Below are 72,089 nucleotides of genomic sequence, written 5' to 3'. Positions count from 1 at the left end.
GGTCAAGAGAAGCTGTCAGGTTGGGAACGACTATGGTCGGATTTGATGCAAGATGAGATCAAGAGGAACAACAGGGATGGCTCTTCATCGAAGACTGATGATGAACAGAACTATGCCTTAGCAATGAAGGAAAGGAAGGGGAAAGGTAAAATTTCTCGTTCCAAATCATATTCTTATCATGGAGGTAAGAAGAAGGACATGACAAAAGTTAAATGCTTTCATTGTCACAAGATGGGTCACTTTGCTTCAAATTTTCCATTGAAGAAGTCCAAGGAGAAGTCCTCAAGAGGAACGGCGGGTGAGGCTTTGGCCTCCCAATTTGAATTGGACTTTTCCCTCATTGCATGCATGGTGTCTTCAATGACAGGAAGTGTCTAGTACTTAGACAGTGGAGCTTCTTTCCACATGACTGGCGACAAAGAGTTATTCAGTGAACTGGAGGACAAAGATCTCAAGATGCATATCGAGATGGGTGATGACGATAAGTATAGTGTTACTAGTGTGGGCACGATTGCTTTTCAAAGAGATCATGCGGCTCCACTCACCTTGAAGAATGTTATGCATGTACCCAGACTGACGAAGAATTTGGTATATGTTGCCATGCTTGAGGATAGAGGCTATGATGTGATATTTTCGAAAGGAAAGGTGTTCCTTGGACACATATCCATGGGTCAAGTAAAGAAGATATGGGTTCGAGTTCAGAATCTCTATAAGATAGAGGTAGATATTGTGTTGCTTTGAGTTCAAAAGTGGAAAAGATATTGAGTCGAGACATCGCCGAGTTGTGACACAGGCGATTGGGCCACTTGCATCATGAGGCTTTGAAGAAATTGCAACAAATCTCTATTGGTCTTCCCAAAGGTATGCTTGAGAAATTTGATACATGCAAGGGTTGTACTTTGGGAAAATACACCAAGTCTTCCTTTGGAAATAGAGACAGTCGAGCAGAGTATATTTTGGAGAGAGTCCATTCAGATGTGTGTGGACCATTCTCGACAGTATCCATTGCCAAACACAGGTATTATGTTATATTTGTAGATGACTATTCTCATAAATGTTGGATATTTTTCATGCAGAGAAAGGATCAAACATTCACAAAGTTTTTTGAATTCAAAGCATTAGTCGAGAAAGAGTCGGGCAAGAAGGTTGAAGCTCTACATAGTGATAATGGTAGAGAATATGTCTCCAATGAGTTTAAGAACTTTTGTGCAGCGGAAGGAATTAAATGAGAGTTGACGGCACCTCATAACCCTCAACAGAATGGGGTTCCTGAGAGGAAGAATAGGAGAATTGTAGGGGCAGCAAGGGCGATTTTGCATGATTAAGGCCTACCACTACATTTATGGGCTAAGGCATGCAACACAGTGGTTTATGTTCAAAACCGTAGTCCACATCGGATACTTGAGAGTAAAAAACCAAAGGAAGATTATTTCGATAAGAGGCCAGATGTTGGTCACTTCAGCATTTTTGGGTCATCGGCTTATTGCCATGTGACCAAATATGCATGGAAGAAGCTTGAGCCAACAGTAGATTTGGGGATCTTTGTGGGGTACACTGATACTCCCCACAACTATCGGGTGTACATGCAAACCAATTGGATGACAGTGGTTCGCAGGGATGTCAAGTTTGATGAGGAGAAGGCCATGTGAGTATCCCTTGAGAGGGAGCTTGAGCTACATGTGGAGGAGGAACTTTTAGTTCCTAAGGTTGAGGAGCCTCAGATTGATGTGGAGCATCCACATGCAGAGGTTTCGGGAGTGGAGACATCCACTCAGGCAGAGTCTTCCAGAGAGGGAAGAAAGCGCACTAGAGAGGCTAACAGATTGTTAGATGATGCATGGGAGAATGTGGGAGCACCCTCTTCTCAGCGTAGACAAAGGAGGTCACTAGAGAGGTACACTAGATACATGGCACTTATGGGTGCATGTGTTGACAGAGCCATCTTCCTTTTAGGAAGTAGTGCAGCAACCATTTTGGGTTTATGCAATGGTGGAGGTGTATGACTCCATAGTTCGAAATAGTGTTTGGGATGTGGTCCCCAGACCGGAGGACAAGTCAGTTGTGAGCTCCGGTTGGCTTTACAAGGTAAAACAAGCTGCAGATGGTAGTGTTGAGAAGGATAAGGCCAGATTTATGGCCCATGGATTTCACAGGTAGAGGGGATTGACTATGATGAGACATTTGCTCTTGTTGCAAGGTACTCATCTATCAAATCTATTTTGGCACTACCTGCACAGATGGGTTGGAGTATCCATCAGATGGATGTGAATACTACCTTCCTCAATGGCATGATTGAGGAAGAGGTGTACATAGAGCATCCTTAAGGTTTTGAAACCTTGGACTGTGATTCGCATGTATGCTGAATCAGGAGAGCATTGTATGGGCTGAAGCAAGCACCCCTTGCTTGGTACACCAAGATAGATAGCTATTTCACTGGGTTGGGCTTCACGAAGAGTGAAGCAGATGAGAACCTGTATCACATAGTGGTGGAAGGTAAGCTTTTGATCATTGTACTTTATGTAGATGATCTCATACTACTAGGTGATGAGAAGTTCATAAAGTCTTGCAAGTAGGACCTTACAAGAGAGTTTGAGATGAAGGACATGGAGCTCATGCATTACTTTCTTGGCATGGAGGTATGGTAGGGAGATGGGGAGTTGTTTGTTTCTCAAGGCAAGTATGCCAATGAGATACTCAAGAGATTCCGCATGGAGAGAAGTAAACCCATGGAGACTCCTCTAGCTGGTAACTAGAGGAAGGAGGATGCTACTTCAGGAGAAGTAGTGGAAGCTATTGTTTATAGGAAGCTTGTGGGTTCACTCATTTATTTGGTGAACACACAACCAGATATGTGATATGTAGTTAACGAGCTTAGTCAAGCGATGGCTACCAAGATGTTTTGGAAGGCAGCAAATCATGTATTGAGATACCTCAGAGGCACTACTCATTTTGGGTTGTGGTACAGACGGACAAAGGGAGTGAAGCTTCAAGGCTTCACCGATGCAGATTGGGTGGGGAGTCCATCTGACAGGAAGAACACATCAGGAGGGATATTTAGTATTGGGTCAGCTGCAGTTTCGTGGTACAGCAGGAAACAAAGATCGATTGCACTCATTCCAGCAGAGGCAAAGTACATCGCTGCAAGTCAAGCAGCATGTGAGGCTATCTGGATGAGAAAGATCCCGGATGGTTTGTTTGGTCAGCAGATGGATCCGACAGTGATTTATTGTGATAATCAGAGTTGTATAAAACTCTTTGAAAATACAATTTTTCATGATCGGTCCAAGCATATAGATATCTGGTATCATCATCTCATAGATTGTATATTTAGGTGGATCGTGTTGTTAGATTACATTCCCATGGAGGAGAAAGATGTTGACATATTGACAAAGGCATTGCCAATATGTAAATTCGAGTTTCACGGAGACGGGATTGGGGTAGTGTATAATCCCTTTCTTGCTGACAGGGAGTGTTGATAAATGGCAACAAGAAATTCCAGTTTAATTTTTCCTTGAATTAAATTGTGAATTAAATTCGAATTCTATTCTCATAGAAACTTAAAATAGTTAAATTAAGTTTATTAAACTTACTTAACTTAGGAAATTCGAGTTAGAAGTCTTTTGGAAGTCATTTATATGTTCTCCCTACTTTATAGGAGTCCAGTGTGAGTTAATTGTGACTTATAAAATAGAAGACTCAATTTCATGAGTCATTTCAGTTAAATTAGTTCTTAAACTGATTGAAAGAACTAATAGTGAGTTAACAGTCTGTGGTGACACTAATAAAATCCACTAGTGCTACTCTAGTTAATTGAATATTTACTCATCAGAAACTCATGCATGTTGATTCTGAGAAAGACCCAGTTGAGACTAGAGTGCAGGGACAATGTACTAATTGTTTTAGATTTTTCTGAGTTGCACTGATAGTGCATGAAATCAGGAACTGATCCTTGAGGGATTGCGCTATTTTTAGAGGCTTTATTTCCCTTTAAATACAAGCTATTTTTCATAGGAATTACACATTGGAATATAGACTTGGAGAGCTTGTGAATTGGCTAAGATTTGGCCTTGAGCTTGTGCTTATGAGTTGGAGATTGAATTTGTTGAGCGTTGGGATTATTCTTGAGAGAATAAGCATTGTAATTTCATCTTGATTTTCCAGATTAATACAAAACAAATAGTGGGGTTTTGAACTGTGGCTTTCCCTGGATATTTGTTGTGTTATGTGCCTTTGATTCTCTTCCTCTATTCATTATTGTTTTCTTGATGTTTATGGGCTTCCACTGTAAAGAGTAGAAATAGATTCTTGTCTCTTGTTTTAGTAGATTGCATGAGCTTGTGAATCTGCAGGTTTTTTTACAACTCCCTCTCAACAAGAAAGGAATTCAACTCTATCCTGATCTGGTACCTTTGGAATGCTCTACATGAAAATCTTGTCATTGTTGTTGTTGTTACTGCAACATCTGCAACCAAAAAGCATCGAAACAAAATAAATTGAATCAACTGTGTCTGCAACTGTCTACTAGGAAAATTGTGATGTTGTTGACTCTGCTACTGAGCCTCCTGCTCTATTGTCAAATCTACTCTTCACTTCCTTAGTATTTGACTGAAATTGATCCTCCTCCTACTGAATATTGTGGGCCCTTGTATCAAGGTAATAATCCATGAGACAAGCACACCTCAATGGACCCTGCCCAAATTTCTTCAACTCATGGGACTATTACTTCACATCACCCCACCTCAAACCTGGAGGTATGGTTGCATGTTCTCCCTATGCCCACTTGGCTTGAAATTTCCCCCTACTTGAGGTCTCTACTTGAGTGGATGTCTCCACTCAGTCTCCTCTCCGCTTCTCCAATTGTTATTGCTCCACAACTTGTTGAGGTTGCTTCTGAGGTTGCTTATGAGGCTGCATGTTGAGAGGTAATTTATGCTCCCTATCAATCATCAATTCTATAACCTTTTCCTTACTCCTCAAGGCTTTGCATGCATCTTGTACCTCAAGTGCATATAGGTTCTTGACTCGCACACCAATTTGTTTCACCTGTCTCGTGGCAATGTGTCTAAGGAAAACCTTTCCTTTGTTAAAAAACACATTGTAGCCATGGTCCGCCAATACTGCAATGGAAACAAGATTCTTCTTTAGTCTTGGAACATACATCACATCTTTGACTCTAAGAGGGGAACCGGAATCCCTCTGAAAAGTAACAATACCAATGTTGGTCACGTTATACCTCCCATCATATCCAAACTCTATGTTTTGTTGAGGTCTTTTTCCTCCAAGTCACTGAAGATATTACTATTCCCTGTCATATGGAATGAGGCACTGTTGTCGAGATACAACATGTTTCCCATTACAGTGCTTTCCATGCATGCAATGAGAGTGAAATCAAGTTCAAATTGTGAATCTAGAGCTTCACCTGCTTCTTCTTGCTTGCTTTCTTCTGTGGACATTTTGTGGCATAGTGCCCGAACTCGTGACAGTGAAAACACTTGATGTTTGACAAGTCCTTCTTCTTACCACCCTCCTCGCCTTGGGACTTCTTTCCCTTGGCTTTATTTTCTTTGCTGACAAATTCAAAATCCTCTTCCACTTCTTTGGATGAGGTCCCATCTCTCATGTTCCTCTGAATCACTTCCTATACTAAGTTGGACCACAACCACTCCCAATCTAGTAGCTTCTCCCTCCCATTAACTGAGTCCTGGTAGTTGTGCCAGCTCTTGGGAAGTCCTAGAAGTGCTAGGCTCACCAGATCGTCTTCTGCAACAGTAACCCTGACACTTCCAAGCTCATCCCGACATTGGGTGAACTTGGTCAAGTACTTCAGAATTGAGTCACCCTTCTCCATCTTGATCTTTCTGAGTTTGTCCTTCAGTGCCAGCTTCCTGTGGTCACTGTTGTTTTGAAATAGGTTCGTTAATTCCTTCCACATTGCAAATGGAGTTTCATTACCATGGAATATGTTCGAGACAATATGATCTCAAACTCCTTCTAGGATAATCCTTCTCGCCTTTGTGTTGAAGCCCCGAAAATCGGGTCTACAACAAGGGGGATACCCACCCGATCCGGACCTTGGTTAGAAGCTCCTTTTCCGTTTGGTATAGTGGGTCCGACTGGGGATATGGGACCAGTTTCCCAATATATGTGTGTGTGTGTTGAGAATTGATATTTCTTTTCCTAATGATTCCTAAGTAAAATGCTTTTTATTCTAAATCTAATCTAATGACATGCAATTGTATTCTAATAAACAGAAATATCTAATTCTAAACTAACCCAAGATGTAATTTTTCCGTTATGCAATCTAAAATGATGTCAAATAATAGTTGGTAATAAACATCATTCAACTACTATGAGAAAAGAATTCAATAAAGATAAACCATTTCATATAAAAAGTTAGACGAAACAGTTGTGAAAAACATATCACATAATAAGCTACTCATATATTAAGCATAAATAAATAGCTATCACCGTAAAAAAGTGCCAAATGATAACTCAAGCATTTAAGCATTCATTTATAAATAACTAAACATGAATATCACCATAACGCATAAGCAGAAACAGGTAAGAGATAAAAGTACCATTTATAACTAGTTCTACTCATGAGTTGTAGCAATAACGATCTATCTCTTCTTAATCCAACATCCACTAAGAGTACAAAAGTGCAACATCAGTAGTAGATATTAAACGTAGATATCAATAAATCTTGTTCTATTCATTCATCAAAACCTCCTCGGAGGGTGCAAAAGTGCATGTTCTAAGGACAAGTTTTTGATAAATTTTTGGACCCTTCTCTAAATGCATGAGAAGGGTTTAAATACTACTAACTAGTTCTAAAAATAATTTATTACAAAAATGTAGGATGCGGTTTAAATGACCGTCCTCATTTTAGGCAAAAATAAAGCAAAATTAAAACTAAAATTGAATCTAAAACTAAAACTAATAACTAACTATCTATGTATATATTCTGTAAAATCGCAAGTGTTCAGAATTTGCTTGAGGAGAGTTGGTTGGCCGACTTCCGACTTTAGCTGTCCTGCGAAAACTGAATCGGTAAGAGCTAGTGCCATCTTCTCGGCAGAATTGATGATACATTTGAGAGTCATGCACTGGCTGTGTGGTTTTACCAAGTACGCCCAGTAAGAATCCCAATTTAACTTGGTTAACCTTTGGATTGACTCTGCCTTTTCTTGAGCCTTTTGTCTCCAGCTTGTTTGTAGATGTTGTACATTTGGTAGATATTTACATACTTTTTTGAAGATAAATACCACTAGTTTTGAGTTTTAGTTTTACCTTCCATCTTTAGCACTTCTTCCTACAAATTTCTGAGCTTACAGGCGACTAAGCAATTTGAGGCTTTCCATCTCGAGGGGTTTTGCCTGGTGATGTGCGATTAGGCGCTAATCGCGCATCGGAAACTGCCTCTGTTTCATGATCTGGGCTTCCCTGATGCGATTTTCGCCTCTTGCACGCTTTTTGTTAGAGGATATAAAGCTTAAATTTTGTGGAAAGAATGACTTATACGTTCTTGGTTCTGAACTTTGAATTCTCTGTACGTGATATCAGCACTATCTAGTATCCATTTAACCATGTCCGTATACGGGAGAATTTTGGGCCTCGCCACAATCCTGTGCAAGAACGAACATGCTAGATCTGTAATAGACACCTCAGAAGACCCGTGTGAGCCTGCAGTAGTTGTAACCTCCATTACCTTGGGATCTTCTTCCTCAAGAAAACTATACATGCCTTCGCAAGTATTAATACCGGCATCTTTGTTATAGGTGGTGTCTGTGTACAAGGGAGTCATCTCTTTATCTTCAGAACTGGGAGCTTTACCCTTCTTTCCCATAATATCTTGAACTCTGCTCTGTATACTTCTCTGCTCTTTGCTCCTGCAGTTTACAAATGAGGTGAGAACGATGATAAGAAAAAAGTGACAGGAAAGCTTTAAATGCGGAAAACATATAAAATATACCACCTTACGTGAACTGGCTCCTTGATAAGATCAAAATTATATTTTATTAATGATTGCTAAATAACTCATTAATTAACATTAATGTTCATAACTGGGCCTCGGTAATATGAAAAAACTTTCTCGACCAACAGGCCCTACAGATCTGCGATAAGGTGATTTTGCGATTTTCTTCGCAATATCGCAGTATCGCAGATCACAATATTGCAATGTCGCTATATCACAATATTGCTATATCGCAATATTACAGATAGTAGTTCCTTTACGTGTGGCAATCATTCGTCAATGTGTTTTCTGCGAAATGCAATTCGCGAGATGCGCCATCGCATATCGGTGTTTTAAAGCATTTCAGTGTAAGTGATGTTTGAGGCATGTGATGCCATGAGGATCTTCTGATGCGTGATTTCGCATCGCAATTTCGCACTTTTAGAATTCCACTTGTAGGAAGGCATTCATTACCCTTTTTGCGATGCGACACATTTTAAGGAGTGATTTTATTCTAACTTATCATAAAACTTAAGTCTTTTTAGATTTTTTAGGGTATTCTCCTAAGTTTATGATAGTAATTTTTATTGAAAAAGGAAATACAAGCATTAATCGATTTTTTAAAATTTTTGAATAAGGGTCCCCACTTATTTAGTATTAGTGATAAAACTAAATAAGAAGGGTGGTTGTCGCTGGCCACAACAATTGGCGATTCACTTGGAAGAACCAGTTATCTCTGCTTTTCTTTTGAATTTCCTAAACTTCCAAAACAGAAATTTTTCTAGAAAATCAAACTTTATTATAGAAAGATAATATACATTATGCTTTTCAGCTGTCAATGATAGTTTGTCCCTTCTATGTTAACTTTGTTTATTTACTTCCTAGAGCTAGTCATTATATCTATATCAGTCACTACTTAGTTTATAGAGACAAAAACAAAGGCTTCTCTGTAAATCAGTTTTAAATATGCTCATTTGTCATAGGTAGAGCCTTTGCTGCCAGCAGGCGTTTATAGCCTCGACAGGGTTACCTGTTACCCAACAATGATCCTGTATCCCACTTGGGGAAATGTACAATTTTCAAAGAGAAATCCATATCTACACTTATTGCTTTCATTTTCTTTTAGTCCTTAAAGAACAATGCCTTGGTTTGATATCCAAATTATGATAGTGCCACTCACTTGATTTATGGCTTTGCTAAACAAGCTGGCTCGTGATGAGATCCCTTGTCTTTTGATTGCAACAATCTTGAGTCATTGCCCTGTTGTGGTATGCAATTTTGGCAAAGTCAACAAACTATAATATCTATGATCATGATAAGTCGACTCGTGATGAGACCTCTTATTCTTTAAGTTTAAAGTGTATCATTGGATTATTCCTTGAAGCTTGTGATTCCTTAGGTGGGGAGGAAGTCATTGTTTCCTTAAGAATAGCTCTGGACGACAATGGTAGAGTTTTTGGAAAGAGCTTTTCCACATAGAATCTTTGTTTTGTTATTGATACCTTTCATTTAACTGATATAAAACAAATTCCCACTAAAGGTTGCTTTCTATCAAAATTTACAAGGTTGGAACTAGTATCATATTCATACTTATAGCTCTCTGACTGTCTCTTTCAATAATAATGACCAACTTTCTAAATTATTTCTATTTATACAAGTGAAAAAACAAAATCTAAAAGATATACTTGTCCTTTTCATGAATTCCAAATGTAACTGTTTACAACTGGTTTTATTATGAAAATAAAGAAAAAACTAATCTACAAAAATAGAAGAGCGATCTCCTATGAAAAGTATTTTTCGAGGATCTGCCCATTAACAGGTAAAGATTCTCTTTTTCCTATTAAATCTTGTAACATAAAGGTAGATGGGCCTATGATTTCTGCGATTTGGAAAGGGCCAAGCCACATTCATTGAAACTTCGTATGTTTTCCCTTTTCCTCGTGAGCCTTGTCCCATTTTAAAACTAGATCCCCTATCTGAAAGTCTTTTCTGGACATCATGTTTGAGTCAAAAGAAGCTTTTACTAATGCTTGGTGATGAGCGTGAGTTATTTTAGCCTACTCTCTTTGCTCTTCTAGCTTAAGGATTTGTAGATGCCTTAGTTGTAGGGAAGAAGTTGGTGTTTCATCAATATATTGAACTAAGGCCAAAGAGGGAATTGCTAAATGAGTTGGGAGAACCACTTCTTCCCATAAACTAAATTAAAGGGAGAAGTGAAAATAGAGGCTTTCTGCGTTATTCGGTCTGCCCATAAAGCATACATTAAAGACTTGTGCCAATTCTTATGATTCTGGTCAATGGTTCGCTTAATGATCCTGATCAAATTTCTATTTGTAGATTCAGCTAACCGGTTCCCCTATGGGTAATAATTGGCAAAGTATTTAAGCTTAAAACCTCTTTTAAGTGCAAATTCAGTCATAGCATTGCCAGAAAAATATGATGCATTATCAAACATTAAAGTAGAGGGTAAACCAAACCTGGTGATTATGAACTGATCTATGAAATCAATGATGTGTTCGGCATTAGTTGTCTTGAGAGGAACTGCTTCTACCCATTTAGTAAAATAATCTGTAGCTGGAAGGATATACCTATGTTGTTTATAAGAGTGAGGAACGATCTCACCTATTATATCCAATCCCCATTGATGAAAAGGTTGTTCAATGTTGACTGGCTGCAAAGGTAATGATGGCTTCTTTTGTCTCCCAACAGCAGTTTGAAAAACTTGACATTTCCTTACATAGCTATGCACGTCTTTGAATAGTGTGGGCCAGTAATAGCCTGCGTGGAGGATTTTATGTGCAGTAGCATCTCCAACATAATGTTCACCTGCTGGTCCATCGTGGAGTTCCTGCAAAACCTTTTCAGCTTCAGATTTCTCAAGACATCTAAGGAGAACAGAATCATAATTCATCCTAAAAAGTACATCGTTCACGAGTTGATATTGCTTAGCCTTCAACCTTAAAGCCCTTTTCTTTGTATAATCGAGGTCTGAAGGGGCATATCTGTTCTTTAGATAAAATATGATATCAACGTATAATGAATCAACATCATTTAGGCTTACCTCGTACATTTGTATCTCTGTAGATGGTATTTCGGAAATAAGCGATGCTCCAGCCAGCATTTTGCAAAAGCCTTGACCTTTAACAATATTTGTTGGTTTAATTTCAACATCATATTCTTGTAATGCGGTAACCCAATTGGCTCTTTTCTCACCCACATCTTTCTGTACTAAAAGATTTCTTACTACTGGAAACGGTACTATGATCTTTGTATGGGTTTTAAGCAGAAAGGGTCTGAAATATTTTATCGCTTTGAAAACAGCATATTCTTGTTTCTCTACGTCTGAATAATTTAACTCAGCCCCTTGTAGATTTGAACTGAAAAAAGTAATTGGGCCTAATGCCTTGTCTTGATTTGCTTGAGTGAGTATCGCAGCATATTATCTATCAAAGGAAAATGTATATAAAACAAAAGGATCGGAAAAATTTGGAGTTGCTAAAGATGGAGCGTTAACAATCGCTTGTTTGATTAAATTGAATGCTTCATATTCATCTTGGCCCCACTTGAAGATTGAGTTCTTTTTAATCATTGCTTGTAAAGGAGATACGATTCTTGAAAAATCTGGAACAAATCTCTTTACAAAGTTAATCTGGCCAAGGAAAGATTGCATGGCTTTCTTGTTGTGAGGCAAAGATATTTCGGAAATCTCCTTGATTCTATCAGGATCAATATGGATCCCATATTTTGACACTATGAATCCAAGAAGTTTTCCTTCACTTAATGCAAAAAAAGACTTTTTTGGGTTAAGTGAAATTCCATACCTTTGACACCATTGGAAGATATGTTTTAAATCTCTGAGATGATTACCTCGCTTCTTGGAATATAGAGTTATATCATCCAGGTAGATTACTACCAATTTATTTACTAATCCCTTAAATGTGATGTCCATGGCCCTTTAGAATGTGGCACCAGCATTGATCAGACCAAAAGGCATCTTTTGGTAGGCATAAGTACCCCATTTGGTTCTGAATGTGGTCTTTAATTGATCATCAATATGGACCAAAACTTGGTTATAGCCGGAGAAACCACCAAGAAGGACATTAATTTTGATCTTGCAACTGCTTGCAATATTTGCTCCATAGGAGGCAAAGGAAAATTATCTTTTTGGTAGGCTTTGATAAGATTTCGAAAGTCAATGCAAATTCTAATGTCTCCGTTCTTCTTTCTAACGGGAACCATATTGGAAAACCATTGAGAATGTCGCACGGGGAAAATGATTTTGGCTTTCAATAACTTATTGAGCTCAGATTTGATCTGGTTTTCTAGATTAGGATAGATCTTTCTCAGCTTCTATTGGACAGGTTTTTCATCGTTTATCATTGGGATAGTATGTTGGATGATAGAAGTGTCGTAATTCTTAAGTTCATTGTAGTTCCAAGCAAAGACACTTTTGTATTGTTTCAAGAGAGGAACATACATTAACTTTCCTTCAGGAGCTAGGCCAAGGCCTAGGTTGATATTCTGTGGCTTGGTATCAGTTCCTAGATTTACTAATTCATAGTTCAAATTTGAACTTTGAAGCTTTGAATTGGTAGATCTTTTGAATCGATCTTTCAAATCATAAAGATCTTCTAATTTGACTACTGACTTTGGCACAACATTATTAGTGCTATCTTGTTGCAATTGTCTGTCATGTTGGTTCTCATCAATTATCTGATTAGTATAAGATCCCTCAGAGGTGAGGAAGCTTACAATATTAGGATCATCGTTGAAAATTCTCCAATTTGTAATGTTATCAGGAATCGAGGGTCTAAAGATTAATTCGACTGAAAATCTATCGGGGCTAAAGTCTTCTGAGGGAATAATCTTGGAAGCTACATTTGCCAAGAGATCAGCACTAGCATTTTGGAGTCTAGGAATTGACGAAATATTAAATGCTATAAAATGTTCATTCATGTCTTGTACTAAATAATGGTAATGCTTTAAATGACCTGATAGACAATGTATAGTATTCCGTACTTGTCTGATAACAATTTCAGAATCTCCAAAGACTTGTAGATATTTGATGTCTAATCCGATTGCTTTGTATAATCCTTGTACTAAAGCCTCGTATTCTGCAATATTATTGGTGCAATCGAACTCGAGTCTACAAGTTAGCATAGTTTTGTTTCCCTCTGGACTAACTAATACACATCCTGCTCCTGCTCCTTCGTTAGACTTAGAACCGTCAAAAAATAACTTCCAAAATAAAGATTTATTTACAGGATTATTTATAAAATTAATACATTTAGAAATATCTGTCTGAGAGAAATTTTCTACTTGAGATAAAACAGAATGTTCTAAGTAAGGTGAAGTGTGAGCATTAAAATTTCCTAGGAAAGAATCAACAGAATAGTTGCCAATTATATTATTGTTGTATGTTATCGGTTCATTTTCTCCTTCCAATTCTGTTACTATGTATTTCTGATGTCTTTCTCGCTCAACCTTTATCTGATTTGGTTTACCATTGTAAGGGAGCCACATGTGTGACCAATCGGTTGCAAAGTATCCATGAAGTTTTTCTGACCAATCCCTGCTAAGAATTAAGCCATAGAATTCTGGAATGTTTGCAACTAAAATATCGATAACTTGACATACCTTTGGATTAGATGACAACCTTATGGTAACCTGATTTAATTCGCTGATTACTTCAACTTGCGACCGATCCAGCTGCACTATGCGCACAGCATATTTTTGAGGTTGAACGTTCAACTTTGCATAAATCGATTTAGGTAAGATATTGGATGAAGCTCCTGAATCCACTAAACAATTATACATATTTTTATTAAAAATTTCATAAGTAAGAAGAAATGGCAGAGTATGAGATCTTGACCTTCCTCCAATTAGAGCGATTTCATTTGGATCAACTTTGTTAATCACAGTATTTGTAGGTCTTCCCATCTCATGGGAAGTTTGCGAGATTACCGCGGCAGGCAAAGGTGCAACTGGTACTGCATGCAATTATCTGTTACACTAAAATTTGTCACCATGACTATTTGCAGTTAGTATGGCTCCATCAACTGTCATACTATCCTCCTTGGCAAGCCTCATACTTCTGCTCTCCATGTCAAACTCCAAGAAAGAGAGAAAGTCATTAAAAATCTATATATCTCTGGGTACGCAGTTTCTCTTAGCCTTACCTGCGTGTACGCACCCCAAGTTCACAATACCTGCGTACTTGTACACTCTGTCTGTAAAGCAATGGGTGCGTACTCCTGTAAAGGTCAAAAGGCACAAGTTTCACTCCAAAAAAGTTACTTGTAGTCATTTCTAGAGCATTCTAGAAGCTTGTTTGACGTGTATGGAGCGCCTCCAGATGGTTCATGTATCCCTATCAAAGAGGAACTTATCCCAGCAAGAGGGGAGCTATCCCATCCAAAGAGGGGGTTATCCCATTGATGGTGGACCTGAATAACTTCCTCTAGAGCACTATAAATATAGGCATTGGGCCAGAGGGAGAGGAGGTTGAAAGCTGAACATTCCTAAGGGTAGATGCTGCTGGAATTAGGACTCCCTTATAGAGCTTGAGAGGAGAAATTCCCATCCTTTCCTAGCCTTATTTGGAAGTGGGTGAGCTGATCAAAGTAAAGGAAAACTCTTGCTGGACCCTAGGAGGGACCTGCACAACACCAAGGCTTAGGTTGTAATGGTTTCTTTTGTTTCCACTTAATACAAATAAACTCATTTTTCTCAACAGATTGTTATTCATGATTTGTTTCATATACTCCTTGGTCTGTATGATAAATATGTTTTATTTTATAAGTTATTCAGGTGCTATGTAATCTTTTGGCTTGTTAGTGAATGCAGGTTTCGAAGAGAAGGAGGAGCTCATCCGGATGGGCGAGGCTGGACTACTACAAAGCGTTGGACTAAAGGTATGTTATAAACACCTGATTACTTGTATTCTAAATGCATATTTAGAGAAAGGTAGTGTTTATTTGTCTTGTTTGTCACTAGAAAGCCTTAGCTTCTAGGGAGGTCGGTTTTGTCCGCAAAATTGACTCTTTCCGCATGACAATCAACTTTGTTAATCACAATATTTGTAGGTCTTCCCATCTCATGGGAAGTTTGCGAGATTACCGCGGCAGGCAAAGGTGCAACTGGTACTGCATGCAATTATTTCAAAAGGAGCTTTTGTTGATGTTTTAACTTGCTCAATTCATAAAAAGTGATGTTATCCCTAGTCATCTTCATGTCTTCTATGATGTTATACTCAATTTCATCTGAAATAATCAATGTTTTAGATGGATTCGGTGAATCTGTTTGGACTGGGCTTGTTTGAGTCGCTTTGGATGTCGTTTTCTTGGCTGCGACTTTATCCTTAGGCATTGAGCTTGCGCTCTTTGGCTTAGAAGTAGGTTGAGGAGGATCGAGTTGATTTCTATTTCGAGTACTAACTGGCGGTGCCTCTTGATCCTCTTCATCAAGGAGGATGAAATCCCACATACCTTGTAGCTCTACAACTTCTTCTTCATCCGTAGGTTCATCGGTAGCAATTTCCTCTTCTTCTTCCTCTGATTCAGCATTTGTAATAGTGTTAGGAGGCTTTGAATCAGTCGAAGGATTTCTTCTATAAGGCTTGTAAGGATTTTTAGAAGAAGTCTCTGCTACTTGTTTCTTTATGTCAACCATTTCGTTAGACATGGTTTTCAAAACTTTCTGCAATCCCTCTAAATCAAATGGGTCTTTGGGCTATTTTTTCTTTGGATCTTCTTTGAAAGAAACCTTTTTCTATTTACGTTCTTCAACGGCGTTTTTCTTTTCTAGAGGTATGATGTGTTTCTCTACTGCTATTTCTTCCTTCATATTGTCAGCTAAAGTTGTTTTGTTAGCTCTATCAATGAAGATTGCTATGTTTGATGGTAAAGCAGAGATGTACCATTCACTTCGCACTTCTTCGCTAGGTTTAGAAGCAGTAGGAATTTTGTTCAACAGTTTATTAAAACGCGAGTTAAAATATTTGAGAGGTTCCTTTGACTCAGCTCTAAGGTTAGACAAGTCATTGATTAATGTCGCAGTGGACCTATCATCACCAAACTTAGTCAAGAATTGTTCTTGGAAGATATCCCAACTAGTAATAGACCCGGATGGTAATGAGAAATACCATGATTCGTCTACTCCTTGCAAAGTGTAAGGGAAAAGCCGAACAACAACATCTTCATTAGTGACCCCATTTAGATTTATGGATAACATAAAGTTATTTATGTATTCTTCTACTAGCATGCTTGCTTCAGGATTAAACTTAGGTAGCCATTTTTCGGGATGGGCCAGTAATTGACTCAAGGGCGCAGGCATTAAGACTGCCCCTAGGTTATTCCATGGCATTTGGGCCATCGTTGAACTGCTAACAGAGGAAAGCGCAGAAGATGATCCCTACGGTTGGGAAGATGAGGATATTACAGTTCCAGATGTTTGAGAAGGAGATGTTGAAGTTCTAGTGGTCTGGTGGACGATGATTTGAAGTGGAGGAGTGGATGGTTGACTTCGCGGTGGAGAAGTTGAGATGGATGATGATGAAGAAAGAGTCTCACTATCAGACCCTTTAGGTGATTTCCTTGCTCTCTTCCTTGTAGGTAGAGGTAACTTGGTTGGCTCAATACCAAACTTTTCGCTCTTTAATCTGGTGAGAGGATGAGCAGGGTTATATTGCGAAGTCACACTGCCTTGAGATTTATCAGATTTTTGAGGAGATATTGAAAATCGCTGAAGTTTATGAATCAAAGATTCAACTTCAGGAGGTTCAATAGTAGATTTGTCTGAAATGTCAAGGTTTGTGGCAGTGGTTGTTGTTCTTTCGACTTCTTGCTCAAGATTTAAATATTCTAAATGTGATGGAGAAGTCGGGGGAGATGGTGAGGGCGATTTACTCTCAGAATGGTATTTAGATTTAGACTTACTTGTCATTCACAGTTTGGGGCCCTCCTTCTAGCGCCAAATATGTTGAAGCCCCGAAAATCGGGTCTACAACAAGGGGGATACCCACCCGGTCCGAACCTTGGTTAGCAGCTCCTTTTCCGTTTGGTATAGTGGGTTCGACTGGGATATGGGACCAGTTTCCCAATATATGTGTGTGTATGTTGAGAATTGATATTTTTTTTCCTAATGATTCCTAAGTAAAATGCTTTTTATTCTAAATCTAATCTAACGACATGAAATTGTATTCTAATAAACAGAAATATCTAATTCTATACTAACTCGGGATGTAATTTTTCCATTATGTGATCTAAAATGATTTCAAATAACAGTTGGTAATAAAGGTCATTCAACTGCTATGAGAAAAGAATTCAATAAAGATAAACCATTTCATATAAAAATTTAGACGAAACAGTTGTGAAAAACATATCGCATAATAAGCTACTCATATATTAAGCATAAATAAATAGCTATCACCGTACAAAAGTGCCAAATGATAACTCAAGCATTTAAGCATTCATATATAAATAACTAAACATGAATATCACCATAACACATAAGCAAAAACAGTTAAGAGATAAAAGTACCATTTATAACTAGTTCTACTCATGAGCTCCAGCAATAATGATCTATCTCTTCTTAATCCAACATCCACTAAGAGTACAAAAGTGCAACATCAGTAGTAGATATTAAACGCAGATATCAATAAATCCTGTTCCATTCATTCATCAAAACCTCCTCGGAGGGTGCAAAAGTGCATGTTCTGAGGACAAGTTTTTGATAAATTTCTGGACCCTTCTCTAAATGCATGAGAAGGGTTTAAATACTACTAACTAATTCTAAAAATAATTTATTACAAAAATGTAGGATGCGGTTTAAATGACCGTCCTCATTTCAGGCAAAAATAAAGCAAAATTAAAACTAAAACTGAATCTAAAACTAAAACTAATAACTAACTATCTATGTATCTTTTCCCTAAAATCGGAAGCGTTCAGCATTTGCTTGAGGAGAGTTGGCTGACCAACTTCCGACTTTAGCTGTCCTGTGAAAACTGAAACAGTAAGAGCTGGCGCCATATTCTCAGCAAAATTGATGATACATTTGAGAGTCATGCACTGGCTGTGTGGTTTTACCAAGTACACCCAGTAAGAATCCCAATTTAACTTGGTTAACCTTTGGATTGACTTTGCCTTTTCTTGAGCCTTTTGTCTCCAGCTTGTTTGTAGATGTTGTACATTTGGTAGATATTTACATACTTTTTTGAAGGTAAATACCATTGGTTTTGAGTTTTAGTTTTACCTTCCGTCTTTAGCACTTTTTCCTACAAATTTCTGAGCTTACGAGAAACTGAGCAATTTGAGGCTTTCCATCTCAAGGGGTTTTGCCTAGCGGTGCGCGATTAGGCGCTAATCGCACATCGGAAACTGCCTCCGTTTCATGATCCGGGCTTCTCGCCTCTTGCGCGCTTTTTGTTAGAGGATATAAAGCTTAAATTTTGTGGAAAGAACGACTTATACGTTCTTGGTTCTGAGCTTTGAATTATATGTACGTGATAACAGCACTATCTAGTATCCATTTAACCATGTCCGTATACGGGAGAATTTTGGGCCTCGCCGCTATCCTATGCAAGAACGAACATGCTAGATCTGTAATAGACACCTTAGAAGACCCGTGTGAGCCTGCAATAGCCGTAACCTCCATTACCTAGCAATCTTCTTCCTCAAGAAAACTATACATGCCTTCCCAAGTAGTAATACCGGCATCTTTGTTACAGGTGGTGTCTGTGTACAAGGGAGTCATCTCTTTATCTTCAGAACTAGGAGCTTTACCCTTCTTTCCCATAATATCTTGAACTCTGCTTTGTATACTTCTCTGCTCTTCGCTCCTGCAGTTTACAAATGAGGTGAGAACGATGATAAGAAAAAGGTGACGGGAAAGCTTTAAATGCGAAAAACATATAAAATATACCACCTTATGTGAATTGGCTCCTTGATAATATCAAAACCATATTTTATTAATGATTGCCAACTAACTCATTAATTAACATCAATGCGCATAACTGGGCCTCGGTTTTATGAAAAAACTTTCTCGAACAACGGGCCCTACAGATCTGCAACAAGGCGATTTTGCGATTTGCTTTGCAATATCGCAGATCACAGTATCGCAGATCGCAATATCGCAATATCACTATATCGCAATATCGCTATATCACAATATCGCAGATCGCAGTACCTTTACGTGTGGCAATCATCCGTCAATGTGTTTTCTGTGAAATGTGATTCGCAAGATGCGCCATCGCATATCGGCGTTTTAAGGCATTTCAATGTAAGTGATGTTTGAGGCATGCGATGCCATGAGGATCTTCTGATGCGTGATTTCGCATCGCAATTTCGCACTTTTAGAATTCCGCTTGTAGGAAGGCATTCATTACCCTTTTTGCGATGCGACTCGTTTTAAGGAGTGATTTTATTCTAACTTATCATAAAACTTAAGTCTTTTTAGATTTTTTAGGGTATTATCCTAAGTTTATGATAGTAATTTTTATTAAAAAAGGAAATACAAGCATTAATCGATTTTTTTTAATTTTTGAATAAGGGTCCCCACTTATTTAGTATTAGTGATAAAACTAAATAAGAAGGGGGATTGTTGCTGGCCACAACAATTGGTGATTCACTTGGAAGAACCAGTTATCTCTGCTTTTCTTTTGAATTTCCTAAACTTCCAAAACATAATTTTTTCTAGAAAATCAAACTTTATTATAGAAAGATAAAATACATTATGTTTTTCAGCCATCAATGATAGTTTGTCCCTTCTATGTTAACTTTGTTTATTTACTTCCTAGAGCTATTCATTGTATCTATATCAGTCACTACTTAGTTTATAGAGACAAAAATAAAGGCTTATCTGTAAATCAGTTTTAAATATGCTCATTTGTCGTAGGTAGAGCCTTTGCTGCCAGCAGGCGTTTATAGCCTCAACAAGGTTACCTGTTACCCAGCAATGATCCTGTATCCCACTTGGGGAAATGTACAATTTTCAAAGAGAAATCCATATCTACACTTATTGCTTTCATTTTCTTTTAATCCTTAAAGAACAATGCCTTGGTTTGATAGCCAAATTATGACAGTGCCACTCACTTGATTTATAGCTTTGCTGAACAAGCTAGCTCGCGATGAGACCCCTTGTCTTTTGATTGCAACAATCTTGAGTCATTGCCCTGTTGTGGTATGCAGTTTTGGCAAATTCAGCAAACTATAATATCTATGATCATGATAAGTCAGCTCGTGATGAGACCTCTTATTCTTTAAGTGTATCATTGGATTATTCCTTGAATCTTGTGATTCCTTAGGTGGGGAGGAAGTGATTGTTTCCTTAATAATAGCTCTGGATGACAATGGCAGAGTTTTTGGAAAGAGATTTTCTACAGAGAATATTTGTTTTGTTATTGATACCTTTCATTTGACTAATATAAAACAAATTCCCACTAAAGGTTGCTTTCTAACAAAATTTACAAGGTTGGAACTAGTATCATATTCAGGCTTATAGCTCTTTAACTGTATCTTTCAATAATAATGACCAACTTTCTAAATTATTTCTATTTATACAAGCAAAAAAACACAATCTAAAAGAAATACTTGTCCTTTTCGTGAATTCCAAATGTAAATGTTTACAACTGGTTTTATTATGAAAATAAAGAAAAAAACTAATCTACAAAAATAGAAGAGCGATCTCCTATGGAAATTATTTTTTGAGGATCTGCCCGTTAACAGGTAAATATTCTCTTTTTCCTGTTAAATCTTGTAACATAAAGGTAGATGGGCCTATGATTTCTGCGATTTGGAAAGGGCCAAGCCACATTCGTTTAAATTTTGTATGTTTTCCCTTTTCCTCATGAGAAGTCTGTTGGTAGCCAAGAGGAGGATTTCCTAGGTGTGAGGATGCCCTATTCAGAGGCAAATGCTACAAAAAGTATTGGTCACTTATGGATTGTTGGAGGGAAGCATTAGAGTGGAACAAGTGTGAATGTGGATTGGGAATTTATGGTTTTTTTGGAGGACAACGTGATAGTGCCCAAGCTGGAGCCTGTTGTGCACCATATTAATGGACCTAGGTGGTTGCTAGAGTGGCTGAAGTTGAGCTCGAGGTTTGATCATCCAGAGGAGCAGTTGAGGAGCCCTAGACTTGTGTGTGGGGAAGGACTTCTATAGTAGATGATGGGTAGTCCTCCTAGCCCATGTTCATTGTGGGAGATGGAAATCTTGTGGTGATAGGTGGCAGCCCTTCATGGCTTATGTTGGTCTTCATTGGAGCAGTGCAAGAAGACCATAGTGGGTTGATTCCTTGAGTATCTAAGGAGAAGCAGTGGGAAATTGTGAGTTGTTCACAAATGGATTTGTGAACAACTCGACAGGAATCTCGATGTGTTGTTCCCTTGATGGACTAAGGCACACCTAGTGAGAAGATTTGATAGTCGAGTTTCAGTGGCCGGATGAACTTAGTTCACTAATAGAGGCAGTGTTGCAGATCAGGAGCCAAAGAACCGAGTAGGTACAGGGTACGATCGAGAGGAGCTGAGAGAGTTGACTACATCATCAAGATGGTCAGATTATCTTGTTGAGGGTAGATTGGTTGTCGATGGACCGACACCAAGCCCCATATTTGTATCTTTGTCTCAGTGGATGTATGATGGTCATTGTCCCTGGTATGGGGGCCCTAGAATGTTGTATTATTCAGTTTGATTAATATAATGAAGTTGGGTTGAAATTTGTAAAAAGTTGTCTATATTTTGTGCACTAGTATATTTATTTTTGTTTATATTCCGTTGTGTAAAGTAGCTTTGTTGTGATTCTTGGTTTTGTAGCATCATAGATTTAAGATTCTATCCCAAACACCAAGGTCGTGCAAAAACAACAAGAGGGTCTTCATCTACTAATGCAAATCCACTGAGTTCAAGTGTTACTTCTTCATGCCCCTGGTATGACCAGGGTCAGGAATCGATGTCGACATATCATCCATGATCTCTAAATCTATGTGATATTGACATTCAATCCCTACTTGAGTCTCCATCTTTCAAATTTATTTCCTAGTCTCTGGCAGAACTACATTAAAATAGGTGGCAGCCAAGTCATGAGAAAAGATTTTGGCTCCTTACTGACTCTGAGGAACGCTTCCACCTCCCCCCTAGTTACATATCATTCTTTACCTCATCACCATGGTTAAAACCACAAGGACACACCTTAGGCAGTTGATGTGAATTCCCCTTCCTGCAAATAAACAAGAAAAAATACGAGACCCACCAGGAATAGGACTAAGATGCCACCTTACACAATCATCCACACAACTTAAGACGCAAACACGAGATTCGACATAGACTCTGTCAAAAGAAAAAGAAGGCACGACAACCTGTAAATGAGAATCAACTCTTGTCACCATTAAACACAAATAGAGACTCATGTATACCCACAGGCCCCAAAAACCAAAATGCCAAGCACAACCCCTTAATTCCAACCACTGAAATCCTTCTAGACTTTTTACAAACTTAGCACACCAACCTCCTAACTTCACCAACCATACAATGGACCTCTGTCTAAAATTGATAAAAATGAAAGCTCAATGCCCAAAAGAACATGCACAAAACTAAAACACCCTCGCCTTGCAAGACAATCTGCGACCAACCTATCTAACCCCAAGACAAAGACATAAAGACCCTATAACTAGACTCGTACCATTTTCAAAGGCCCGTCCAAGACCAAGTCAAGCCTTCCTTTGATGAGCTTCTCTTTCCAACAATTTCAGCCCCAGTAATTTCTCTAGCAACTTCACCCTCCAGCAGCTTCTTTTGCAACTTCTACCTCCAGCAACTTCTTCTGCAACTTTGACCCCATGTAGCTTCTTCTACAGAAACCCTAGCTCTTGCACGTGTGGAAAATATAGTGATTTCTCCATATTTTCTCCCTCACTTGAATTGAACTTTTCTTCTTAGATACTCGGCTTTCAAAGTATTACAATCGATGCCCTAACTTGACTTTTGTAATTCGGTCATAGCTACTGCAATAGATGCCCTAGTTTTCTTGCACATGTGAAGGATAGAGGCCTAAAAATAATCCAAAACTTCGCTTTCCTTTTCTTCTTCTATTCCTCTTCTTCTTCGCACCTTCTTCTCTTCCTTGATCGAACTTCTTGTGTGGAGTGTGAGAGTCCTTCAAGCAAGGTCAAAGTCTCTAATATATGTGCTTCTCTTCTAGGTTGAATATCTTTTTAGAGGCCAACTTGTTCTCTCATCAAGATCGATTTTATCTTTGCTTGTTGACTAGGTCTTGGAGGGTCTTTTGACTTTACATAAATTTTCTTTACAATATATAACATGCCCAAAAGGGTCTTTCATACATGGCAAGGACTCAATTGACTTGTAGATTCAATGATAAGCCCTAGAAGCACTCAACGGGTGCTTTACCTATAAATCAAATAACCTTGAGCTTGAAACCCATGCATCAAGAATGAAAACAATAAATTTCTTTTCTCTTTAATACCAAATACATAAAATCATGATTACATGCCATTTTGAAGACAGAACCTAGTTACATATTCCAACACATTTTACTATGAAATGTTTTATTTTAAATTGCATATTTTTAATATGATTAATTTAACATGGAAATTACCAAATAGGTTGAAATTGAAATGAAAGAGAAACAATAACAAACCATTTACACAAAAAACACAAGGACTACCTTGGGAAAATCATTACTTGTGTTATGTGAGTCATAAAGTGGAAGGTACATGGAATTATACCTTTGAATATTTTCCAAAGAAGAAATTGCCTAGGTGAAGGCTATAATGATGTATCATTAAAGAAGGTAATGAAGACGACATGGGTGGTAATGAAGAAGTTGTGACACTTAAGTGATAGTGAAAGTTGGGCCCATGGCAACCCAAATATGTTTGGACTCACTGTTTATTGGGTCAAAGTGAGTTAAACTTGTTGATATCTAAGTAGTGTACCATGAACTCCATGGAAGAGTCATGCTTGTAATTCATGGCCTGCAGAACAAAGAATAATTCTAGGGATACAAACCTAGAACACAATATTACCAGACCTACATCTTCAAGCCAAGACATAGATGGTACAAATATTCAATATGAATTGGCCCCTACAATGGCCAACCTAATGTACACCTACAACTAGACATCATTTCCTTGTCTATTTATATCATTCAATGCCACTTTGAAAAGCCTCTTGGATTCTTCCAACATGTTTTATCTTTAAAAAGCTTGAATTTATAGGGACACATTTCAAATAGTAATGGATCACCTTCCACCTCTTTCAAGCCCCTAAAGTTCTTTTTAGTTTTCATCTACCTCACTTCCATAATGACTCCTTTGACTAGCTTGGCTCCAATCATGTAGGTTTCATTAATTCATCCTAGAGAACCTTTATTGCATAGTTCCACTCATATCTTGGAAGTGTCAACTGTAGAGCCTTAAGGGAGGTTCCATAATAGCTACATCAAGAGAGGCATCATATCCTTTAAGGGTACAATATTTGTGTCCTTAAATTATTACATTTCATATCTTTACAATAGTAGATTTTATGTTTATTGGTTGTACAATATACATATCTTTGTATAGGATATCAAGGCGAGTCTTTCCTTGAGATAATTTAGAGTGAAGTGCCAATAGTTGCAACTCTCTTGAAGACTATCATAACTCTCCACTTTAGTTCAAGGAGTTTCATTGTGTAGAGTAACAAATTCAAACTGAATTCCTTCCATTATTCTCTTTGTGTTACTTTCATTAAGGTCTATAGTGCACAAAAGGATTTGTTGAATAATAAAACCTACTTGGTTGAATTTCCTCTGTTAATTTTCTTGTGAAACCTAATCTACACTCTGAGTTAAGTACTTGAATTATCTACAACCATAGGTCAATGTTAATAAAATATCAAGATCCTAATTAACCTAATTAATTCATTTATTCATTAAAATCCTAAGTAGTCGAATCGTACAAGTTAAATGGATGATAAATACTGATAGGCTTAGGGCATCAATGCAAACAATAAAAACAATTGTGGCAACATGGTTGGTAAGAATTCAAATATTAGGGTTGGAAGTTAGCTACGCCACTAAAAAACCTTTTCATAATGCAAAATTGCAAGTAACTTAATAAATTTAACTACAACCTTTCATTAAACAATGATGGTGAATATTATTCTTTTTTTTGTTTTTTTTGGAGAAAGTAAGCTCTTTTACATTATGACTAAGAAAATATATATAGCAATTTTTTTCAGCTACTAGTTTACCACTTAGGAAACCATATCAATAGCATAAGTTCAAAATTTATTGTTAAAAGTGTTATGAATAAACATATTTTGTTTCAAATGGAAATTGAAACTATGAACTAATAAAAAATATAAACTTATAATCATAAAGATAACAACCCCCTAAGTTGTGCTTCTCTTCAGATAATATCCACCTGGAAAGGTATTTTTTGTTCACTATCATTGTTAGAGGAGGAAATGTCACAATTCCCCAATGCCTTTGCAACCCTTGTGATTTTTTTGTCAATCTTATTAACCTTCTCCACAATTTTAGCCATACAATTATCAACACTTGTTGTGTGTCAACTTTTTTTGTAAGAACTCTTCCCATCAATGTTTTAATGTGTGAGTATAGGTTGATCGTCTTCATATAGAATGAGGAATGAACCCTGATAGAGATGTCTACATCAAGGATCCAATCTTTGGTTTCTCTTTCCACATCCATGTGGGGAATAATCCTTTTGCCCTACTAGACTTGGTCTTCCACTTTAAAAATGGCTCTTTATTCTACTTCAGGGACAATGTTTTTGTATCTATCCTCCGTGACACATGCAACTGAGTGTGCACAATTTTGATCCACAATAGGAGGGGTTGAAGGGCGACACCTAGATATAAGGCCAGACCAATTACCAAAAACCACTTTGGGACAAGAGACACAGGAGTGGAAAGTAGAAGGTAAAACAACATAGAGTGGGGAGGGAGTCGATAGAATAGGAGGGAAACTACAGGGAGGGATCCCTAAAAGGAAAGGTAGATCCAGGGAGAGAAACAAAAGAAATATTGGAAGATGAGAGTCCATAAGGTTCCCCTATTTTTTAAACTTTTCTTTCAAAAAAAATTATTGAGTCTTGAATATACATGTAATATTTTTAATAAAAATTTCAATATAGACATCGACATAATTAACTTAATATATTCCTTTGCTATAAATTTATAATAAGCTAAATATGTTATCCTTTGCAAATTAGAATTAAACTAGACTATTACTTGTTCTAATGGTATATTGTGAACAATGGATTGTACATAAGAGTAAAATTGTGTAAAGAAATGTTTATTTTGAAAATGTGTAAGAGTAAAATTGTGTAAAGATATGTTTATTTTGAAAACGTCTTAGCTATTGAACAATTTTAAAATGTTAAAAATAAAAAATGTTAAAAAAAATACATCATATATTTTATAATATCAATTATAAAAATTGTGAACAATCAATAAAAATGTATAAATGTTACCATACTTATACAATCTTCTCATAATTTTATGTGCTTCACTTACTGATAGTGAGTTTATGAAGTGAAGGGAATGAATTCATCCTATCCCATTTGAAGTGATAGCTCCTTCAATCTTCACCTTAATCTTATGACAACTTGCAATCGCAAACAAGCCCAACTCATGTGAAACCATATCTATTGCGGATTCTGTGAAATGACTCGTCAAGAATTCCCGTCTTATTACTAAAATCACTCATTTTTTGCATCTTAGGGAACTTGACCTCTGCATCCAAATGAAACAAGTTGGTTTAAAATGTAAAAAGGAAAACATGTTAAAAAAATACATCATATATTTTATAAAATTAATTATAAAAATTGTAAACAACAAGTATTAACAATATATAGATCTTACCATACATATACAATCTTCTCATAATTTTAAGTGAGAGTTGTGACACTGATTGATAGTGAGTTTATAAAGTGAAGGGAATGAATTCATCCCATTCCATTTTAGGTGAGAGTTGCTTCAATCCTCATCCCATTCTTATGACAGCTGAAAATCGTGACCATGTCCAACTCACACAAAACCATATTGGTTAAGGATTGACGAAATGATACCCCTTAGAAATTCCCCGACCCTTATTAGTAAAATCACTCAATATTAACATCTTAAGGAACTTGACATCAACATCCAAAAAAACAACTTGGTTACTAAAAAGCCTATCAATAAGATACAACCATAATATTATTTTAAACCTAACCCTATCCAACCATAATATCATTTTAAACCCAACCCTCTTTTGTGAAAATTTAATTAATAGACCACACAACTTTGAAAACTAAAAAAACACAAAAACTTTTACATATTTCAAATAATCTTAATATTCCATTAAATTATCATACTTAAACAAAGTAAAATTTTACTAACCATGATAAACATTATAAATATGCTTTCTTACCATTTACTTTACAATAAAGCACTATAAAGCAACATTAACACTAACCTATCTTTTAATATAATTTTAATTCAAATTTCACAACTCTTTCGCTCGAAATGCATCCTATACTATGCTAATTCGTGAATGGATTTTCATACGATCATTATACAAGGAGTATAATACCCTACGCCCTCCATTCCAATTCACCCCTGATACTGATACTCCAGCCATGTTCTCCATGTAGTTTTGCTTCCTCGTTCGCATCTCCTCTTTACGTCAGGCGGCTGCGGCTGCTGCAACGTTACGCCCAACATTTCCACATATTATTTTGTGGAAGCTGTTACTGATTTTTCATAAATCTGGTGAGAGTGTTATCAATTCTGTAAAGCTACCGACGGCAACACATTTTTGCCTGTCGCCATCGAACAAATCGAAGTAATTTTTATATCGATCTCTCGACAAACTGTAGCGAAATCCATGTCATATGTGATATCAGCGAATCGAACTACGACCACGCATCCAGTCCGCCTTGCTGTTCACAAAATGGATAGATTGTGCAGAATGAATATAAAACAGTGTCCCACATGCATAAGACCAGTGCTGTATTACATAACATATTTCTGATACCGACTCTATATTTTATAAGTTATCATGATACTTATGATGATACCCTATCTGTTACCTGATAGCCTATTGCTCATACTTATGGGTATTTGATAGCCTATCGCTGATACCTTCTCTAAATTTTATAGCCTATGCCTGATACGCCATTTGTATTGATAGCCTATCTTTGAGACCTTCTCTAAATTTTATAGCCTATGCCTGATACGCCATTTGTATTGATAGCCTATCTTTGATACCTTCTCTAAATTTTATAGCCTATGCCTGATACGCCATTTGTATTGATAGCCTCTCTTTGATACGCTATAGGTATTTGATAACCTAGTCTCATACGCTATTGGTATTTGATAGTATCTCTGATACGCTATGGTATTTAATAGCCTATCTCTGATATGCTAGCGGTATTTGATAGCCTTTGAAGATGCCCTATATGTATTTGATAGCTATCGCTGATACGCTTGCCATATTTGATACCCTATCGCTGATACGCTCTACGTATTATGATACCCTATCGCTGATACGCTTCCCATATTTGATACCCTATCGCTGATACCCTCTATGTATTTGATACCCTATCGCTGATACGCTTCTCATATTTGATCCAACGGTCAAGATCTAGTTAGATCCGACGGCCCATATAGCCTGTTATTGGACGGCCCAGATTTGGCAAGATTGGACGGACCAGATCGCCCAAGATCTGACGGCCCAGATTTCACGATATTGGACGGCCAAGATCTCCCAGTATCCGACGGTTCAGATTGCCCAGATCGGACGGCACACCTTTTTTAGATCCAATGGTCCAGATCTACTCAATCCGACGGCTCAGATCTGTGCATCTTGGACGGCCCAGATTTGGCAAGATCCGACGGTACATATCGGCCAGATCGTACGGCACACATTTTTTAGATCCAACGGCCCAGATCTACTCAATTCGACGGTTCAGATCTGTGCATATTGGACGGCCCAGATTTGAAGTTATTGGACGGTCCAGATCTGCCATGATCCGACGACCCAGATCAGCCAGATCGGACGGCATACATTTCCCAGATCCGAGGGCCCAGATTTAAGCAATCTGACGGTTCAGATCTGTCTAAGTCTGACGGCCCAGATTTGAAGTTATTGGACGGTCGAGATCTGCCATGATCCGACGGCTCAGATCTGTGCATCTTGGACGGCCTAGATCGCCCAAGATTTGACGGCCCAGATTTGGCAAGATCCGACGGTACATATCGACTTAGATCCAACGGCCCAGATTTGAAGTTATTGGACGGTCCAGATCTGCCACGATCCGACGGCCCAGATCAGCCAGATCGGACAGCACACATTTCCCAGATCCGAGGGCCCAGATTTAAGCGATCTGACGGTTCAGATCTGTCTAAGTCTGACGGTCCAGATTTGAAGTTATTGGACGGTCCAGATCTGCCATGATCCGACGGTCCAGATCGGCCAGATCAGACAGCCCAGATTGGCTGAGATCGACGGCCCAAATTTCCGTGATCCGACGATGCAGATCTGCCCATAAGTGGAACCCCAAATATCAGCCAATAGATGGGTGCCATGTGGCACGTCTTGATGGGTCAGCATAATTATAAAGAGTGCGGAAACGTGTCATGGTTGTCAATGTGGGATATATGGTCAATGCCCTTGTTAGGTTCTCACGCATATACAGGTTACGGGCGCTGCATAGAGATTCAAATGTTATCTTTTCATTTTTCAGATTCATTTCAAACATTAAATTATCTGATTTGGACCATCCAAACAATCTTGAGGCTAAAAGGAAGCTTGAGCTGTTATAACCTGCGTTGAATAGTAACCAGTAAATGATGGATGCACCCACCATTTGATCGCTGAGCTTAAGATTTGGCTCATCATCGAGAGGGATTGTTAAGATTTCAGTCACAAATTCAATTATTATATAATGCTATGCCAATAATTGTTGATGTAATAATGGCTCTGACTGGACATTATGATGATAATTGTTGATGTGATTTACAAAATTTACACAACTCTGTAATGAATCTGGTTTTATCAAATCTGGTTGATTTAAAAGCTAAAAAATTAAAATAGATTTTGCACTTTATTTAAATTATGATAGTAAGTATATTTCTATTTTTAAATTTAATTTATACATTTTTACTATTTAGATTATTATCTGGTATTATTTACATATTTTTATTATTATTTAGATTAAAATCTTGTATTTTCATTAATAATTTTGTCATCAAACTTAATTTATAAATCTATTACAATTATATTAATTTACAAATTTATAAATCTATGTCATCAAACTTAATTTATAAATCTATTACAATTATATTAATTTACAAATTTATAAATCTATTACAATTATATTAATTTACAAATCTATTAGAATTATATTAGTTTGGTTTAATTTAATATAATTTTAAGTTTTTTATAAATCTAATTACAAAATTAATAACATATAAATATAATTTTTTAGAATTTCAATATTTTTTTTCAGAATCTCATTAAATGTGAATGGATTTTGTTTTTATTTTTCTCATTGTTTTGATTTAAAAGCAAAAAAGAATTTCAGTATGTTGATTTAAAAATAAAACAAAATTAGAGTTGTTTTTGCAGTTTATTTATATTATGATAGTAAGCATACTCACCATCTTTAAATCTAATTTACAAATCTTTATCATTATTTAAATTACTATAGTGTATGTTCATCAATAACTCTCAAACTTAACTTATAAATCTATCACAGATCTTTAACATTATTTAGATTACTATAGTGTATGTTCATCAATAACTCTCAAACTTAACTTATAAATCTATCACAGATCTTTATTGTTATTTAGATTACTATAGCGTATGTTCATCAATAACTCTCAAACTTAACTTATAAATCTATCACAATTATGTCAGTAATCTTTAATTCAGTTATGTTAGTAATCTTTAATTCAGTGTAATTTTAGATTATTTAAAAATCTAACTACAAAATCAACCAAATGTAAATATAATTTTCTAGAATCTTTTTCAAAGTAAATGGGGCTTAGTTTTTCTCAAATTTAATTATTCCATAGTTATTTTCTCAAATCTTATCAACCCATTGAAAGAATTTATTGATATCTAGTAGATTAGGGGTTGGAATTAACATAATTATACATCATACTTAGAATAATATAAAACAAAGTTGAACAAATCATTGCCCTTTCAAATCCATAATACAAATATAAACATATCAACCAAAGCAAATATTATTACTTGTTAATTTGTGAACTATCCAATATTTGCATTAAAAAAATATGCTTTAACCATTAAACTTCGAATCATTCAAAACATGTATATGATCTTAATGAGAGCCACAATTTCTAATAATATTCAAACACTTCAAACATTCACAAGATGAGCTAAAATATTGTTTTTATATTTTTTATATTTTAGATTTTTTTTATAAGAATGGGAAATTTGTTTTTCCTAAGCTTCTACAGCTACCACCTAAATCTATTCACATATATTAGATTTAGACTATGTTAATATAATTATCACTATTCCACAATTTACAATTTTGATATCATACTTAGAAAATTATAAAATAAAGTTAAAAATAAGCACTTTAATAATTGCCTTCCAAAGATGTACATATTAACCAAAATCATATTGCTTGCTAATTTGTGAACCATCCAAAATTTGCATTAAGAAGATATATTTCTACCATTTATATGTTTTTTATAATATTGATATTCCTTAACAATTTTGACATAATAATATAAAATAAAGTTAAAAATGAGCATTTTCATCAATTCATATTACAAGTATAAACATATCAACTGAAATTAATATTACTAACACGCTAATATTATTTGTTAATGTGTGAACTATTCAATATTTGTATTAAAAAAATATGTTTTTACCATTTATCAAAACATATCATTAAAGCTTGCCCCACATTATGAATCAGTATAAATGTATGCATTCATATTTAAGCTTTATCATACAACTTAATTTTAATGTTTTTATGTTATTAATTGAAATGATAATATTCATGATTTTTTATATTTTTAAGATTTGCTCTATGTAACATAACTAGTATAGATTTATATCTAAACTTTATCATACAATTTATTTTTAATATTTTTATATGTAACAAATATGCATTTATATTTAAGCTTTATCATACAACTTATTTTTAATAATATAATATTTTTATATTATTAATGGAATTTTTAATATTTTTATATTATTAATTGAAATAAGAGTATGGATTTATATCTAAACTTTATCATACAATTTATTTTTAATAATATAATATTTTTATATTATTAATTGAATTTTTAATATTTTTATATTATTAATTGAAATAATAATATTGATGACTTTTTTATATTTTTACCACTTGCCTCACTTTATGAGTCAACAACGTAACAAGTATGCATTCATATTTAAGTTTTATTAAATGACTTATCTTTAATACTTCTATATTATTAATTGAAATAATAATATTCATGACTATTTCAACGAAGTAACAAGTATGCATTCATATTTGTGAGTCAAAAAAGTAAAAGTACGCATTCATATTTTTAATTTTTATTAAATGACTTTTAAATTTTATTAGATGACTTATTTTTAATGCTTTTATGTTATTAATTGAAATAATAATATTCATGACTTTTTTATATTTTATCTATTTATGTAGGAACCACAACCTTATTTTTCCTATTTTCCGACTTTATTTTTCCTATTTTCCCTGCGCCTCAAAAAAATACTACATAATTTTACCTATTTATGTAGGAACAACAACCCTATTTTTCCTATTTTCCCTAAGCCCCAAAAGATATTACATAAAACTATTCACATATATTGCATTTAGATTAGTATCTATTTTTCCTATTTTCCCTAAGCCCCAAAAGATATTACATAAAACTATTCACATATATTGCATTTAGATCAGTATTAATATAACTATCATAGAGCCCCAAAAGATACTACATAAAACTATTCACATCTATTGCATTTAGATGAGTATTAATATAACTATCATATTTAAGTTTTATTAAATGACATGTTTTTAATGCTGTTATATTATTAATTGAAATAATATATTCATGAATAGATGAGTATTAATATAACTATCATATTTAAGTTTTATTAAATGACATATTTTTAATGCTGTTATATTATTAATTGAAATAATATATTCATGACTTCTTATAGTTAAACTTTTTTTTTAAGAATTTTTTTCCCTATTTTTCCTTAGCCTCAAAAGATACTACTTAAAACTATTCACATCTATTTTGGATTTAGATTAGTATTGATGATTTATTAAATGACTTATTTTTAAAGCTTCTATATTATTAATTGAAGTAATAATATTCATGACTTTTTTATATTTTAGGAAAAACAACCTAAACCCTAAAAGATTAGATAAAACTATTCGCATCTATTGGATTTGGATTTAGATTAGTATTAATGTTTTATTAAATGACTTGTTTTTAATGCTTTTATATTATTAATTGAAATAATAATATTCATGACTTTTTTATATTTTAGGAAATACAACCTTATTTTTCCTAAACCCTAAAAGATACTACATAAAACTATTCGCATCTATTGGATTTAGATTAGTATTAATATAACTATCACTCATACTGGCTTGCAAGACTCTTAAGTTGCATGCAAGAGCAAGATCTTTTAGGAATCGACTCAAGGCTACATGCAAGAGAAATATCTATTAAGAGCAAGATCTATTAGGAATCAACTCAAGGCTACATGCAAAAGCAATATCTATTAAGAATCAATTCCAAGTAGTGAAAGAATCTAATTTTTTATTACTTGACAATGTGATGCATTGACAAAAATTATTGCTTAACAATGTGATGCATTGACAAAATTTGCAAGATCTATCAATCTCTATTGGATTTGAATTAATATTAATATAACTATCACTCACAGTTACTCGTAGGACTCTTAGGCTACATGCAAGAGAAAGATCTATTAGGAATCAACTCAACTCTACATGCAAGAGCAATATCTATTACTTCAAGTAGCGAAAAAATCAACTATTTTTTAATAGATACATTAACAAAAGTTCTTTCCCTATATAGTTGTTGTAGCCTAATCAACGTCAACTCTCCATGCAAGAGCAATATCTATTAATTCAAGTAGCGAAAGAATCAAATATTTTTTAATAGATGCATTAACAAAAGTTCTTTCCCTATATAGTTGTTGTAACCTAATCAACGTCGCCATCAAGTATATCAAGTATATCATTACTCAACTATGTAAGACAAAAGTGAACAAGAATTTGTGGCAAGTATATCATTACTCAACTATGTAAGACAAAGGTGAACAAGAATTTGTGGCAACAAGAAAAACTTAAGAGATCACAAGCCACCATATTTTCTAATAAATTTTATTTTATTTTTTTTATTTACATACACTTTTTTTTATAGAAAAAACAAATTGTAAAAAAAATTAGGATTTTATTAAAATATTATATATCTTTTACAAAATCTATTTGTAAGGAAAACTGAAAATTTTACTAGAGAAATTTTTACATTATACAACTTTAAATCAAATTTCCTATCTTAGGCATATATTCATCATTTGAGAAATTTTCGTTTGAGAAATTTTACTAGCAAATATATTAGTAGAAATGATATTGCTAAAACATTTCTACAACTTTAAATCAAATTTCGTCTTTTAAGAATATATTCATCATCTCTTAGGAATATATTCATCATTTGATAAAAATGGGGAACTTTACTTTCTTTCTTCTCATGGAGATTTCTCAGAGAGATTTCCTAAAAAAAACAAGAGATTTCCTTAAAAAAAACAAGAGAAAAACAAGAGAAAAAATTGTGCAGCTAGCAGCTTCAAAGGTTGATTGTGACTTCTTTAGTGGATTGTGACTTCTTTCCCAAAAAGTTGTGGATTGTGATTGCTTTCCAAAAAACAATCGACTTTCAGCAGCTTCAAAGCTTCAGAGGTAGTGGATTGTGATTTTTTCACAATTAAAAAAAAATTGACTCCAAACATTTTATCAAACATTTTCTCATAAACTCCATGTGCACAAATGTGGACAAAATACATGTCTTATACCCCATGGAAAAATGACTTGAACCCAATGGAAAAATGAATAATAAAAAATGAACAATGAATAAAAAAAAATGACTTCAGAATTTTTCCACCAACTAATATCATAAACTCCATGTGGACAAATGAATACATACATGTCTTAAACTCAATGGAAAAATAAACTCCATGTGGACGAATGAATACATACATGGAAAAATGAATAAAAACAATGAACAATGAATAAAAAAATACTATAGGAATATAAATGTACTTCTTGTGAAGTGTACTCGCATGGCAATTGAAAAACAATTAATTGTGACAAGTATTCAAAAGGTAATTGAGAACCAATTAATTGATAATCCTGTGTGGTTAATGAATAATTTGGTAATCAACTGATTGCCAAAAAAAATCATTTTTCTGTTACTCGAATCTTATCACAAAATTGTATTTTCGTATTTTGAACGATTACTGTAGAAATCCCCCTTTGCAGGTTAAGCTCTTCCCCTTATCTCATCTCATGAAATTAGTATGAAATTGGTAAAACTTTCATTGCATTGCATATTAAACTCTCCACACTCTCTCTTTGTAGGTTATGGTCTTCTCCCTGAAATCATCTGCATAAATTACCATCAAAACTGCAGAATTGGTAAAACTTTCATTGCATTGCATATTAAACTCTCCACTCACTCTCTCTTTGTAGGTTATGGTCTAGTGTGTCTCCCATGAAATCATCTGCATAAAATTATACCATCAAAACTGCAGATACCCTCCCATCCTTGGAATGGAATGCAACAATGAGTCCACTGAAAATTTATTAATTCACTTCTTACACACTTAACAGATGGACTCACTGACCACCTTCAAATTCTGCCTTTAAGTGGAGCTCTACTGCAAATGTGAGCTTCACCGGAAAGGGAACAATGCAATCATAGAAATTCTGATTGAAAAAACCATAAAATCATACCATCAAAACTGCAGATACCCTCCCATCCTTGGAATTGCAACAATGAGTCCATTGAAAATTTATTAATTCACTTCTTACACACTTAAGAGATGGACTCACTGACCACCTTCAAGTTCTGCCTTTAAGTGGAGCTCTACTGCAAATGTGAGCTTCACCGGAGAGGGAACAATGCAATCATAGAAATTCTGATAAAGAAAAACTATCCTGGAACGTTTCAGGGAAAAAAAAGAAGAGTAAAAAAACTCTTGGAACGTTTCACAATAAATTTGCTCCTGATAATATACCATCAAAACTGTGGATACCCTCCCATCCTTGGAGTTGCAACAATGAAATTGTCCATTGAAAATTTATTAATTCAATTCTTACAGACTTTTCAACCGATGGACTTCAATGACCACCTTCAAATTCTGCCTTTAAGTAGAGCTCTATTGCACATGTGAGCTTCACGGTGAAGGGAACAATGCAGTCATAGAAATTCTGAAAAAGATAAAAATATGCCTAAAAAAATCATATTTTTAGGTTCGCAATTTATTAATATGTAATTTACACTCGGAAGCACTCGAAGGATGAAATGGGACTGGATATATAAACCATTTCATTGCCCTGTAATTGACTTTCGAGGCATTCAATTCATTTGAAGGACAACTGGATCTCTTCTTGACTTTCAAGGCATTCAATTCATTTGAAGGACGACTGGATCTCCTCTCAAGCACACAAACTGTCACAAAGACCAGGATCATAACACAGATACAATAGCATGAAGGATGAAATGGGGCTGGATATATAAAGTTATAAACCATTTCATTGCCCTGTAATTGACTTTCAAGGCATTCAATTCATTTGAAGGACGACTGGATCTCTTCTCTCAAGCACACAAACTGTCACAAAGACCAGGATCATATCACAGATACAGTAGCATGAATCATGAATGTTGTTTGTTGTTCCTGCAGCAAAAAAGAGGTAGCTCAATAATCAAATAGGCAAGTAAATAATCAAACATATAAGCTGTAATCCAAAGGCAAAAAAGTTGGCCTTACGACTAGCCCAATCGTTCAAGATTGATCAATGATAGTTGCACACTGACTCTCAGGGGCTACTCTCATAATGTGAAGAAGAGTAAGGGCCATTGTAATCAAGGGAAGCCCGGACAGAAAGCTTTGATGCCCGTGGCTTGGGCAAGCATTCAAAGGAACTATACTTAAATTTGGCCAGCCTTACCTGTAGAGCTCCACTGCAAAAGTAAATTGATAGTCATTGTTACTGCCCATGATGTCAACCAATTTGACAAAGTAGCTACACTACCACCCACACCCTTGACATTAACAGGGAGTATCTGCAGTAGGAAAGGACTATTCAAAAGAAATCATTGCAACTATTGTTTAAACAGATGCATAAAGATACTGGTTGAACAATGGAATTAGATCAATATGAAGAAAAGATGTAGTAATTAATTTGTGCTGAGAAGCAGTCATCTCAGTGAATATCTAAGAAGGTACATTACCTCAGACATAATCCATGGGATGGCCCAACACCAAGCGAGAATGAAGCAATATAAATCTGTAATGAAACCATCAACCAATAATATTAACTATTTATCACATACAAAAGAAATCAAAAGAAATCAGTGCATCTATTGTTTAAACTGCTGCATAAAGATACTGGTTGAACAATGGAATTAGATCAATATGAAGAAGAGATGTAGTAATTAACTTGAATTGATCTCATAGGGAATATCTAAGGAGGATATCTAAGAAGGTACATTACCTCGGACATAATAATCCCATGAGATGGCCCAACACCAAGCGAGAATGAAGCAATATAAATCTGTAATGAAACCATCGACCAATAATATTATAATAACTATTTATTACATACAAGATGATGGCAGCAACTACAGGCCCATCTTATACAATACACTGACAACTGGAACTCTAAAACGTACCTGCAGACTCACTAAAGCCAAAATAGTGAAGAATGTTTCATATTGAGAATCTACTGCAGAATGAGCCTGAAACAGAAGAAAATAAATTTAGCCCTCACACAGCCAAATAAGGAATTTCAGATAATATTCAAACCAAATAAGAAATTTCAAATAATATTCGAATCATGATTTTATAAAATACATTGACAACTGGAACTCTAAAACGCACCTGCAGACTCACTAAAGCCAAAATAGTTAAAAATGTTTCATATTGAGAATCGATATGCAGAATGAGCATGAAACAAGAAGAAAATAAATTTAGCCCTCACATATCAAAAGATGCACTATTACAAATAACAACCTATGTGTTTTCAATGCCTTCTTTAACCTTTTAAAAAGACTCATATTTTATGCCATGGGATGAAATCAATCAAAATCTAAGTATTGCAAAAAATTAATGGTCTCAATACCTAGTAAAGATAAGAAAGTATTACCTTTCTCTTTAATGTTCTCATTCAACCATTTAAAAGACTCCTTTTGCATGCCATATGCTGAAAAGAATTATAATCTAGGTACCGTAAAACGTTGGTGGTATTGGTACCTAGTAAAGCTAACAAAGCATTTTCTTTCTCTTCATGGCTTCCATTCAACCTTTTATAAATACTCCTATTATATGCATGTGCTGATTCATTCCTTTTGAATGCCATATGCTGAAAAGAATTATAATCTAGGTACCGTAAAACGTTGGTGGTATTGGTACCTAGTAAAGCTAACAAAGCATTTTCTTTCTCTTCATGGCTTCCATTCAACCTTTTATAAATACTCCTATTATATGCATGTGCTGATTCATTATCTTTCTCTTCATTGCTTCCATTCAACCTCCTATAAATACTCTTATTATATGCATGTGTTGAAATGAATACAATGTTAGGATTTTAAAGATACTCCTATGGATTTTATAAATACTCCTAGGATTTTATAAATACTCCTATTATATGCATGTGCTGAAATGAATCAAAATCTAATTGGCACACAATGTTAGTAATCCTAGTGCATGGCAAAGTGAGGAAAGCATTATATTCTTCGATCATTTCAAAATCTAATTGGCACACAATGTTAGTAATCCTAGTGCATGGCAAAGTGAGGAAAGCATTATATTCTTCAATTAGGTTGCATGTGTTGAAATGAATCAAAATCCAATTGGCACACAATGTTAGGATTTTATAAATACTCCTATTATATGCATGCGCTGAAATGAATCAAAATCCAATTGGCACACAATGTTAGTAATCTAGTGCATGGCAAAGTGAGGAAAGCATTATATTCTTCGATTAGGTTTCCTTGAGGGGGTTAAATAGTTTTTTGTTTAGGGGTCACTTCTAGGATACTAAGAATTAATTAAATGCTCAACAAGTAGTCCAATCAAACTTTTAAATTAGTCACCAAACTCCGTAAAAGGTTCAAACTTGTTCGCTAGAGTTGACATGAGAATGGCCATATCCCAATTTGAAAATCTCTCCTTCGACTAATCTTGTGGATTTGTTACTATACTCATTTGCCATGGATATGGTTTTCATACTTCATGCCAATTCTTGGATCCTATGACTTCCCACAAAAGCCCAAAGAAAATTGATTTGACACTTTTTATTTTAAATTGCATATTTTTAATACGACTAGTTTAACATGGAAATTACCAAATAAGTTGAAATTGAAATGAAAGAGAAGCAATAACAAACTATTCACACAACGAACACAAAAACTACCTTGGGAAAATCATTACTTGTGTTAGGTGAGTCATAGAGTGGAAGGTAAGGTACATGACTACCTTGGGAAAATCATTACTTGTGTTAGGTAAGTCATAAAGTGGAAGGTACATGACTACCTTGGGAAAATCATTATTTGTCATTATTTGTGTTAGGTGAGTCATAAAGTGGAAGGTTCATGGAATTATACTTTTCAATATTTTCCAAGGGAGAAATTGGGTGAAGGCAATAATGACGTATCATTGAATACGGTAATGAAGGCGAAATGGGTAGTTTCATTTTACATAATAGCCATTATAATTCATGTAGTCTAATCCATGTAGTCTAATTTGCAGGTTTGGTCTGTAATATGGGTGCTTGTATTTTCAAGAACCCTAATCCATGTAGTCTAATTTGCAAATTTGGTCTGCAATATGGGTGCTTGTATTTTCAAGAACCCTTCATATGATTTCCTTAGTGATTTTGGTGGAGTTTTGGTGGAGTCCATTGAGCTTGTGAAATATTGAGTTTCATACAGAACATGTTGGATTTGGATTGCTTGAAAAGTGGTAAGCACAGTTCAAATAGTGGGAAGGGGAAGCTAGGGGAGAATTGGAAGAATAAAAAGTGAAAAATAGGAGGAGGAAAGAGTCAGAGGTAAGGATGGCAGTAGGGGAAGGTCGTATAGTCTATCAGGCTTTGCATTACGTTAATAAATTTCTTAATTGGAAAAGTTGCTTTGTATTACGTTAATAAGTTTCTTAATTGGAAAATTTGTTCAAAGAAGATATATATGGCAGTAGGGGAAGGTCGTATAGTCTATCAGGCTTTGTATTACGTTAATAAATTTCTTAATTGGAAAATTTGCTTTGTATTACGTTAATAAATTTCTTAATTGGAAAATTTGTTCAAAGAAGATATATAAGGAGTTGTTGAACTTATGGATGCAGTTGGTCCAGGCCTTAGTGATTGAGTGTGAACCCTCTTTTTTTAATATTAATGAGGGGTTGGATAGGTTTCACTTTATAAAATGAATAGGATATTGATTCATCATTAAGGGATCTTTATTCTTTTCATTGAAACCCTAGCATCCATGTTGTGATCCAGGATCTTTATTCTTTTCATTGAAGCCCTAGCAAAAGGGAAGTTCTGTGGCAGTAATTACACTTTAATTCAATACGAGATTCTGAGGATAAGGAAGCTAGTTCCACTATGAAATGGTACCTATGATGTTGGGCACAAATCAAGATCCAAATTCTGATTCAAGCAAGCCAAAGTCCTGAAGCCTGAGGGACTGTTACAAAGGTCTGCAGAGTCTCAAACAAAGTATGCGAAGTATGCGAAGCTCTGGATCAATCAGTGATACAATGATGCATTGATCTCCGATCTTTTGGTTCGGATACAAATTTACTCCTCATTGAACTACTAGACTGAATTTCAGTGCAAAGTTCTGAAAAGTATCAAGACATGTCTATAAAGAACCCATAACAACAGTGATCCGAAATCATCATTACAGTTGATGAATAGTGATAGAAGTTTCTCCAAGAGTCAGTGATACGAATTAATTCCTGAGGTATAATACAATGATATATGTTGTCTCTTCAAATTCAAGTGATATATATGATGCGAGCTACACAAACAATGTGTAGTACGAATTCATTCCAAAGAAGATCGAGAAGATGAAAAAGAAGCCAAGATGTAAAAGCTGAATTTGAAGGCTGAGATGAGCTACTAAGGAGGTCGTAACTTGATCCATTCTAATAAAACAATGTGTAATACGAATTCATTCCAAAGGAGATGGAGAAGATGAAAAAGAAGACAAGATGTAAAAGCTGAATTTGAAGGCTAAGATGAGCAACTAAGGAGGTCGTAACTTGATCCATTCTAATAAAACAATGTGTAATACGAATTCATTCCAAGGAGATGGAGAAGATGAAAAAGAAGACAAGATGTAAAAGCTGAATTTGAAGGCTAAGATGAGCAACTAAGGAGGTCGTAACTTGATCCATTCTAATAAAACAATGTGTAATACGAATTCATTCCAAAGGAGATGGAGAAGATGAAAAAGAAGACAAGATGTAAAAGCTGAATTTGAAGGCTAAGATGAGCAACTAAAGAGGTCGTAACTTGATCCATTCTATTAAAAAATTCCAGAATATTTTTGTCAAGAAGGAACAAGTTCTCAAGAAGTAAGCTAGGTTTTTAAATCTAGTCATGCTCATGGAGAAATTGTTCTTGTAATAAAGTAACCAAGTTTTGAGAGAAAGGGATCATCTTTCTCAACGAATCTTGTAGAATGTAGTCATTATGGAGGCCAAATAGGCCTAGAATGTAGTCATTATGGAGGCCGAATAGGCCTAGTAGGGCTACTAGAAGAAAAAAGAAAAACGACCACAGGTGCATATTTCTCAAGTGAAAGCTGAGCGAAGGAATGCCACTTTCCTCAAGTCTGTAAAGAAGAAACATGACATTGGTACATTGCAGAACAGCGAAGGAATGCCACTTTCCTCAAGTCTGTAAAGAAGAAACATGACATTGGTACATTGCAGAACAGCGAAGGAATGCCACTTTCCTCAAGTCTGTAAAGAAGAAACATGACATTGGTACATTGCAGAACATGAGAAACTGGATGGTCAAGTTAGAAGGCATCTATGGGCACGTGTTGAAAAGCAGACTCTCTACTATAAGATCAAGGATTTCTGGGCATTATAGGAAGGCCGTAAGGCCTGTTTTAGAGGGTTAAGAAGCCTAGCAGAATGCTAGTGCAAGACCACATCCTCCAGAAGAAAAATGTGCATGAGATCAGGGTCCAAGGAGAAGATCGTTGCTAGTTTGTGGCTACCCTAGATTGGGCCAAGAAACTCAGAAAGGGGCTGAGATCTGAAGGAGTCTTGGAGATCTAGCAAGATGCCGTCAAGGAGAAATGGATAAAGGAGATGTTATTTGTTAGATCTATTCCTGAAGTGAATATGACAGATTTTTGTGATCCGTCCTGAGGGTTTATTTCATGTTGCTACAGCCCCAAAGTCTGTACCACACACACTCAGATTCATAATGAAAAAGGAGGGCTGAGGCCCCTAGAGACTAGATTTCATACCCTGTGACAATGCTACCACTTGTATGCTTGTCTATGCGGATGGATTTGAAGGTTAGGGTGGCTGCAATCAGAGAAGAGCAGCGTGGTTCTGAACAGAAAAGGAGTGGTCTGTACAATGAGGAATAAGAGCCCAGCTTTGGGCTAGAGAAAAGATCTGTCTTGAAGGGACTAGGACAGAGGTGTGTAAGCCCTAGATAAAGGCAGATATAGCAAGCTATAGTTAAGGGTTTTTAAAGTGATACGTTGACTCTTAAGCGGTTGTCCCAAAGTTAGATCATCAACAGGGCAGCATATTACCTCAGTGAATGTACAGTAGAATGAGCAGTTGGGCAGCAGTTAGGGCATGTACAATAAAGAAAGTGAATGACAGTTTTTGAGCAGCCTAAGGACAGTCAATCATGGACTGTTAGTGGCAGTGAAGAATCCCTAGGAGAGGGCAGACTCAGAGCCCTAGATCTGGGTAGATCGAACAACAGTTTAGTGGACCTATTGTTGGGTGGACTGCTAGGAAAAGCCCTAAGATTCTATCATACCTGAGGAGGCAAACAGCAGAAGTGTGGGCTGTGTAACAAGCCCTAGTTCAGTCATCTAAATGATAGATAGAGGACTGATAAGAGGGTAGATTTGTGGAACCCTAATACAGTACAAGTTTGGTACCATTAAGAGGGCATTTTGTTGAAACCCTAAAAAGACCTCAAGTACAGTGGACTATTAGGATGCAAATTTGGAGCCCTAGGAGTTGCAAGATGAGCAATGTCAGTGATAAGAGGGTTGGTTGAAGAAACTACAACCATTGTTGGTTGCTGATGTAAGGGACGAATGAGTACTTCTGACACAAATTGAGGCTTGTTGATGAATTCTCCCTGGTCGAGAGGGAGTGAGCATGGATTTCTCCTCTCAGGTTGAGAGGGAGTGAGCATGGATTTCTCCTCTCAGGTTGAGAGGGAGTATGGTTCGACAGTGGTTCTCCCTGTGTCATGTACTAGGCTAGGACTAACAACCGTACGCTGATGTAAGGGACGTATGAGTACTTCTGACACAAATTGAGGCTTGTTGATGAATTCTCCCTGGTCGAGAGGGAGTGAGCATGGATTTCTCCTCTCAGGTTGAGGGAGTATGGTTCGACAGTGGTTCTCCCTGTGTCATGTACTAGGCTAGGACTAACAACCATAAGTCTAGTGCATCCACCACGGATAGGGAGAATGATGATTTGAATTAGCATGGTTCTCCTTGTGTCAAGCACTATGACGGAATACAACTAATATCCTAAGTCAAGCACTATGAAAAATTACAACTAATGTTCTAAGTCAAGCACTATGACGGATTACAACTAATATCCTAAGTCAAGTACACGGGCATGGATAAGGAGAATGGTGGATTGGATAGGCATCTTTGACAAACATTCTTAAGTCATGTAGTGTGATGGATTAGAATGAAAATCCCAAGTCACATGGACTCGGATAAGAATAGTCCGATGGACAAACATTTCCTTGAGGAAAATGATTTGATGAAAGATATACACCAAGTATCCTAGGTGGAATCTAGGATAGAATCTTAAATCGCTGACGCTACCAATCCAAGTATCACAACAAGACTACTTTGCACAGCAAAACAATATACAACAATAAATCTACTAGTGGACAAAATATTTACATCTTTTTACAAATTTATACAACCAACCAACTTCGCTATATTAATCAAACTGATAATACAACCGTCTAAGGCTCTCGTACCCGGGATAATGGCCCTCACACATCCACTAGTACAAGATATACAACTAGGGTTTGGCGTTGGTCACTTTGACAACCAATCTACCTTGAACAAGATACACTGACCATTTGGTTGATGTAGCGCTCTCTCTCAACTCCTCTCAACTAGGGTTTGGCGTTGGTCACTTTGACAACCAATCTACCCTGAACAAGATACACTGACCATCTGGTTGATGTAGCGCTCTCTCTCAACTCCTCTCGTTCGTACCTTGAAAACACTTGCCCAGTTCTTTGGCTCTCAATCTGCAGCAACACAACTCTACCTCTATCAATGAACCAGCGCCATTAGGTCACTAAACTCGACTCCAACAACACAACTCTACCTCTATCAATCAACCAACGCCATTAGGCTACTAAACTCGGCTCCACCTGCTCTTTTGCGACTTTCTTCCCACTAGGGCCTTCCTGTGCTACCCGATGAAAACACACTTAGGGTCGGAGGGCTTCCCACTATCACTATCAAATGTCTTTATCCAACAATGAACTTAGAGCATGGAGGACTGCCCAACTTCTACTATAGATGTCCTTCTCTATAAAGTAAGTCTAGGGCTACTAATCCTGGCTGATCAAACCTTTGAGCTCTTCTTTTTCCTCTTCTAACAATCCCTTAGTCCTTCAAGAGATTTGTTCCTTAGGGCTTGAAGCAAGCCTCTGCAATCCTCCACAAGTTGCTCTTTAGGTTGCTCCAACTCTGCCACTTCTAGCAGGACTAAAGTCCTTCTTAGGTCACTGCACTTAGGGCTCATATATGGACCACTTTCACGCTGCCCTCCATCAGTCCACAAATGTCCATACAAAACCAATCAAACATCAATGATTTCTAGGACATTGTATCGAGGCCAAAGGGGAAATCAGTAGTCAATTCGAGATGGATCTTCAAGATCAAACATGCTACAAATGGTAACATATAGAAGTACATGACTAGGTTTGTGGCCAGAGGGTTTTCCCAAAAGGACAAAGTGGATTATGAGGAGACATTCACTCTAGTCGCCAAATACATTTATGTCAGGGCTATGATGTCTATTGCTTTAGAGATGGGGTAGAGGATACATCATTGTTTTTTCATTCCTGGTACATAAACATGTCATTTACTTGAAATGAACCTCCTTACTCGAGACGGAACTTTATGGTTCCAACCTCGTTCACTGCATACTTGTCATCGTTACCTCCACAAACAACTCGCTTTAGAAATAGGGTGGAGGATACATCATTGTTTTTCCAGTCCTGGTACATATAACATGTGCTTTACTTGCAATGTACATCCTAACTTGAGCTAGAACTTGATGGTTCCAACCCCATTCACTACATACTTGTCATCATTACCTCCACAAACAACTCTTAGTCACTATTCGTCAAACTGCTAAATAGATCTCATGCCTCTTGTGACATTGTTTGATGCACCACTATCCAAGTACAAGTCAATTGATGGTGTTGGTTTATAGACAGGAGATAGAAACCACTATCTACCTGTATTTTTCTTCCCCTTTCCCTATCTTGCCTTACTAGCATGGGATAGGTTCTGATCATCACCCTTTTGTTGGCCTCCTAGAGATTTCTCTCAAATCTCTTCCTAGAAAAAATCATCCCATAATCTGTCCCAATTAGGATGATGCTCTCGTGCAAAGATGCCCTTCATGAAAGGAGTCCATAGCTTGGTGAAGCCATTAAGGATCGTCCTTACCATTTCATCATATGTCACGAGTCATGATCACCCCAACTGTTGCCAACTCATCACATACTCGTGTGATCTTCGTCAGATAACTGGTCACAGTATCTGATCTGGTCATCTTGGTGTTCTTGAGTTTCACTCTCAGCAAAAAAAAAATTGTTTGTGTTATCACTTTGATAAAGCTTCATTAAAGCCTCCCACATCTCCCTTATTGTCCTCGAGGATGATCCTTCACTGCATCTAAGATAGTTCTCCTAGATTTCACATCCTTTTGGTTATAGGTAGCCAATTCTGCAACGTATGCAAGGTGAGTTTGGTGTTAGTTGTTAGTTTTTGTAGCATCGGATGTGCTCTAGTCTCAAAAATTTATGGAGAGGCTAAAATACATGAGATCTCCATAACCCAGAAATCGTTTCTGGAAATTCCACCTAGAAGTGTATGAATTAGATTATTAGCCGATTTTTAAATATCTATTAAGTCTAAACTTAGGGAATATGGTTAATTAATCATTATTAATTGAGATAAAGTGAGAATTCTCTAGAAAATCACATGGATCGACAAGGAATTAATCTGGGCCCTTGATTAAGTTTTAATCTTGGTCGTTGGTGCTCCAACAAAGGATTATAAGAAGAAGTCGATGGGTAGATGGAGAATACACTTGTGGGATTCGATTTCTTTGGTAGTTCGATTTCCAGAGAGCAGCAGTCGTTGCCGAAAACCAGAGAAGAACATAGAAATAGTGAGGGGCAGAGACAATGAGGCTGGAGGAAGTTTTCTAGATCCAATGAGTGCATTTGCAAAGAGGCCGAAATTTCTCCAAGAAGTTGCGCAGAGGCAGCGCAGAAGATTCATTAAACAATTCGAATTGCTGAGGAAGGAAGACATTTTTAGTTCCAGAGGCCAGGCAGAGGTTCCAGAGTGCCAAAGAAGCGTTTTTGTAGCCAGATACAGGCAGGACAACTTGATTAACAGACGATTCAGGCAGCACGTGTGGCAGGCGGCTTCAGCTTGACACAGAGCCTGCGCAGGCCCAGTTGGACGACTTGCTTTTCAGTAGCAGTCAAGTGTTGGGATTGCTCAAAGTGAGGGTAATTTCCCTCTGGATATTTTTGCCAGTGTTTTCTTTGCAGGATAGCCAACATTCGATATCTAGATTATTGTACTCAAAATTTCTCACTGCTGCATAATAATAAAAACCCTCAACTACTGCATCGGTTTTCCGAAGTTGGGTTTTTGTGGGGACATTTGTCCAAAAATAATTGTCATATTTTTATGTGTGCGCTAGATTTTCTCGAGCGTTATTTTCTTCCACAGTTTATTGGTGAAAATCACAGTGCAAATTATTTGATATTTGTCATAGCAAATAAATTGTTAAATAAATTAACAATTAAGAAAATAATTTTCAGTTGTTGTGATAGATGAAATTTTCACATGGTATCGGAATGCGAGTGATGAGGCGAGAAAAGCTCAAAAGCGGAGAAGGGAATTTCATTATTTAGAGGAGCAACAGGCCGAAATTCTCAGAGGTTGCGCAGTACCTAGACAGGCAGATCGAATTGTTGGGCAAGGGTTTGATTTTCAATTGCAGGTTGGCAGAAAAATTGATTTTCCCATGATAGTGATTCCAACAATCAGAGGGAGCAGTAACAGCTCAGATTTTTCACTGAGCAGATTCCTTGGTTGGACGCAGAGGGTTTTGTAGCAACAAAATCCGTGTCAGGTGGAAAGAGAAAAGCACACACAATAAAGGGAAAATTTCTCTCAGGGGGTTTCGAGTTTCAGAGACCTGATTTTTCAGTTGCAGATTGGCAGTTGCCATGAGCAAAATTTCTCACTCCAGAAGGGAGTGCAAATAGCAGATTCAACAGCCGAGCAGGTGAAAGAGGGAGATTTCCGTCCCAGTTTTTGAGATTCGCAAATTTTGCAGCTTTGCAGAGATGGTCATACAAGATTTCCAGATGAGGTCGTACGAATTAGCCAGAATGGGGATCTGGGCAGCAGATCGACTTCCAGCTGTCGAAGACAGGTGTTGAAGGAAGTGTGAGTTGTCTAGTGCGAGTTGCAAAGCGAAGAAAGGTTCAGTAAGGGACAAGGCTCAAAAGGAGGTAATAGGGCACTAGATCCAAGTGGAGGAGGAGTATGAGGCTCCAATGTGCGAGATGGCCAGGGTCCAACACAGTTGCAACAAGGAGATCAGTTCGATCAGTTCCAAATTGTTACAGCGGGACCATTACCTTTGCTATAGGAGCCCATAGTATCATAGTAGCAGACTTAGTGTCAGCAGGCGTTGTCAATAATTTAGATGACAGTTGCAAATCTAGTTGCAATCAGTACACGTAAGACAGTTGCAAAGCTAGATGCAGTGACACAGGTAGTGTGAATTGCCCAGTTGCAATATGCAGGTGCAATTCTAGCCAGAAGATTCCCAGCGCAGAGCTACGCAATCCAATTCCAATGTAGGAGGATAGTGTAAGTTGCAAGGAGGGAGCAGAGAGATTTCCCATAAGGAGATCGACACTCAAAAGGAGACTAGTTTCAGAGGGAGAAACCCTATGGAAGCTAGTACTTCAGGATCTGGGGAGATCAGACTCATTATTCCAGTGATTGCAGCAGCAACAGAGCAGTAGCAGCAACAACAGTATGAGTAGATCAGATTTGGCTATGATGGCAGCCATACCTCTAGGAGAGAGGTGGGGCGACTTAGAGCTGTAGTCCCAGAGATTGCAGAGATAGAACAGTGTCCATTGAGGAGTCCACCTCATGGATCATCACCTAGCTACGGGGGCCCATAGTATTCAGTAGCAGGATGGATCAATGTCAGAGATGCAATCAAATTCCAGAGTGACAGTTGCAGACTAGTAGCAGTCAAGTGTTGGGGAGCGCAATGCAGAGTTGGCAACAAAGCAGGTGGCTCAATACAGAGTCAACAACAACGCAAATTCTTCAGTGACAGTGCAGAGGCTAGAAGCAGTCAGATGCTCAGGAGACAGATGCATCATACTGAACACAATTGATTCAGTATTTAGGATGCTTCTTAGTTGTAGTAGTTGTGGTTGCAACAACAATAGATGAGATGGAGTTAATATGCAGATGCAGAGTTGGCAGTAGTACAAGATGTACAGTGCAGTGTCGACAACATCACAGATGCAGCAGTTTGGTTCAGCTACAGTGAGTGGCAGATGAATAAAAGTTAGCATTGTAGTTGATGGGCAGTGACTGAGGAAACAGCGCAGTGACTAAGGGAACAGTGTAGTGACCGAGGGAATAGCGTAGTGACTGAGGGAGCAGCGTAGTGACTGAGGGAGCAGAGCAGTGACTGAGGGAGCAGAGCAGTGACTAAGGGAGCAGTGTGAATGAGGGAGCAGCACAATGACTGAGGGAACAATAGTGTGACTGAGGGAGCAACAGTGTGACTGAGAGAACAGCAGTGTGACTGAGGGAGCAGCATTGTGCCTGAGGGAGCAGCATTGTGACTGAGGGAGCAGCACAGTGACTGAGGGAGCAGCATAGTCATTTCCAGCAGAGTCTCCTGTTAGACGTCAACACCATTATATAGGGTGGTACAGAGACGGTGTTGTGGCAAGGTGTGCAACAGTAAAACACAGTCCTCGCTAAGAGGGAGTGTTATTTTTTGTAGCATCGGATGTGTGCTAGTCTCGAAACATTGTAGAGATGCTAAAACGCACGAGATCTCCATAACCCAGAAATCATTTATGGAAATTCCACCTAGAAGTGTCTAAATTAGATTATTAGCCGATTTTTAAAAATTTCCTAAGTCTAAACTTAGGGAATATGGTCAATTAATCAATATTAATTGAGATAAGGTGAGAATTCTCTATAAACTCACATGGATCGACAAGGAATTAATTTGGGCCCTTGATTAAGTTTTAACTTTGGTCGTTGGTGCTCCAACAAAGGATTATAAGAAGAAGTCGATGGGTAGATGGAGAATACACTTGTGGGATTCGATTTCTTTGGCAGTTCGAATTCCAAAGAGCAGCAACATTTGCTAGAAAGCCAAAGAAGAACGCAGAAACAGTGAGGGGCAGAGACAGTGAGGCTGGAGGAAGTTTTCCAAATCCAGCGAGTGCATTTGCAGAGAGGCCGAAATTTCTCGAGGAAGCTGCGCAGAGGCAACGCAGAAGCTTCACTGGGCAGTTCGATCTGCTGAGGAAGGATGACGTTTTCAGTTCCAGAGGCTAGACAGAGGTTCCAGAGGGTCTGAGAAGCGTTTTCCCAGCCAGCAGCAGGCAAGAAGGCTTGATTAGCAGAAAATTCGGGTAACACGTGTGGTAGGCAACTTCAGCTTGACACAGAGCCTGAGCAGGCCTAGTTGGATGACTTGCTTTTCTCTAGCAGTGGAGTATCGAGATTGCTCGGAGTGAGGGTAATTTCCCTCTAGATATTTTTGCCAGTATTTTCTCTGCAGGATAGATAGCATTCGGCATCCATATTATTGTACTCGGAATTTCCCACTGCTGCATAGTAATAAAAACCCTCAATTGTTGCACCGGTTTTCCCAAGTTGGGTTTTTCCGGGGACATTTGTCCAAAAATAACTGTCATATTTTTGTGTGCTAGATTTTCTTAGTTTCCAACGCTATTTTCTTCCATAGTTTATTGGTGAAAATCACAGTGTGAATTATTTGATATTTGTCGTAGCAAATAAATTGTTAAATAAACTAACAATTAGGAAAATAATTTCCAGTTGCTATGATAGATGAAATTTTCACATTAGCAAACTCCCATATGCCATTCTCCATGAGAATCAGTGAAACCCTCACCTTTCAGGGAGTGAAGTTAGATGCACCCTCCAACCTATCCTCAAACCTCAAACTAGTTGGGCTCCAAATCAGAAATGTTACTGAAAAATTTTACTGCTAGAAATTTAGATCTGTACACTACGATTGATATGTGGCTCCCATACGAATTGTATGGCTACAACTTCTCCTTTGTCGACTTCCTACATTGTTGTCACCATTGCTCCAGCCCACCAACTCATATGGTATCCCTCTAAGAGGTGACCACCTATTACTGCTCATTGTTCTACAATCTAGCATCACACTTATGCAACTCTCCACCCTTGTATAGACCTTTTATAATCTCTCCACTGTTCTCAACGATACCTCTAGGACTTTTGTCAATCTATGGTTTGATTGCTAGATTCCTCTACAGCTCGTCTTTCCCTCTTGGCTTCATGATTGTTGTCTTCGATAACTGTTTTTCTTTGCCCCATACATCCCCGACAACAACTCGGTGATGGCTACAGGCTTCTTTAACAACCCTCTACTTCCTTGGTTACAAAGCCTATTAGAGCTAGCCTACCTTGCAACTATCGACTACTATTTTGATTGTTAGCTCAACTAGCGACTGTATACTACACTTGCATCCCAACTAGCCTCTACCTCTGCTACTGCCAATTCAACCTTTGTGATTACCACGTCCCTTATGGTCCCGGCTCACACCATGCTACTACCAATTCGACCTCTCTGATTACCACGTCCCTTGTGGTCTTGACTCACACCATTCTAGTAGCACATGCTAAATACATGAAGGGAGAAGTGAGAGCCCAGAGGATTCTTATAGAATCTATAAAAGACGCTCTAATCCCATACGTATCAAAGTTGGAAACAGCAAAAGCTATATATGAAAAATTGGTAGAGTTGTTTTCAATAAGTATTGCGGGAGAAGTAATTTCTCTAAGGCAAGAACTCTACAAACTAAAGATATCAAAGGAAGATGGAATAGCCTCATACTTTATGAGGATATCAGAAATTCGGGATCAACTACAAGAATTAGGAGAAGTAATGTCTGATAGTGAGATGACCACAGTGGTGTTGAATGCACTACCGGAAGAATGGGGTAACTTCACTTCAAGTTTATATGGGAAGAAAGACACTACTCCATTTCAAGATCTATGGTCACTCTGTAAGATCGAAGAAACGAGACTGAAGGCAAAGCTTGATGTTGGACCAAGTGAGCAAAATCAAGCATATGCTGCTACAACAAGAAGGAAAGGAAAATTTGGAAGGTTTGGTCCTCAAAAGAAAAGGAGGAACATGGATAAAGTAAGATGCTATGGATGTCAAGAACTAGGGCACTATAAAAGAGATTGTCCTAAACGTGGTAAGGATAAGAGAAATAGGGAAGAAGCCCACATCACCGAAGAAGTGAAAGAACCTGAGTCTAAGAAGCCGAAGAATGAAGAAGTAAAAGATCTCTATTATGACTAAGATGATCTTCCTCACAAGAAGGTACTTTTCACTTGTAAATTATAGATAGGATAGAATACATCAACATAGCATCATGATGGAAGCATTGGAAGTAAGAGCTCGTGACATGGGAGGAAGAAAGTATGTCTGGGATAAATCTTATTGTTTACAATAGAATAGGAAGCTCTTGGGAAACCTCAGTGATATGTATAAAAAGAAATGAATGTCATCATAGACAAGAGTCATCGTACAGAATCTATAAAGAAAAACATCTGTCGGGTTAGAATATGAAACATCCTCGAGTCTCTCTAATGGAATTCTCATTGGAGTATTGACTAATCAAGAATTCCATCTCGTGGGATTCAAGGAATGAAGGTATGATGACATCACAGGAAGAGCAAGATGAAGTTCCCTCATTCAAATGAAGTTGCTACAGAAGTCTGAATGACCGAAAGGAAGATGCGGTATGTATGCTTACACAAATTATGGTAGAAGCCATATGGTTGCAGATAATATAGATCACTATGGTCAAAGAAAAGAAAAGGATCTCCTCCTCTGAAAGTTTGCAGCAAAGCATAAGTGTTACCAAATGAAATCAACATAATATGTTCTCATATGAATCATGAGGAAACTAACTACAATCAGGAACTAAGATTGGAAGCTCCTAGGAATAAAGTGTGAAGGGATAGGAAGAGATCATGATGATATGCAATGAAGATAGAAGGCATTCAACATCCGAAGTCCAAGAAGATTTGACTAAAAGATCTCCCGAAAAGATGTGAAGGTTCTGATGAAAGTTGAAAAAGATAGAGACCCTTGACAATGAATATTAGTGGGAGATGTGTCAATCTACATGCAGGATGTTGATACTTAAAGGAAGATGTCATGGTAAAGGTAACCTTGATTTGATATGTTCGTTGATTATTTTTTAACTAATATCTGGATGAGCTTATCTAGGTAGACCATATAGAAGGATGTAATGTCCTTCCAAAAAATATGGCATGAAAGCAAAATAACATGAAGCAAAGACAGATGAAAGATATGATGGATCACTTTTTGATGAGTTGAAGACATGACTAACTCATGAATAAAAGTGATGAATGAACTATGCCCTATGTAGAAATCCCCAAAGTTGAAGACTCCTTAATGAAGAAGAAATTCATGACATTAAAGGAAGGAGCTCTTCAAACAACTAGTTGTTCTAGGATCTCCACAAGAGAAGTTGTAGAAAGCCCCTAGTTAAGAGGGAGCATGATAAAGAATTTTCTTCTGTTTCTTACTTGGAAGAAACTTGGAAATTCCTAAGCAGGAAGCTTAGGTACATTCCTTTGTGATGGAATGAGTACATTCCTTTAATGGAATATATCCTCCTGATTTGAAAAGGAGAGAATTAGACATGTTCTTCTATTCTTCACCTGGGAAGGCAGAATGGAGGATTGTGTAATCATATGGCATCTGATACTCTTTGAGGATGATATAGGGCATCCAATAGTAGGATTAGTCGTGGAGGACCTATCTTCTTTGAGGACTGGGGAGTCCAAGATAAGAATAGTCCTCATGGAGCATACCCTAAGAGAACCCGAGTGGGGTATGTTCTGGGAGAGACAATGATGAGTATGTCTATAAATCATTGGTCTCACCAACATTGTTCTCTGATCTTGTGGAGAGATAGAGTTGTTAGTCAAGGCCTTGCTATATGACAATGTTGGTTGGTATGATGCTATAACAAATGAGTTACAAATCCGAATTCTTCTTAAGAGATTCTTCAGATTGAGAAAGTCCAAGGTACCATTATGAATACCTCCTTAGTTAAGAGGGAGTGTTGAAAAGTGAGAACCCGGGTGGGGTATGTTCCGGGAGAGACAATGATGAGTATGTCTATAAATCATTGGTCTCACCAACATTGTGCTATGATCTTGTGTAGAGATAGAGTTGTTAGTCAAGGCCTTGCTATATGACAATGTTGGTTGGTATGATGCTATAACAAATGAGTTACTAATCCAAATTCTTCTTAAGAGATTCTTCAGATTAACAAAGTCCAAGGTACCATTATGAATACCTCCTTAGTTAAGAGGGAGTGTTGAAAAGTGTAACTAGGTGCCTTGCTATATGACAATGTTGGTTGGTATGATGCTATAACAAATGAGTTACTAATCCAAATTCTTCTTAAGAGATTCTTCAGATTAACAAAGTCCAAGGTACCATTATGAATACCTCCTTAGTTAAGAGGGAGTGTTGAAAAGTGTAACTAGGTTCGGTCTTCATAATGACAAGTAAATATGATTTTATGTAATAAGATGTAAATAAAGGAAAAATGAAATTATTTTATTGACTTGCTTCATGGGTTTCATGAGCAAGGATTTTGTTTTTGAGTCAAGACTCCAATTGAGAGTCTTTAGGATTTATTTTTCATCTAGTCATAAAATGTAAGTCATTATAATGTAAATGAAGTCATGTTACACTTTGTAAAAGGTCAATATTTTCTATGTAAAATATCCTCCAAGAACTTGTCACCAAACCTCTTCAATTCGACCTACAAACGATGAGAAAGTTGCTAGGTCAAGTCGGCCTAACTCCAACTGTCAAGTCAGCCTAAAGGGCAACGAAGGAGTGGTATATATAGCCTAACTAGTCCTCCATGTCAAGACAAGAACTCGACTCACTTGAGACAAGAAGTGTGAAAGAAGGAAGGGAAGCAGCAGTATGAAGCATAGTTTTAAAAACCGGCCCAGAAAACCGGTAACCGGTCTAACCGGCCGGTTGGAGGCCTGGCCGGTCCGAACCGGCCTATCTAACCCGGTTAACACCCATGCTTGCCCAAAAAAAGGCCCTAACCGGTAAAAACCGGCCGGTTTATAGCAAACCGGCCGGTTCCATCCTAAACCGGTCGGTTTATGGACAGCCCGCCGGTTAAAGCAAAAAGCGCAGCGGTTTTTGGAACTAGGGGTGGTTTAGGGGTTTTGGGGGTGAGGGAAAGGTATTTTCCCTCCAAAAACACCCTCACACTTGCTATAAGAGACCCCTCTCACTCTCATTTGTCTCACACAACTGATTTGGAGTGTTTGTGAGTGTTTGTGAGTTTGTTTGTGAGCTTGGAGAGTGTGGAGTTTTTGCTGAAGTAGTCATCTTGGAGTTGGAGTTGGAGCTATTTTGGAGATAGTGTGTAGCTGTCAGTGGAGTTGCCATCTTCAAGAGGAGGCTAAGGGAGCTACTTTGCATTTCCAGGTAAGGATTTGCACTTGATAATTCCTCATTTGAGTCTGTTGTCCATGAATTATTTTTTTTATGTGCTATAAACTTCTCACTTCAATGATCTATCATCTATGCTATGAACTCTCTAGCTCTATGCTATCAAATTTTGTAGCTTGCATGTGCATTTTTTTTCCTACAGTTATCATTGGTTTTCCATGTTCCTTAGCTGCAATTTTTTTTTTAAATGGCAGATTTCTTTGCAAATTGTTATTATTTCAAGCAAACATGGCTCCAAAAGGAAAGGACAGTGCATGGGTTCATTGTGATGTAATAGAGGGAAAAATGATATGCAAATTATGCCATAAATCTATTGGAGGTGGGGGTATTCTTAGGTTGAAACAACACTTGGCTGGGGTAAGAGGCCAAGTAAAGCCATGTGATGCACCAAAAGAACTGTTAGGTCCTATTAGGGCAGAATACATTGCCAAGCTTGAAAATTTTTATGAGGATAAGGCTAGGGAGAAGGCCATCCAAGATGAAATTGCAAGGAAGAGGGAATTAATGGAAGCCATGAATCTTATGAAAGAGAGTGGGTATGATGATTATGAGATTCAAGACTCCACTTCTATCCCTTCCACCAATGACCCCTTTCACTATGTTCATCCTTCTGTTGGAGTTGGCCAACCATCAAAAGGAACAAAGAGACCAAACATCCAAAGTTATTTCTCATCTTCTGCCAACATTGCCTCTTCTAAATCTAATCCCACTTCCTCCCAGCCAAGTTCTCAACCCACTTTGGATCAGCATTGGAAAAAACAATGCAAAGAAACTTCTCACCAATACATTGCTAGATGGTGGTATGATTCAGATATCCCATTTAATGCTGCTCGCTCACCTTATTACCAAGCTATGTGGGACTCTGTTATAGCTGCAGGAAAGGGCTTCAAAGGCCCTAGTATGCATGACTTGAGGGGAGCTCTTTTGCAAAAAGAGAATCTTCCATTGATGAGTATTTGGTTGAGTTTAAAGAGTCATGGCTCAAAACAGGTTGTTCCATTATGTCAGATGGATGGACCGATGGAAAGAACCGCACTATCATTAATTTCCTTGTTTCTTGCCCTCAAGGAACCATGTTTTTGAAATCAGTTGATGCATCTGATAGGGTAAAGGATGCAAGCCTTCTATTTGAGCTTTTGGATAACATTATTCAGGAAGTTGGGGAGCATCATGTTGTGCAGGTCATCACTGATAATGCCTCAAACTATGTTCTTGCTGGAAAGATGCTTGAGGCCAAATATAAGACCATATTTTGGACTCCATGTGCTGCAAATTGCATAGACCTCATGCTTGAGGATATAGGCAAGGTGGAGTGGGTAAAAAACACTGTAGAGCATGCCAAGTGCATTACAAAATACATTTACAACCACTCATGGGTATTGAGCCTAATGAGGAAACACACTGGAGGCAAAAAGCTTGTTAGGCCTGCAATTACGAGATTTGCAACTCACTTCCTCACGTTGCAATGTCTCAATGGTCAACATAGAAACTTGCAGAAAATGTTTTCCTCTGAAGAATGGTCTGAATCTCGGTGGGCTCGTAGACCAGATGGAAAAGACACCAAAAAGAAAGTGTTAGACACTTATTTTTGGAAAAGGTCTGTAGAGCTTGTGAAAATTACCGAGCCCCTTGTTAAGGTGCTAAGGTTGGTGGATGGGGAAAGATTGGCCATGGGCTACATTTATGAAGCTATGGATCAGGCAAAGGAGCAGATACGGGCAGCTTACAATGACAGGTTAGCTAAATATGGTCGTATATGGGAGATCATTGATAACAGATGGAACAATCAACTCCATCGTCCTATACATGCAGCCGGGTATTTTTTGAACCCAAGGTATCACTATAAAAATCGGCTAGGAGATCAGCATGATGGGGAGGTCAGAGCTGGATTGATTGATTGCTTGGAGCGCATGGTCCCTAACCATGTAGACCAGTTGGAAATACATAGACAGCTTACTATTTTCAATCAAGCAAGTGGTACTTTTGGCAAAAACTTGGCAAAGATGGCAAGAGATGTGGACCAACCAGGTAAGCAATTCCAATTTCCATTTTGTTTTTCATTTCAAGTTAAAATTGTTTACGTTCTTTACAATTCAAATTATAAACTAAGTTACTAATTATTGTCTTTTTCTTTGCAGCACATTGGTGGGAGTCATTTGGTGGCCAGTGTCCTCAATTGCAAAGGTTTGCAATTAGAGTCCTCAGTCAAACTTGCAGTGCTTCAGGTTGTGAGCGCAATTGGTCTGTTTTTGAGCGCATACACACGAAGAAGAGAAACCGTTTGGAACAAAAACGGTTAAATGATCTTGTTTTTGTGCAATACAACCTTCGACTGAGGAGGAACCAAATGATGAGCAAATCACCTGATCTAGATCCCATTGTGTTGGACGATATTGATCCAACATCAGAATGGGTGGAGGAGACTGAAGATCCTGTGTTTGAGGCTGATTTTGATATCGACATGGCTTTAGCGGAGGATGAGGCAGATTATGTGGCGGCATCAGAACCAGGATCAGTAGCGGCATCAAGGAAAGGCAAGGAACCAATGGAAGGCACTAGTCGTGCAGGTCGAAAAACTCGTGCTTCCATTAGGTCCACTTCTATTGTCATTGGTGGCATTGATACTGATGTTGCAGATGAGGCAGAGGCATCCTCAGACTCTGAACCAGATGATGTCTATGTAGCTCCTGATGATGATCCTGTGTCTAGTAGTGGTGATGGACTTGATGATTGATCATGTGTACACTGTAGACTTGTAGTAGGCCAATGGCCTCATAGCTTGCAGCATTGTTTTTGGACTTTATAGGCCATTTAGAGCCTCATTTCTTATGTATTTTGCTATTTTGTCGATGATATGTATTGCACTCGGTGCCATTTTGATATATTCACCTTTGCATGGTATATAAATGAGCAAACTTTGCATATTTTGTCTCTATTGGCTTGGAATCATGGTTTTACATCTTAAAAATAGTTTTGTTTCATTAAAAATTAATTATTTAATGTATTTTTTAAAAACCGGTTCGTTTAGACCAAACCAGTCCCGGTTAGACCGGTTCCGGTCGGTAAACCGGTTCATTAGGTGGACCGGTCCTGTCACCGGTTCCGGTTTTAAAAACACTGGTATGAAGAAGGAAGAGAAGGCAAAGTGTGAAGAAAGAAAGGGGATTCTTCTGGGTAATACGAAATTAGGGTTTCTTCTGGCCCAGCGAAAAGACTTTCCTCTGGGACAAAGAAATTTCTTCCGGGCAGCAGAATCTTCTGGGACAACGAAATCTTCTGGGCAGCAGAATCTTCTGGGACAACGAAATCTTCTGGGCAGCAGAATCTTCTGGGGCAGTGCGAAGTCTGGGCAACAAAATCTTCTAGGAAGTGCGAAGTTAGGGCAGCTAGAGAAAGACCCTTCTGGGAGGTCGAAGTAAAGACCTAGAGACCGAGATTCTCTAAGGAAGCTAAGGAGGAGCAATAAGAAGGTTAGAGACCGAATTTCTCTAGAAAAAGTCGAGGAAAGCAGTGTGAGAAAAGCAAAACAAAGAGGCAGAGTATCAAGGTTGGTGACAAGGTTCTTGGAAGGATACTAGAGTCAAGGGTCTGTGTCATGGTCTTGGTACTTATCAATTGAAGATCTAAGAAGAAGAATTTTGATCGGGTTTTCCTCTCAAGAGGTGAGAGGTTTTGGCCCTGGCTGGAGAAGCCTATATACTATGTCACTTGTCTCTTTTATTATTGCATATTGGTAATTGTCTTGATGAAAGAACACATTAATAAGCTAACAAAGAATTGAATATAAGATTAAGAAGAAAAGAGCATCACAAGCAATTATCAAGAAGATATATTGTTATTCATTAAATGCCCTATATTTCTCAACAAAAATTAGATCTCACCTCACTTGAGATCGACAACTGAGATTCATCTAATTCACTATTGCAAAGAACCTTTGCATTTCATTAAATTAAAATCACCTTATCTTATGAAAGAAATTACTGTAATTACTAAGGTATAAGGGTGTATTACGATGGCTTCTACACACCCAAACACTTAGGCCTATGCAGAAGTACTTTCCCAAGCTACAAACATCAACAAGGAAGAGATCACTTTAGGTTAGAGGTCTTTCCAAGCCACAAACATCAACAAGGAAGAGATCACTCTATGTTAGAGGTCTTGGTGCATTCATGAAGGATATGCTCCACCTTTGTTTCCTCATATTGACTTTATCCGGGGCATTGTTCTTAAACCAAAAGTCACATCAACATTTTGGGATAGTCCCATGTCAAACTTTGTAACAGAAGTTTTCTTAACACGAGATATGAATCAAATTGGGCCTTTCTTCTTTTTTTTAAAGCATTGAGGCAATCCTTTAAATTTGGCCTTTCTTTCTTCTTCTTCTTTTTAAAAGCATTGAGGCAATCCTTTTCCATAAGAAAATTTCCAAGAAAATTTTGATACCAACGACAATTATGAATGGGACTACAAGCATGGCAACTTATTTGAAAGGTTAATTCAAAATTGAACTCCGATTAAAAACAAGAATAACGAAAAAAAAGTATAACAAGTTCAAGAAAGCCAACCTATGTAGGACAAATACCTATCTAAGCCAATCGACCCTATTTATATAGTCATAATTTTAGGGGTTTGGCCCTAAAGTGATGTTAGAAAACATAGTATAAAAAGGAGGAAGGGTTCATTTATAAATGCATTCATGTAGGTTTGCCTACCTCTGAGTTTGAAAGGGGCACTGGATTGGTAAATCATTTATACAATACATGGCATTCTTCTTCTTCTTGATAGAAACCTTTTTTGTGGTTCCTTGTTCAAATTTTAGTGTTGTTTTGGGTGTCATACTTACTATTCACAAACTTACAATCTGTCTCACCTTCAAACAATGAAAGCATGTCCCTATAATTACACACAGAGCTCAAGGGAGTTGGTTTTAGTAGCCAGAGTAAAAATTTGGAATTCTTTTCAACACCAATATGCCACTATTTAGTGTTGTAGACCTATCATTGTGGGTTTGGAATATTTCTCCTCCAATTCAACCTTGTTGTTCATGCATCACCACAATGCAAGTCTTGGGCCGTTAAGGAATTGGAATCAACAAAATTAACATAGTAAGGAAACCATAAGAGGATTATGGTATCACAAAAGTCAAGATATTGAGATATGTCACAGTTGATAGTCGAGGAGCAATGTTGAAAGGAACTTTCAAAAATTCAAAAGGCGTTACAAATCCTACATTATCTCAAATGTAAAAAATTCAAGGCAAGGACAAAGAACTATTACAAAACAAGAGCCTACATTATCTCAAATGTAAAAAATTCAAGGCAAGGACAAAGAACTATTACAAAACAAGAGCAAAATTCAATAAGACATTGCCAAAAAGCAAACATTTCCCAACAAAAAGACATCCACGAATTTATGTTGGTTTTGCTTGTATTCATAACTTTGAAAGGTCAGCCCTAATCTATTTTGAGGTCTAAGAATAAATGAAAGGTAAAGAGGGGCTTATTTGTGGTAAGCTTATGTTGAGGGCTTTTGGATAGTGGAAGCACCCATGAGCCTATTTTAGTCATGGAGCAAGAGATTATTTCAAAATCATGTAGTCTAACTAATATATGAAATGGCTTTTTTCAATGAATTTTTCCTTCTCAATTTTAACCAAAATCCGACAGATATTTTCAATTAAATGAGTTTTGTTTGATCTATATAATTCGAGTGCCCTAGGACTTTTTAGGGTGTTGAATCCATTTATGTATTCAACAATGTTTTTTAAACAACAAAAAATCACAATCTTGATAGTATCGTCAGATTCCGATGAAAAAGGTCATTTTATCTATAAGTTAGACTATGTCATTTCAAAATGGCCTTCCTCTTATATTGAACATCAAGGTTGCTAGAGGATGCAACACTAATACACAGTTGTAGCACCCTACACCAATAATATTTATGCTATGGAAAGCCCTTGAATTGGTCTACTAATGGTTCCAGTTTCAAATTTGTTTGTTCTAAGCCAGCCCTACATGCATTAGCACTTGAAAGGGAGGTTAGAGATCTTGTATGGAGAATGTAAAAAATGTTTCTACACTAATAAATCTGATCTACATTAGGCGCTTGTAGCATTAGTTTAATCTTCTAGTAGCAACTAGCATAATAAGTGATAGTCGAGACAATACTTCTTCATAAATACAACAACATCAACCTATTTGAGGAGATTACATGTGTTTAAAAGACAAACGTCTAGCATACATTACCCACATATTTGAAAACCAACAGCCAGTTTGTGGTATATGGTTTCATGGTACAAAGTTTATGCAAATTGTTTATGATGATTAAGGGTGTCTGTTTTGGCATTTGCAGTTGGCACGTTGTATTTAGTTACAACATGATATGGTCCATTGTATTTAGTTACAACATGATATGGTCCATCATTTATTGTATATTGTTCACTAGAAAAGAATTATTTACAAATGATCCCATGCATTCACCTGAAGATTTTCCATTTGGTGGGTTGAGTGACTTAGATATCCATGCATGTGAAGGGAAGGTTGACTTGCACATCTTCTCATGGGGTTGAGTTATGTGCATGGCATAGAGTTGTCCACAAATCTCTTGTCTAATTTGATTGAATAACTTTTCTAGAGGGGCACATTTGAAGATGCAATTTTTATTAGTATTTCAGATATTTGACTTGGTTTACCATCAAACCAAGGAGGCCATGATCACAAATGCAAAAACAAAGATCCATAGGAGTGGAAAAACTAAAACAAAAGAAAACTCAAACCTCTATTGCAAAAGATAACTCACCCTCTATGTCATTGTCTCTACCTTTGTTATAGTGCTCCCGTCTTCCTTAACCTAAATTGCATTTAAATTTAAACAAATGAGATAAGTATGAAGCATCAAATGAGTTAAATAAAAAAAGGATAAAACTATATAGTAGTAAACAAGTAAATTCCTTAATACATACCTCCATTGCCATTGCCCACTACACTTTTGGAACTAAACCAAATGACTTGTTTGATTGCTTCCCTCTCACCCACAAACCCAAAACAAAAGAATAAAAACAAGAAAAATAGAAAAGGAGAGCGCATAAGAAGAAAATATCAAACTACAAATTAGCATGGCCATGCTCACAAATGTGAGAAAAAAAAAAACAAAAAACGAAAGGAAAATCACAACAATAACGTAAAAACAACAAAACTAATAAAAAGATATAAAAAAAAGAGAGAAACAACAGATGGAGACACCAATCTGCAAATGTGTCGATGGCCAACTAATAACACCCTGCACACCAAAAATATGAGTAATATTAAATACACAATGTTGAGTAACAAGAAAAAAATATCAAAATATCTTATAATAAATCCTAATTAGAGACCAACAATATTACGAGTAACCTTATGCACAATTAAACCTAAACCATTAAGAGGGAGGAGAACATTGTATTTGAAACGAGAAAGACCTCGTAACAAATCATAAACAGATTTTGCACAAAAAAGAACTCACCTCTACCTTTGTCTTTACCTTTACACTCTACTACAATCTCTCTCTGATAAAGATATTTCAGTAGTTTAACTAATGATTCTTCACATTCCATTATCTGCATTGCATTGCACTCAATAAGACATTATGAAAAAAACTAAATACACACAAAATGTTGTGAGATATTATGAATAATTTTATGCACTAGAAAGTACAACTTATGTAAAGACTAAAAATCATAAACCCTAAATATATAACGAGGGATGATCGTATATAGGTAAATAGTGGATGATATATGAATATTTGCACCAAAAGAAAACTCACACATACCTTTGCCTTTGCATTTGCACTCTACCACAGTCTCCCACTGACAAATACATTTCAACACTTTAGTTAGTGATTCTCGACATTTATATTCCCTGTATTACAACGTACGTGGTCAATAATTAGATAGATGACAAATAATGTAAGATGCCTTGAATTTAAGTACAAACAGATGGAACCATACATATCACCTCAATCTTCGCCTTCACCCACTATGCTTGTGTAACCATGGGTTCACCCAATATGCTTGTGTAATCATGGGTTGTTAGGACCTGGTTTAAGTTGCCACATAATATACCAAATAGATGCTTAGATATATTAAGAGAAATCATAAACCAAAACAAAATGTCTTATGAGTAATATTATGCAAAAGTACATCTGATGTAATGACCAAAAATCATAATTCCTCAATAAGGAAGGGGGAAGGAGAATGATTGTAATGAAACGAGAAGATATCCATGTCTAACCAAAAGAGAACACACTTTTTTCCTTTTTTCTCCCAAACATTTGCAAGTCTCTCTCATACAAAAAAAAAAAAATCCGTAGTTTCCTCAATACTACGCACCACCTTGCTTTACCCACATTTGCATAACACTCATTATATAAATAAATCTCAAATATATAATATGCATCTAATTTAAAAATGTGTTTTGTAACAAAGTACAACTCACCCTCTATTTTTGCTTCAAAGGTCTACCTTTGCTATGGTGACTCACATCTCTCTCACGCAAAGAGAACAGTAGTTTCACGTGTTCCTTCACCTTTCTTAATATATGTCACATCTACATTTCAGCAAACACACATGATACAATGATGAAGCAACATATGAGTTAAACAAAATGGACATAAAACTATATAATTATGTAGTAACAAACAAGTTCTCCATACATACCTTGTTCACCTTTATGCATAAATAAGGAAATCCCCCATACATATACATACCTTCTTCACCTTTTCCCATTACACTTGTGAACTATGGATCATCCCTCCACACTACTCAACCCTTAATTTGTATTGCATCTACATTTCAACAAACACACATGATACAATGATAGAGCAACATATGAGTTAAATAAATGAACATAAAACCATATAATTATGGTTTTGCCTCTACCTTTGTTATAGTGCTCCTCTATCTTCATTAACCTACATTGCATTTAAATTCAAACAGGAGGTATGAAGCACCAAATGAGTTACATTAAAAAAGGATAAAACTATATACCAGTAAACAAGTAAATTCCATAATACATACCTCATGAAGCACCAAATGAGTTAAATTAAAAAAAAAAAGATAAAACTATATACCAATAAACAAGTAAATTCCTTAATACATACCTCCATTGCCATTGCCCACTACATTTTTGGAACTAAACCAAATGACTTGTTTGACTGCTTCCCTCTCACCCACAAACCCAAAACAAAAGAACAAAAACAAGAAAAATAAAAAAGGAGAGCACATAAGAAGAAAAAAAAATTCAAACTACAAATTAGCATGGCCATGCTCACAAATATGAAAAAAAAACAAAACAAAAGGAAAATCACAATAATAACAAAAAAACTAATAAAAATATAAAAACAAAACAAAACCACCAGACGGAAACACCAATCTGCAACCCCAAAATGCATCGATGGCCAACTAATAACACCCTGCACACCAAAAATATGAGTAATATTAAATACACAATTTTGAGTAACATGAAAAAAAATCAAAATATCTTATGAGAAATCTTAATTAAAGACCAACAATATTATGAGTAACCTTATGCACAATTAATCAAACCTAAATCGTTAAGAGGGAGGAGAATGTTGTATTAGAAAGGAGAAAGACCGCATAACAAATCATAAACAAACTTTGCACCAAAAAGAACGCACCTCTACCTTTGTCCTTACCTTTACACTCTACTACAATCTCTCTGTAATAAAGATATTTCAGTAGTTTAACTAGTGATTCTTCACATTCCATTATCTGCATTGCATTGCACTCAATAAGACATTATGAAAAAGACTAAATACACACAAAATGTTGTGAGATATTATGAATAATTTTATGCACTAGAAAATACAACTTATGTAAAGACTAAAAATCATAAACCCTAAATAGATAACAAGGGATGATAGTATATAGGTAAATAATGAATGATATATGAATATTTGCACCAAAATAAAACTAACACATACCTTTGCCTCTACCTTTTCACTCTACCATAGTCTCCCACTCACAAATACATTTCAACACTTTAGTTAGTGATTCCCATATGAGTAATATTAAATACACAATTTTGAGTAACATGAAAAAAAATCAAAATATCTTATGAGAAATCTTAATTAAAGACCAACAATATTATGAGTAACCTTATGAACAATTAATCAAACCTAAATCGTTAAGAGGGAGGAGAACGTTGTATTAGAAAGGAGAAAGACCGCATAACAAAACATAAACAAACTTTGCACAAAAAAGAACTCACCTCTACCTTTGTCCTTACCTTTACACTCTACTACAATCTCTCTGTAATAAAGATATTTCAGTAATTTAACTAGTGATTCTTCACATTCCATTATCTGCATTGCATTGCACTCAATAAGACATTATGAAAAAGACTAAATACACACAAAATGTTGTAAGATATTATGAATAATTTTATGCACTAGAAAATACAACTTATGTAAAGACTAAAAATCATAAACCCTAAATAGATAACATGGGATGATAGTATATAGGTAAATAATGAATGATATATGAATATTTGCACCAAAATAAAACTAACACATACCTTTGCCTCTACCTTTTCACTCTACCATAGTCTCCCACTCACAAATACATTTCAACACTTTAGTTAGTGATTCCCCACATTTACACTACCTGCATTACAACATACGTGGTCAATAATTAGATAGATAACAAATAATGTAAGATGCTTTGAATTTAAGTACACACAGATGGAACCATACATATTACCTCAATCTATGCCTTCACCCACTATGCTTGTGTAACCATGGGTTCACCTAGTATGCTGGTGTAATCATGGGTTGTTAGGACCTAGTTTAAGTTGCTACACAATGTATCAAACAGATGCGTAGATATATTATGAGAAATCATAAACCAAAACAAAATGTCTTACGTGTAATATTATGCAAAAGTACATCTTTTGTAATGCCCAAAAATCATAATTTCTCAAGAAGAAAGGAGGAAGGAGAACGATTGTAATGAAACGAGAAGATATCCATGTCTAACCAAAAGAGAACATTTTTTTCCTTTGTCCTCCTAAACATTTGCAAGTCTCTCTCATACAAAAAAAAATCAAAGTTTCCTCGATACTACACACCACCTTGCTTTAACCCACATTTGCATAACACTCATTATATAAATAAATCTCAAATAATATAATATCCATCTAATTTAAAAATGAGTTTTGTAACAAAATATAACTCACCCTCTATCTTTGTTTCAAAGGTCTACCTTTGCTATGGTGACTCATGTCTCTCTCACGCAAAGAGAATAGTAGTTTCACGTGTTCCTTCACCTTTCTTAATCTATGTCACATCTACATTTCAACAAACACACATGATACAATGATGAAGCAACAAATGAGTTAAATAAAAATGGAAATAAAACTATATAATCATGTAGTGGTGACTCACATCTCTCTCACGCAAAGAGAATGGTAGATTCATGTGTTCCTTCACCTTTCTTAATCTATGTCACATCTACATTTCAACAACCACACATGATACAATGATGAAGCAACAAATGAGTTAAATAAAAATGGAAATAAAACTATATAATTATGTAGTAACAAACAAGTTCGTTCCCCATACATACCTTTGTTCACCTTTATGCATAAACAAGGAAATCCCCCATACATATACATACCTTCACCTTTTCCCATTACACTTGTGAACTATGGATCATCCCTCCACACTACTCAACCCTTAATTTGTATTGCATCTACATTTCAACAAACACACATGATACAATGATGGAGCAACATATGAGTTAAATAAATGAACATAAAACCATATAACTATGGTTTTGCCTCTACCTTTGTTATAGTGCTCCTCTGTCTTCCTTAACCTACATTGCATTTAAATTTAAACGCATGAGATAAGTATGAAGCACCAAATGAGTTAAATTAAAAAAAAAAAAAAAAAAAATAAAACTATATACCAATAAACAAGTAAATTCCTTAATACATACCTCCATTTCCATTCCCCACTACACTTTTGGAACTAAACCAAATGACTTGTTTGATTGCTTCCCTCTCACCCACAAACCCAAAAAAAGAACAAAAACAAGAAAAATAGAAAAGGAGAGCGCATAAGAAGAAAAAACAACAAACTACAAATTAGCATGGCCATGCTCACAAATGTGAAAAACAACAAAAATAAACAAAACAACAGGAAAACACCACAATAACAAAAAACAACAAAACTAATAAAAAAATAAAAAGAAAAGAAAAACAATAGATGGAGACACCAATCTGCAACCCCAAAATGCGTCGATGGCCAACTAATAACTCCCTGCACACAAAAATATGAGTAATATTAAATACACAATGTTGAGTAACATGAAAAAAATATCAAAATATCTTATGAGAAATCTTAATTAGAGACCAACAATATTATGAGTAACCTTATGCACAAGATTATGAGTAACCTTATGCACAATTAATCAAACCTAAATCGTTAAGAGGGAGGAGAACATTGTATTTGAAAGGAGAAAGACCTCATAACAAATCATAAACAAACTTTGCACAAAAAAGAACTCACCTCTACCTGTGTCTTTACCTTTACACTCTACTACAATCACTCTCTGATAAATATATTCCAGTAGTTTAACTAGCGATTCTTCACATTCCATTATCTGCATTGCATTTCACTCAATAAGACATTATGAAAAAAACTAAATACACACAAAATGTTGTGAGATATTATGAATATTTTATGCACTAGAAAGTACAGCTTATCTAAAGACTAAAAATCATAAACCCTAAATAGATAACGAGAGATGATTGTATATAAGTAAATAGTGGATGATATATGAATATTTGCACCAAAATAAAACTCACACATACCTTTGCCTCTACCTTTGCACTCTACCACAGTCTCCCACTCACAAATACATTTCAACACTTTAGTTAGTGATTCTCCACATTTACATTACCTGCATTACAATGTACGTGGTCAATAATTAGATGACAAATAATGTAGGATGCCTTGAATTTAAGTACACGCAGATGGAACCATACATATCACCTCAATCTTCGCCTTCACCCACTATGCTTGTGTAGCCATGGGTTCACCCAGTATGCTTGTGTAATCATGGGTTGTTAGGACCTAGTTTAAGTTGCCACACAATGTACCAAACATATGCTTAGATATATTATGAGAAATCATAAACCAAAACAAAATGTCTTATGAGTAATATTATGCAAAAGTACATCTTATGTAATGCCCAAAAATCATAATTCCTCAATAAGGAAGTAGGCAAAAGAACAATTGTAATGAAACGAGAAGATATCCATGCCTAACCAAAAGAGAACACACTTTTTTCCCTTGTTCTACTAAACATTTGCAAGTCGCTCTCATACAAAAAAAAATGTAGTTTCCTGGATTCTATGCACCAACTTGCTTTACCCATGTTTTCATAACACTCATTATATAAATAAATCTCAAATAATATAATGGGCGTCTAATTTAAAAATGAGTTTGTAACAAAATATAACTCACCCTCTATCTTTCTTTCAGAGGTCTACCTTTGCTATGGTGATTGCATCTTTCTCACGCAAAGAGAATAGTAGTTTCACGTGTTCCTTCACTTTTCTTAATCTATGTCACATCTACATTTCAACAAACACACGTGATAAAATGATGAAGCAACATATGAGTTAAATAAAATGGACATAAAACTATATAACTGTGTAGTAACAAACAAGTTCGTTCCTCATACATACCTTGTTCACCCTTATGCGATACATATAACCTTCATCATCATACATACCTTGTTCACCTTTATGCCATACATATAACCTTCTTCACCTTTGCCCATTACACTTGTGAACTATGGATCATCCCTTCACACTATTCAACCCTTAATTTGTATTGCATCTACATTTCAACAAACACACATGATACAATGATGGGGCAACAAATGAGTTAAATAAATATGGACATAAAATCATATAATTATGGTTTTGCCTCTCTGCCTTTGTTATAGTGCTCCTCTGTCTTCCTTAACCTACATTGCATTTAAATTTAAGCAAATGAGATAAGTATGAAGCATCAAATGAGTTAAATTTAAAAAGTATAAAACTATATACCTGTAAACAAGTAAATTACTTAATACATACCTCCATTGCCATTGCCCACTACACTTTTGGAACTAAATCAAATGACTTGTTTGATTGTTTCCCTCTCACCCACAAACCCAAAACAAAAGAACAAAAATAATAAAAATAGCAAAGAAGAGCGCATAAGAAGGAAAAAAATATCAAACTACAAATTAGCATGGCCATGCTCACAAATGTGAAAAAAATAAAAATAAACAAAACAAGAGGAAAATCACAACAATAAAAAAAGCAACAAGACTAATAAAAAGATAAAAAGAAATGAGAAACACCAAATGGAGACACCAATCTGCGACCCCAAAATGCGTCGATGGCCAACTATTAACACCCTGCACACCAAAAATATGAATAATATTAAATACACAATGTTGAGTAACATGAAAAAGATATCAAAATATCTTATGAGAAATCTTAATTAGAGAACAACAATATTATGAGTAACCTTATGCACAAGATAATGAGTAACCTTATGCACAATTAACCAAACCTAAATCGTTAAGAGAGAGGAGAACGTTGTATTTGAAAGGAGAGGTAAATCGTTAAGAGGGAGGAAAACGTTGTATTTGAAAGGAGAAATACCTCGTACCAAAGCATAAACAAATTTTGCAAAAAAAAACTCACCTCTACCTTTGTCTTTACCTTTATCTCTCTGATAAAGATATTTTCGTAGCTTAACTTGTGATTCTTCACATTCCATTATCTGTGTTGCATTGCACTCAATAAAACATTATGAAAAAATATTGAATACACACAAAATGTTGTGAGATATTATGAATAATTTTATGCACTAGAAAGTACAACTTATGTAAAGACTAAATATCATAAACCCTAAATAAATAACAAGGGATGATCGTATATAGGTAAATACATTTCAACACTTTAGTTAGTGATTCTCCACATTTACATTATGTACATTACAACGTACATGGTCAACAATTAGATAGATGACAAATAATGTAAAATGCCTTGAATTTAAGTGCACACAGATGGAACCATATACATCACCTCAATCTTCGACTTCACCCACTATGCTTGTGTAACCATGGGTTCACCCAGTATCCTTGTGTAATCATGGGTTGTTAGGACCTGGTTTAAGTTGCCACACAATGTACCAAACAAATGCTTAGATATATTATGAGAAATCATAAACCAAAACAAAATGTCTTTTGAATAATATTATGCAAAAGTACATCTTTTGTGATGACCAAAAAACATAACTCCTCAATAAGGAAGGGGAAGGAGAACGATTGTACTGAAACGAGAAGATATCCATGTCCAACCAAAAGAGAATACACTTTTTTCCTTTGTTCTCCTAAACATTTGCAAGTCTCTCTCATACTACGCACCACCTCGCTTTACCCAAATTTGCATAACACTCATTATATAAATAAATCTCAAATAATATAATTTGCATCTAATTTAAAAATGAGTTTTGTAACAAAATATAACTCACCCTTTATTTTTTCTTCAAAGGTCTACCTTTGCTATAGTGACTCACATCTCTCTCACGCAAAGAGAATAGTAGTTTCACGTGTTCCTTCACCTTTGTTAATCTATGTCACATCTACATTTCAACAAACATACATGATACAACAATGAAGCAACATATGAGTTAAATAAAAATGGACATAAAACTATAATTATGTATAATTATGTAGTAACAAACAAGTAAGTTCCCATACACACCTTGTTCACCTTTATGCATAAATCCCCCATATATATACATACTTTCGTCACCTTTGCCATTACACTTGTGAACTATGGATCATCCCTCCACACTATTCAACCCTTAAGTTGTATTGCATCTACATTTCAACAAACACACATGATACAATGATGGAGCACATGAGTTAAATAAAAATGGACATAAAACCATATAATTATGGTTTTGCCTCTACCTTTATTATAGTGCTCCTCTGTCTTCCTTAACCGACATTGCATTTAAATTCAAACAAAACAAATAAGTATGAAGCACCAAAAGAGTTAAATTAAAAAAGGATAAAACTATATTCCAGTAAACAAGTAAATTCCTTGATACATACCTCCATTGGCATTGCCCACAACACTTTTAGAACTAAACCAAATAATCCTTGATACATACCTCCATTGGCATTGCCCACAACACTTTTAGAACTAAACCAAATGACTTGTTTGATTGCTTCCCTCTCACCCACAAACCCAAAAGAAAAGAACAAAAACAAGAAAAATGGAAAAGGAGAGAGCATAAGACAAAAAAATATCAAACTAGAAATTAGCATGGCCATGCTCACAAATGTAAAAAAATAGAAA

General features: G+C 36.4%; 1 protein-coding gene across 7 annotated transcripts; it reads right to left on the bottom strand.

Annotated features, from left to right (window-relative positions):
• Positions 1-36,310: 36,310 nt before the first annotated feature.
• LOC149170040 (sugar transporter ERD6-like 6) lies at positions 36,311-71,885 on the bottom strand. Of its 7 annotated transcripts, XR_016259845.1 has the most exons (30): positions 71,843-71,885; positions 71,487-71,605; positions 71,254-71,364; positions 70,806-70,886; positions 70,422-70,500; positions 69,804-70,129; positions 69,660-69,691; positions 69,184-69,561; positions 68,710-68,790; positions 68,529-68,617; positions 68,224-68,317; positions 67,652-67,974; positions 67,497-67,528; positions 67,328-67,402; positions 67,096-67,161; positions 66,888-66,998; positions 66,413-66,506; positions 66,228-66,316; positions 65,635-66,015; positions 65,347-65,422; positions 64,792-65,103; positions 64,571-64,602; positions 64,128-64,476; positions 63,648-63,728; positions 63,463-63,551; positions 63,157-63,250; positions 62,618-62,934; positions 62,455-62,505; positions 37,941-38,006; positions 37,762-37,822 (listed from the first exon to the last, which is right to left on the bottom strand). XR_016259845.1 is itself a non-coding variant. In XM_089428864.1 (22 exons), the coding sequence occupies exons 20-22, from the start codon at positions 37,506-37,508 to the stop codon at positions 36,830-36,832; spliced, it is 237 nt and encodes a 78-aa protein (XP_089284990.1). In that variant the 5' UTR covers positions 37,509-37,555; positions 37,763-37,822; positions 37,941-38,006; positions 62,455-62,505; positions 62,618-62,934; positions 63,157-63,250; positions 63,463-63,551; positions 63,648-63,728; positions 64,128-64,476; positions 64,571-64,602; positions 64,792-65,103; positions 65,347-65,422; positions 65,635-66,015; positions 66,228-66,316; positions 66,413-66,506; positions 66,888-66,998; positions 67,096-67,161; positions 67,328-67,402; positions 67,497-67,528; positions 67,652-67,866; the 3' UTR covers positions 36,311-36,829. The 7 variants fall into 7 exon arrangements, 6 of the variants coding, with proteins under 6 accessions (XP_089284990.1, XP_089284991.1, XP_089284992.1 ...); XM_089428864.1 differs by lacking the exons at positions 68,224-68,317; positions 68,529-68,617; positions 68,710-68,790; ... (6 more) ...; positions 71,487-71,605; positions 71,843-71,885 and adding exons at positions 36,311-36,942; positions 37,217-37,331; positions 37,500-37,555 and having other exon boundaries at positions 37,763-37,822; positions 67,652-67,866; XM_089428865.1 differs by lacking the exons at positions 37,762-37,822; positions 68,224-68,317; positions 68,529-68,617; ... (7 more) ...; positions 71,487-71,605; positions 71,843-71,885 and adding exons at positions 36,311-36,942; positions 37,217-37,331; positions 37,500-37,555 and having other exon boundaries at positions 67,652-67,869.
• Between the last annotated feature and the right edge of the window lie 204 nt (positions 71,886-72,089).

Source organism: Pinus tabuliformis, chromosome 4_2 (genome assembly GCF_031772625.1).
Source record: "Pinus tabuliformis cultivar Carrire ecotype Pingquan chromosome 4_2, CPIR1, whole genome shotgun sequence".
Lineage (NCBI taxonomy): Eukaryota > Viridiplantae > Streptophyta > Pinopsida > Pinales > Pinaceae > Pinus > Pinus tabuliformis.
This window is presented reverse-complemented; position numbering and strand designations above follow the sequence as displayed.

Excerpts from the sequence above, each read along its gene's own strand:
- LOC149170040 (XM_089428862.1), bottom strand. The coding sequence starts at position 38,217 with ATGCTCATTCTGCATATCGATTCTCAATATGAAACATTTTTAACTATT. Across the intron at positions 37,556-37,762 it reads ATGGGATTATTATGTCCGAG|ATTTATATTGCTTCATTCTC; the intron begins GTAATGTACCTT and ends GTTTCATTACAG. Across the intron at positions 37,332-37,499 it reads TCCCATGGATTATGTCTGAG|ATACTCCCTGTTAATGTCAA; the intron begins GTAATGTACCTT and ends TTCCTACTGCAG.